Source organism: Rhinoderma darwinii, assembly GCF_050947455.1.
Source record: "Rhinoderma darwinii isolate aRhiDar2 chromosome 3 unlocalized genomic scaffold, aRhiDar2.hap1 SUPER_3_unloc_6, whole genome shotgun sequence".
Lineage (NCBI taxonomy): Eukaryota > Metazoa > Chordata > Amphibia > Anura > Rhinodermatidae > Rhinoderma > Rhinoderma darwinii.
In genome coordinates, this window is record NW_027461749.1 from 548,311 (window position 1) to 620,399 (window position 72,089).

General features: G+C 44.7%; 1 protein-coding gene across 1 annotated transcript; it reads left to right on the forward strand.

Moving 5' to 3' along the window:
- Nucleotides 1–12,138: 12,138 nt before the first annotated feature.
- LOC142683558 (uncharacterized) lies at nucleotides 12,139–44,844 on the forward strand. The gene is made up of 7 exons (XM_075847411.1): nucleotides 12,139–12,223; nucleotides 12,348–12,537; nucleotides 21,801–22,624; nucleotides 24,844–24,954; nucleotides 25,137–25,194; nucleotides 44,179–44,343; nucleotides 44,637–44,844. The coding sequence occupies exons 2-7, from the start codon at nucleotides 12,492–12,494 to the stop codon at nucleotides 44,774–44,776; spliced, it is 1,344 nt and encodes a 447-aa protein (XP_075703526.1). The 5' UTR covers nucleotides 12,139–12,223; nucleotides 12,348–12,491; the 3' UTR covers nucleotides 44,777–44,844.
- Nucleotides 44,845–72,089: the final 27,245 nt, after the last annotated feature.

A 72,089-nucleotide genomic window follows, 5' to 3' on the forward strand; every position in this document is an offset into this window, starting at 1 on the left:
GGGGAAGTGGACGGGGCCTTCTGTGACTACTGGTGAAGTTGGTAAACCTTCTGTAACTACTTGGGAATTTAAGTAGCTTCTGTGACTAGTGGGGATGTTGGGGGGCTTCTGTGACGATTGGGGAATTACGGGGTGCCTGTGACTACTTGGGAGTTGGGGCAGGGCTGCTGTGACTAGTGGGTAACTACTGGGGAAGTGGACGGGGCATTCTGTGACTACTGGGGAAGTGGACAGGCCTTCTGTGACTACTGGGGAAGTGTATGGGGTCTTCTGCGTCTACTGGGGAAGAGGAGGGGGCTTTCTGTGTCTACTGGGAAAGAGGAGGGGGCTTTCTGTGTCTACTGGGAAAGAGGAGGGGGCTTTCCGTGACTACAGGGGAAGAGGAGGCGCCTTCTGTCTAGTGAGGAAGAGGAGGGGCCTTCTGTGTCTACTGGGGAAGAGGAGGGGCCTTCTGTGACTACTAGGGAAGAGGAGGGAGCCTTCTGTGACTACTAGGGAAGAGGAAGGGCTTTCTGTGTCTACTGGGGAAGAAGAGGGGGCCTTCTGTGACTACTGGGGATGTTAAAGGGACCTTCTGTGACTATTGGGGAAGAGGGGCCTTCTGTGACTACTGGGGAAGAGAATGGGCCTTCTGTGACTACTGGGGAAGTGGAGGGGCTTTCTGTGTCTACTGGGGAAGAGGAGGGGGCTTCTAATACCACTGGGGAAGAGGAGGTGGCTTCTGTGACTACTGGGGAAGAGAAGGGGGCCTTCTGTGACTACTGGGGAAGTGGAGGGGGCTTTCTGTGTCTACTGGGGAAGAGGAGGGGGCTTCTGTGACTACTGGGGAAGAGGAGGGGCCTTCTGTGACTATTGGGGAAGTGGACGGGGCCTTCTGTGACTACTGGGGAAGAGAAGGGGCCTTCTGTGACTAGGGGCCTTCTGTGACTACTGGTGAAGTTTGTGGACCTTCTGTAACTACTTGGGAATTTAAGGAGAATTCTGTGACTAGTGGGGAAATTGGGGGGCTTCTGTGACTACTGGGGAATTAGGGGTGTCTGTGACTACTTGGGAAGTTGGGGCAGGGCTGCTGTGACTAGTGGGTAAATACTGAGGAAGTGAACTGGCCTTCTGTGACCACTGGGGAAGTGGAGGGGGCTTCTGTGACCACTGGGGAAGTGGAGGGGGCTTCTGTGACTACTGGGGAAGTGGAGGGGCCTTCTGTGACCACTGGGAAAGTGGAGAGGGCTTCTGTGACCACTGGGGAAGTGGAGGGGGCTTCTGTGACCACTGGGGAAGTGGAGAGGCCTTCTGTGACCACTGGGGAAGTGGAGGGGTCTTCTGTGACCACTGGGGAAGTGGAGGGGGCTTCTGTGACTACTGGGGAAGTGGAGTGGGCTTTGGTGACAATTGGGGAAGTGGAGGGGGCTTTGGTGACTATTGGTGAAGTTGGGGAGGCTTTTGTCATTACCGGGGAAGTGGAGGGGCCCTTCTGTGACTACTGGTGGTTGGTGGAGCTTCTGTGACTACTGGGGAATTAGGGGGGTGTCTGTGACTATTTGGGAAGTTGGGGCAGGGCTGCAGGGACTAGTGTGTATGTAGAAGGGAAAATGAGGAACACTACTAGAGGGAAGGGGTAAACTGGTGTGACTACCATCTAGTAGAGCTCTATTCTGAGTATAGGGGTGGGTCATCTCAAGTACATTGGCCATCTGATGGACCATAACACCATTTTTTTACAGAATCCGACAGAAAAAGGCTCCATATGCGTCTGTGTGGAATAGGAGGATAACCCATGTTCTCCATCTGGTGGTAAACCCTCCATGATTCCTCTCGTTATCCTTGGCTGACATAGACACTTCCACCTCCTGGAGGGTCTTCTACATCTGGACATCTGTTGTGAGAGTTTTCCTTCACCAGGGTATAGAGTTCTCCCATCTTCTGATCCATTTGAGGTTTCGAGGCTCACCAGCTAATTTATCCACGACATGAGATGATGTTCCCTATAATGGGGGAGGAGGTCACACTGGGATGAGTCAGGCCATCAGAGCATCGCGACCTCCACCATGAGGAGGTGATTTTTACGAGGTCATAGGACATTTGTACCATTATCACATGACAACATTTGCCAGGCAGGAGTTCCCATATGGATAGAGTGCCACCTTCTGCAACACCTACTCATAATGGCGTCATTATTTTATAATGCATCTGAACATTTTGAACGTTTGCACCAAATCATGGGTGTTGTTTAAAAATGTCACAACCATTGAGTACATATGGCGGCCGTCATCTTCACACTTTTACATTGTTACCAGCTCCCAGGGAGTAATACAGGGCAGTCCTACAGGTAGAGGATGGACAGGAAGCCCCCTGTGTAAGGGTCCTACGTGTAGATGGGTCTTTCATTCTTCCAGTTCTATGAATTCACACATTGATGTAAGAGCCGACCTCCTGTCCTGGTCACACAATTACCAATCACTTATATTGGAAAAAGGCAGCTTCATTTGTGGCTGTCACGGATAAGGTATTACTGTGGCTGCCACTGCTATGGGGCAATATGGCTGTCAGGTATAAGGTATCACTGTGGCTGTCACTGTTATGGGGCAATGTGGCTGTCACGGATAAGGTATCACTGTGGCTGTCAGTTATGGGGCAATGTGGCTGTCACGGATAAGGTATTACTGTGGCTGCCACTGCTATGGGGCAATGTGGCTGTCACGGATAAGGTATCACTGCGGCTGCCACTGCTATTGGGCAATTTGTTTGTCACGGATAAGATATCACTATGACTGCCACTGCTATGGGGCAATGTGGCTGTCATGGATAAGGTATCACTGCGGCTGTCACTGTTATGGGGCAATGTGGCTGTCACGGATAAGGTATCACTGTGGCTGTCACTGTTATGGGGCAATGTGGCTGTCACGAATAAGGTATCACTGTGGCTGTCACTGTTATGGGGCAATGTGGCTGTCACAGATAAGGTATCACTGTGGCTGTCACTGTTATGGGGCAATGTGGCTGTCACGGATAACGTATCACTGTGGCTGTCACTGTTATGGGGCAATGTGGCTGTCACGAATAAGGTATCACTGTGGCTGTCACTGTTATGGGGCAATGTGGCTGTCACGGATAAGGTATCACTGTGGCTGTCACTGTTATGGGGCAATCTGGCTGTCACGGATAAGGTATCACTGTGACTGCCACTGTTATGGGGCAATGTGGCTGTCACGGATAAGCTTTCTCTAGCTGCCACTGCTATGGGGCAATGTGGCTGTCACGGATAAGGTATCACTGTGACTGTCACTGTTATGGGGCGATGTGGCTGTCACGGATAAGGTATTACAGTGGCTGCCACTGCTATGGGGCAATGTGGCTGTCAGGTATAAGATATCACTGTGGCTGTCACTGTTATGGGGCAATGTGGCTGTCACGAATAAGGTATCACTGTGGCTGTCAGTTATGGGGCAATGTGGCTGTCACGGATAAAGTATTACTGTGGCTGCCACTGCTATGGGGCAATGTGGCTGTCACGGATAAGGTATCACTGTGGCTGCCACTGCTATTGGGCAATTTGTTTGTCACGGATAAGATATCACTATGGCTGCCACTGCTATGGGGCAATGTGGCTGTCATGGATAAGGTATCACTGCGGCTGTCACTGTTATGGGGCAATGTGGCTGTCACGGATAAGGTATCACTGTTGCTGTCACTGTTATGGGGCAATGTGGCTGTCATGGAGAAGGTATCTGTAGCGCCCATGGCCGCGGGCCGTCGGGTTTACTCACCTCCCGACGCCCGCAGCCATGGATCTGTGAGCGCTGGCCTCCGTCTCCCTCCTAGGAGATGCCAGCGCTCACTTCCGCTCCGTCCGGCTGGCTCCCGTAGGGTGCGCGCGCACGCTCGCGCCCGGCCTTAAAGGGCCAGCGCGCGCAATTAGGAAATCGTCATCATCATCAACTGCCACGATTTCCTGGTCTATAAGAAGGCCCCTGGCCTTCTAATCCTTGCTTGAGCGTTGTTAGTCTTTCCCAGTCTGTCTCGCAAATGGTCCCTTAGTGTCTCCCGTTCCAGCTGTTACCCGTGCCCTGTTACCGTTCCTGTATTCCGTATTGTTTCTGTGCCTACCCGCGTTCAAGTGTCTTCTGCCACGTCAAGTGCCATCTGCCACGTCAAGTGCCATCTGCCACGTCAAGTGCCATCTACCACGTCAAGTGTCTTCTACCACGCCAAGTGCCATCTGCCACGTCAAGTGCCATCTGCCATGTCAAGTGCCATCTGCCACGTCAAGTGCCATCTGCCACGTCAAGTGTCTTCTGCCATGCCAAGTGCCATCTGCCACGTCAAGTGCCATCTGCCACGTCAAGTGTCATCTGCCACGTCAAGTGTCTACCGCTCTTCGGATACTGCCCGCCACGTCTGGCGCCACTTGCCGCACCTGCCTCCACCCGTGCTGAAGCCACAGCCACCGCCCGGACTAATTCAGGTACCCAAGCATTACTGTCTGCCATTTTACGTTCGCATAGACTGTGACCTGGTCAGCCGCCTCCCCGCTACGGCGGAGCGGCCTAGTGGGTCCACAAACCCAGTGTCCGTGACAGTACGCTCAGGCCATGGAACCCGCTGGCCAGCCCAAGACCCCAGTACAGAAGATTCAGACAGAGATGCATGACCTACGCACACGTCAGGATCAACTCCTTGAGGTGGTCAATTCTATTCTGGTCCGCCTGGATCTACTCGCGGTTCCACCCCCGGTTCTTCCTCCTGAAGTTGTTGCCGTGCCACTGCCTGTTGCTCCCCCTGTTTGTTCCGGATCCTCAGTTCCTCTGCCTCTTCCTCCTCGCTACGACGGTGACCCCAGAGCATACAGAGGATTTCTCAATCAATGCACGGTGCATTTTAGGTTACAGCCTCATCTCTTCCCCTCCGAGGAGGCCAAAGTAGCGTTCATTATCTCCCTCCTCGCTGGCAAGGCCCTCGCATGGGCGAACCCAATCTTGGAGCAACAAGGACCTGTATCCTCGGACCTAGCCTTGTTCCTGCAGTCCTTTCGTGCCGTGTTCGAGGAGCCGGGTCGAACATCCTCTGTCGCAGTCACTCTGCTGACCCTCAAGCAAGAAGGCTCCACAGTAGGGGAGTATGCGATCTCCTTCCGTACCCTAGCAGCTGAGCTGGCATGGAACAATGAGGCAATGGTGGCGACCTCCTGGCAGGCACTGTCCTCTCACATCAAGGACGAACTGGCAGCCCGCGACCTTCCTTCTACCTTGGATGCCCTCATCCTGTTAGCCACCCGGGTTGATACGAGAATCCGGGAGCGCTCTCAAGAGGTTCGTCAGGAGAGCCGGGCCCACAGACCAGCACCCTGTGCCCAGAGACCACTATTGTCCACTCCTAGTGCGCTACCTGAGGAACCCATGCAGGTAGACAGAGTCCGGTTATCTGAACAGGAGAAGCAGTGCAGACGCTCCTCTGGACTTTGTATGTATTGCGGCCTCAAGGGTCATTTTGTGCGCCAATGCCCACAGAAACCGGGAAACTCCAGTACCTAGGGTTGGTTGGAGAGGCAACTCTAGGTGGAACGTCTCCAAACGTTAAAACCTCCTCCAAATTATCGATACCTGTGGCCATCGTCACCGGACAGGCATCACATCCTTCCTCCGCCTATCTTGACTCTGGAGCGGCTGCTAATTTTATCCACCAAGATCTAGTGGATCGGTTTCAACTACCCACAGTCCGTCTGGAGAGACCCCTGGCAGTTGCCTCTGTGAATGGTCTACCATTGCCTGATCCAATCATGCTCATCACTGAGCCGTTGACATTACGGGTCGGAGCTCTTCACTCAGAACAGATCTCCTTCCTGTACTACCCAAGGCTATCAATCCTATCCTGCTGGGTCTGCCATGGCTCCGTCTACACGCCCCGACACTCGACTGGAGTGGTTCTTCAATGGGGTTCCAGATGCCATAGCCATTGCCTGTCACAAGTCCGTCCTGTTGTGCCCCCTCTGCCTCAGTCACTCTCCGATCTACCTTCTCAGTATGCCAGTTTTGCGGATGTCTTCTGCAAACGAGAGGATGAGACGTTGCCTCCACATCGGAGTTATGACTGTCCCATTGAACTGGTTCCCAATGCTTCTCTTCCCCGTGGACGAGTATATCCTCTCTCCTTGCCAGAGACTTTATCGATGTCAGCCTATATCAAGGAGAACTTGGAGAGGGGTTTTATTCGAAAATCTTCCTCCCCGGCCGGGGCAGGATTCTTCTTCGTTAAAAAGAGAGATGGATCTCTCCGACCCTGCATTGACTACCGTGGTCTCAATCAGATCACGGTCAAGAACAAATACCCGTTGCCACTCATTTCCGAGCTGTTTGATCGCATACGAGGAGCCAAAATTTTTTCCAAGCTAGATCTGTGGGGGGCCTATAATCTAATCCGGATTCGCCGGGGTGACGAATGGAAGACGGCATTTAACACCCGCGATGGGCACTACGAATACCTAGTGATGCCCTTCGGACTGTGTAACGCTCCCGCAGTATTTCAGGAGTTCGTTAATGACATCTTCCGAGATCTCCTCTATACGTGTGTTGTAGTTTATCTCGATGATATTCTAATTTTCTCCCCAGATCTGATGACCCATCGGAGGCACGTTCGTCAAGTTCTTCTGCGACTAAGAGAGAATCGCTTGTATGCCAAGTTAGAGAAATGCACCTTTGAAAAGAGGTCTTTGCCCTTCCTGGTCTATGTCATCTCGGATCAAGGCCTTAAGATGGACCCTGAGAAGTTAAAGTCTGTCCTGGAATGGCCACGTCCTCAAGGCCTAAGGGCCATACAGCGGTTCATGGGTTTCGCCAATTTCTACCGGCAGTTTATTCCGAACTTTTCTTCTCTGACAGCCCCCATCTCTACCCTTACCAAGAAGGGTGTGAACGCCAAGGTATGGACTCCAGAGGCAGAGTCCGCATTCATTAGCCTCAAGAAAGCCTTCACTTCAGCTTCGATCCTCCATCACCCTGACGTATCTCGGCAGTTCTCACTGGAAGTGGACGCTTCCTCTGTTGGTGCAGGCACACTTCTGTTCCAGAGGAGCTCCAAAGGAAAGGCAGTAGTGTGTGGCTACTATTCAAGACTGTTTTCCTCTGCTGAGCGCAATTATTCCATTGGAGATCGGGAGCTACTGGCTATCAAATTGGCACTGGAGGAGTGGAGACATCTTCTGGAGGGCACTGCTCACCCCATCCTGATCTTCACCGACCACAAGAATCTCACTTACCTTTAGTCCGTTCAAAGACTGAATCCTCGTCAAGCCAGGTGGTCACTGTTCTTCACCCGTTTCCAATTTCTGCTCCACTACCGTCCCGCTGACAAGAACGTGAGGGCCGATGCCCTGTCCAGATCATTTGAAACGGAAGACACGGTGGAGTCCCTTCAGACGATCATAGACCCATCCTACATTGTCACCGCCAATCCTCTGCAGCTTAGAAATATCCCTCCGGGGAGAACTTTTGTTCGGTTGGCAGACAGAAAAAGAATTCTCCGCTGGGGACACAGTTCTAAACTAGCTGGGCACGCCGGTGTCCGTAAAACCCAAGACCTGATCGCTCGTCACTTCTGGTGGCCCACGCTACCGAAGGATGTTCTGGACTTTGTCTCTGCTTGCACGGTGTGTGCCTCTAACAAAGTGACTCACAGCAAGCCTGTCGGCCTGCTTCAACCCCTGCCTGTACCCAGTGCCCCCTGGCAGCACATCGCTATGGACTTCGTCACGGACCTTCCTCTCTCAGCAGGATGCAACACCATCTGGGTGGTGGTGGACCGGTTCTCTAAGATGGCACATTTTATCCCGCTGACCGGCCACCCTCTGCTCCTCGACTGGCAAGTTCCTTCATTCAGCACATCTTCCGCTTGCATGGCTTGCCTCTTCACATTGTGTCCGACCGGGGGGTTCAGTTTACCTCCAAGTTCTGGAGAGCCCTCTGTAAACTCCTGGATGTGAGTTTGGACTTTTCCTCTGCCTATCACCCCCAATCCAATGGGCAAGTTGAGAGGATCAACCAGATCATGGAAAATTACCTCCGCCACTTCATCTCTTCACAGCACGATAACTGGGTACAGCTTCTTCCATGGGCGGAGTTTTCATATAATAACCACACAAGTGAGTCCACCACTTCCACTCCGTATTACATTGTGTACAGTCAACATCCCAGAGTTCCTCTTCCAGTGTCGACTTCATCTCAGGTACCCGCTGCTGACTGCATATGGGGACTTCCTGCAAATCTGGCAACAGACCCGGTCCTCTATTTTGCTGGCGGTAGATCGCATGAAGCGTAAGGCAGATACCAAGAGAAGAGTGCCACCTCAGTATCTTCCTGGGACTAAAGTCTGGCTGTCCTCTCGGAACATTCGCTTGAGGGTGCCTTCATACAAGTTTGCTCCCAGGTTCCTTGGTCCTTTCGAGATCCTGCAACAAATTAACCCTGTTTCCTATAAGCTGCGGCTGCCCCCTACCCTCAGAATCCCTAACTCCTTCCATGTGTCCCTCCTGAAACCAGTGGTCCTCAACCACTACAGTAAGATCTCTAGTTCCACAGTTGCTCCCAGCGGCCCTTCTGATGTATTCGAGGTAAAGGAGATCCTGGACCGCAAGAGGGTAGGAGGAAGGACTTTCTATTTGGTGGACTGGAGAGGGTTTGGTCCTGAGGAGAGGTCCTGGGAGCCAGAAGAGAACCTCAGCGCCCCTACTCTTATTAAAAAGTTCCTCTCTCACTTTGGCCCCAAGAAGAGGGGGCGTAAGAGGGGGGATACTGTAGCGCCCATGGCCGCGGGCCGTCGGGTTTACTCACCTCCCGACGCCCGCAGCCATGGATCTGTGAGCGCTGGCCTCCGTCTCCCTCCTAGGAGATGCCAGCGCTCATTTCCGCTCCGTGCGGCTGGCTCCCGTAGTGTGCGCGCGCACGCTCGCGCCCGGCCTTAAAGGGCCAGCGCGCGCAATTAGGAAATCGTCATCATCATCAACTGCCACGATTTCCTGGTCTATAAGAAGGCCCCTGGCCTTCTAATCCTTGCCTGAGCATTGTTAGTCTTTCCCAGTCTGTCTCGCAAATGGTCCCTTAGTGTCTCCCGTTCCAGCTGTTACCCGTGCCCTGTTACCGTTCCTGTATTCCGTATTATTCCTGTGCCTACCCGCGTTCAAGTGTCTTCTGCCACGTCAAGTGCCATCTGCCACGTCAAGTGCCATCTGCCACATCAAGTGTCTTCTGCCACGCCAAGTGCCATCTGCCACGTCAAGTGCCATCTGCCACGTCAAGTGCCATCTGCCACGTCAAGTGCCATCTGCCACATCAAGTGTCTTCTGCCACGCCAAGTGCCATCTGCCACGTCAAGTGCCATCTGCCACATCAAGTGTCATCTGCCACGTCAAGTGTCTACTGCTCTTCGGATACTGCCCGCCACATCTGGCGCCACTTGCCGCACCTGCCTCCACCCGTGCTGAAGCCACAGCCACCGCCCGGACTAATTCAGGTACCCAAGAATTACTGTCTGCCATTTTACGTTCGCATAGACTGTGACCTGGTCAGCTGCCTCCCCGCTACGGCGGAGCGGCCTAGTGGGTCCACAAACCCAGTGTCCGTGACAGTATCACTGTGGCTGTCACTGTTATGGGGCAATGTGGCTGTCACGGATAAGGTATCATGGCGGCAGTCACTGTTATGGGGCAATGTGGCTGTCACGGATAAGGTATCACTGTGGCCGTCACTGTTATGGGGCAATGTGGCTGTCATGAATAAGGTATCACTGTGGCTGTCACTGTTATGGGGCAATGTGGCTGCCACGAATAAGGTATCACTGCGGCTATCACGGTTATGGGGCAATGTGGCTGTCACTGATAAGGTATCACTGTGGCTGTCACTGTTATGGGGCAATTTGGCTGTCACGGATAAGGTATCACTGTGACTGCCACTGTTATAGGGCAATGTAGCTGTCACGGATAAGCTTTCTCTAGCTGCCACTGCTATGGGGCGATATGGCTGTCACGGATAAGGTATTACTGTAGCTGCCACTGCTATGGGGCAATGTGGCTGTCACGTATAAGGTATCACTGTGGCTGTCACTGTTATGGGGCAATTTGGCTGTCACGGATAAGGTATCACTGTGGCTGTCAGTTATGGGGCAATGTGGCTGTCACAGATAAGGTATTACTGTGGCTGCCACAGCTATGGGGCAATGTGGCTGTCACGGATAAGGTATCACTGTGGTTGTCACTGTTATGAGGCAATGTGGCTGTCACGGATAAGGTATCACTGTGGCTGTCCCTGTTATGGGGCAATGTGGCTGTCACGGATAAGGTATCACTGTGGCTGTTACTGCTATGGGGCAATGCGGCTGTCACAGATAAGGTATCACTGTGGCTGTCACTGTTATGGGGCAATGTGGCTGTCACGGATAAGGTATCACTGTGGCTGCCACTACTATTGGGCAATTTGTTTGTCACGGATAAGATATCACTATGGCTGACATTTCTATGGACAATGTGGCTGTCATGGATAAGGTATCACTGTGGCTGTCACTGTTATGGAGCAATGTGGCTGTCACGGATAAGGTATCACTGTGGCTGTCACTGCTATGGGGCAATGTGGCTGTCACAGATAAGGTATCACTGTTGCTGTCACTGTTATGGGGCAATGTGGCTGTCATGGATAAGGTATCACTGTGGCTGCCACTGTTATGGGGCAATGTGGCTGTCATGGCTAAGGTATCACAGTGGCTGTCACTGTTATGGGGCAATGTGGCTGTCACGGATAAGGTATAACTGTGGCTGTCACTGTTATCGGGCAATGTGGCTGTCACGGATTAGGTATCACTGTGGCTGCCACTGCTATGGGGCAATGTGGCTGTCACAGATAAGGTATCACTGTGGCTGTCACTGTTATGGTGCAACATGACTGTCATGGATAAGGTATCACTGTGGTTGTCACTGCTATGGGGCAATGTGGCTGTCACGAATAAGGTATCACTGTGGCTGTCACTGTCATGGGGCAATGTGTCTGTCACGGATAAGGTATTACTGTGGCTGCCACTGCTATGGGGCAATGTGGCTGTCATGGATAAGGTATTACTGTGGCTGTCACTGTTATGGGGCAATGTGGCTGTCATGGATAAGGTATCACTGTGGCTGTCACTGTTATAGGGCAATTTGGCTGTCATGGATAAGGTATCACTGTGGCTGCCACTGCTATGGGGCAATGTGGCTGTCACGGATAAGGTATCACTGTGGCTGTTACTGCTATGGGACAATGTGGCTTTCACGGATAAGGTATCACTGTGGCTCTCACTGCTATGGAGCAATGTGGCTGTCACGGATAAAGTATCACTGTGGCGGTCACTGTTATAGGGCAATGTGGCTGTCACGGATAAGGTATCACTGTGGCTGCCACTGCTATGGGGCAATGTGGCTGTCACGGATAAGGTATCACTGTGGCTGTCACTGTTATTGGGCAATGTGGCTGTCACGGATAAGGTATCACTGTGGCTGTCACTGCTATGGGGCAATGTGGCTGTCACGGATAAGGTATCACTGTGGCTGTCACTGTTATGGGGCAATGTGGCTGTCACGGATAAGGTATCACTGTGGCTGTCACTGTTATGGGGCAATGTGGCTGTCACGGATAATGTATCACTGTGGCTGCCACGGATAAGGTATCACTGTGGCTGCCACTGCTATAGGAGCACTGGTGTTGTCACAGCTATGAGAGCTTAGTACTGTGGCTTTCATTGTTATGGGATTGTGGATTTGCTTTGTTATGGGGGCACAGTGGATGACAGGGTTATGGGGCACTGTAGCTGTCACTGTTATGGTGACTCTGTACCTAACGCTGTAATGGGGGTACGGTGGCTGACAGTCCCATAGGGTCACTTTGGTTATCACTGTTATGTGGAGCGCAAGCTGTCGTTGGTAATGGGGCACTGTGATTGTCACTGCTATGGGGGCACTGTGACTGACAGTGTTATGGGGGTGGTATGGCTGACAGTGTTATGTGGCACTGTGACTGTCGCTGTTATAGGGCACAGTAGCAATGGGCGCACTATAAAATACTAATAACAATTGATAGGAACGTGGCCCCACCTGAAATAAGTGACGTTTTGCGCTGGTGGCTGGTTGGAATCTCCGCTGTCAGGCTCATTCTCATACTGGTTGCCCGTGGACAGGCTCATGTAGGGCTGCACTTTATGGGATGCTTCGTTCTGTGTAAGCGATTATAAATCATTACATGGCGGGTGGGCGGACAGTAAAGTGTACGGTGGTTACAGTCAGAGCTCTGCGCTTCACGTCCCATCACTCACAGCCTCTTCCTCCTCTCGCTTCCTTTTAGTGACATGAGAAAAAGGGAACTGAATGTTGGCGAGATCACATGACGAGGAGACTGTGGGGCGAAATATCGTAAGCGAGAAGAGGTAGAAGGTAAAGGGAAGAGAAGACGGCAAGACGAAGACTCGGAGATACCAAAGACCAAGAAATGGGAAAACTGTGCAACGTCATCATCTTCTGCCTCTACATACAAGGTACTATAATCCCCAACATCTCCTCGTACAGGGTACATCTATACAGAGTACAGGTTATCTTCTTATAGAGGATACATTATACAGAGTACAGGTTATCTTGTTATAGAGGATACATTATACAGAGTACATTTTACTGTAAAGAGTCCATCTTCTTATAGAGGATACATTATACAGAGTACATGTTAGTATAGAGGGTCAATCTTATACAGGATACATTATACAGAGTACATGTTTCTATAGAGGGTCCATCTTCTTATACAGGATACATTATACAGGGTACAGGTTATCTTCTTATAGATAATACATTATACAGAGTACAGGTTATCTTGTTATCGAGGATACATTATACAGAGTACAGGTTATCTTGTTATAGAGGATACATTATACAGAGTACAGTTTATCTTCTTATAGAGGATACATTATACAGAGTACAGGTTATCTTCTTATTCAGGATACAATATACAGAGTACATATTACTATAGAGGGTCCATCTTCTTATACAGGATACATTATACAGAGTACATGTTACTGTAGAGAGTCCATCTTCTTATACAGGATACATTATACAGAGTACAGGTTATCTTCTTATTCAGGATACATTATACAGAGTACATGTTACTATAGAGGGTCCATATTCTTATACAGGATACATTATACAGAGTACATATTACTATAGAGGGTCCATATTCTTATACAGGATACATTATACAGAGTACATATTAATATAGAGGGTCCATCTTCTTATAGAGGATACATTATACAAAGTACATATTACTGTAGAGAGTCCATCTTCTTATACAGGATACATTATACAGAGTACAGGTTATCTTCTTATTCAGGATACATTATACAGAGTACATGTTACTATAGAGGGTCCATATTCTTATACAGGATACATTATACAGAGTACATATTACTATAGAGGGTCCATATTCTTATACAGGATACATTATACAGAGTACATATTACTATAGAGGGTCCATCTTCTTATACAGGATACATTATACAAAGTACATGTTACTGTAGAGAGTCCATCTTCTTATAGAGGATACATTATACAGAGTACGTGTTACTATAGAGGGTCCATATTCTTATACAGGATACATTATACAGAGTACATATTACTATAGAGGGTCCATCTTCTTATGGAGGATACATTATACAGAGTACGTGTTACTATAGAGGGTCCATCTTCTTATAGAGGATACATTATACAGAGTACAGGTTATCTTCTTATTCATGATACATTATACAGAGTACAGGTTACTATAGAGGGTCCATATTCTTATACAGGATACATTATACAGAGTACTTATTACTATAGAGGGTCCATATTCTTATACAGGATATATGATACAGAGTACATATTACTATAGAGGGTCCATCTTCTTATACAGGATACATTATACAGAGTACATGTTACTGTAGAGAGTCCATCTTCTCATAGAGGATACATTATACAGAGTACGTGTTACTATAGAGGGTCCATATTCTTATACAGGATACATTATACAGAGTACATGTTACTGTAGAGAGTCCATCTTCTTATAGAGGTTACATTAAACAGAGTACATGTTACTGTAGAGGGTCCATCTTCTTATGGAGGATACTGTAAAGGATCTGCCAGACACAACTTCTGTGTCGATGCCCATAGGTAATCAGTCTGCACCTGCTTCTATGTCTGTGAGACTGACTCCATCTTCCACCACTCAGGATGGCAGGCTTAGGAGTGGGAGAACCTATCACAGCCTGGCCAGACGGAGCTAGCTCCCGCCCTCAGTCTATTTATACCTGCTTTTCCTGTTCCTCCTTTGCTTGTGATTCTTCCCTGCTGGTTTCCTTGCCCTGCTGCAGCTTATTGAACTACTGATCCTCTGCTTGTGATTGACCTTGGCTTTTCTGACCACTCTTCTGCTCTGCGTTTTTGTACCTTGCTCATCTCCTGGTTTGACTCGGCTCGTTCACCTCGCTTGTTGCTCACGGTGTTCCCGTGGGCAACTTCCCCATTTCCCTGGCTTCTTTGTACCCTTGTCTGTTTGTCTGTCGTGCACCTATTGAGTGTAGGGACCGTCGCCCAGTTGTACCCCGTCGCCTAGGGTGGGTCATTGCAAGTAGGCAGGGACTGAGTGGCGGGTAGATTAGGGCTCACTTGTCTGTTTCCCTACCCCGACATTACAGATACATTATACAGAGTACATGTTACTGTAGAGAGTCCATCTTCTTATAGAGGATACATTATACAGAGTACAGGTTATCTTCTTATTCATGATACATTATACAGAGTACATGTTACTATAGAGGGTCCATCTTCTTATAGAGGATACATTATTCAGAATACATATTACTATAGAGGGTCCATCTTCTTATGGAGGATACATTATTCAGAGTACATATTACTATAGAGGGTCCATCTTCTTATGGAGGATACATTATACAGAGTATGTGTTACTATAGAGGGTCCATCTTCTTATAGAGGATACATTATACAGAATACATGTTACTGTAGAGGATCCATCTTCTTATACAGGATACATTATACAGAGTACGTGTTACTATAGAGGGTCCATCGTCTTATAGAGGATACATTATACAGAGTACATGTTACTGTAGAGGGTCCATCTTCTTATAGAGGATACATTATACAGAGTACATGTTACTGTAGAGGGTCCATCTTCTTATAGAGGATACATTATACAGAGTACATGTTACTGTACAGGGTCCATCTTCTTATAGAGGATACATTATACAGAGTACATGTTACTGTAGAGAGTCCATCTTCTTATAGAGGATACATTATACAGAATACATATTACTATAGAGGGTCCATCTTCTTATTCAGGATACATTATACAGAGTACATGTTACTGTAGAGGGTCCATCTGCTTATAGAGGATACATTATACAGAGTACAGGTTACTATAGAGGGTCCATATTCTTATACAGGATACATTATACAGAGTACATATTAATATAGAGGGTCCATATTCTTATACAGGATACATGATACAGAGTACATATTACTATAGAGGGTCCATCTTCTTATACAGGATACATTATACAGAGTACATGTTACTGTAGAGAGTCCATCTTCTTATAGAGGATACATTATACAGAGTACGTGTTACTATAGAGGGTCCATCTTCTTATAGAGGATACATTATACAGAGTACATGTTACTGTAGAGGGTCCATCTTCTTATAGAGGATACATTATACAGAGTACATGTTACTGTAGAGGGTCCATCTTCTTATAGAGGATACATTATACAGAGTACATGTTACTGTACAGGGTCCATCTTCTTATAGAGGATACATTATACAGAGTACATGTTACTGTAGAGAGTCCATCTTCTTATAGAGGATACATTATACAGAATACATATTACTATAGAGGGTCCATCTTCTTATTCAGGATACATTATACAGAGTACATGTTACTGTAGAGGGTCCATCTGCTTATAGAGGATACATTATACAGAGTACAAGTTACTATAGAGGGTCCATATTCTTATACAGGATACATTATACAGAGTACATATTAATATAGAGGGTCCATATTCTTATACAGGATACATGATACAGAGTACATATTACTATAGAGGGTCCATCTTCTTATACAGGATACATTATACAGAGTACATGTTACTGTAGAGAGTCCATCTTCTTATAGAGGATACATTATACAGAGTACATGTTACTGTAGAGGGTCCATCTTCTTATAGAGGATACATTATACAGAGTACATGTTACTGTAGAGGGTCCATCTTCTTATGAAGGATACATTATACAGAGTACGTGTTACTATAGAGGGTCCATCTTCTTATAGAGGATACATTATACAGAGTACAGGTTATCTTCTTATTCATGATACATTATACAGAGTACATGTTACTATAGAGGGTCCATCTTCTTATAGAGGATACATTATACAGAATACATATTACTACAGAGGGTCCATCTTCTTATGGAGGATACATTATACAGAGTACATATTACGGTAGAAGGTCCATCTTCTTATAGAGGATACATTATACAGAGTACATGTTACTGTAGAGGATCCATCTTCTTATAGAGGATACATTATACAGAGTACAGGTTATCTTCTTATTCAGGGTACATTATACATAGTACATGTTACTGTAGAGGGTCCATCTTCTTATACAGGATACATTATACAGAGTACATGTTACTGTAGAGGTTCCATCTTCTTATAGAGGATACATTGTACAGAGTACAGGTTATCTTCTTATTCATGATACATTATACAGAGTACATGTTACTATAGAGGGTCCATCTTCTTATGGAGGATATATTATACAGAGTACATATTACTATAGAGGGTCCATCTTCTTATGGAGGATACATTATACAGAGTACATGTTACTGTAGAGGGTCCATCTTCTTATAGAGGATACATTATACAGTGTACATGTTACTGTAGAGGGTCCATCTTCTTATACAGGATACATTATACAGAGTACATGTTACTGTAGAGGGTCCATCTTCTAATACAGGATACATTATACAGAGTACATGTTACTATAGAGGGTCCATCTTCTTATAGAGGATACATTATACAGAGTACATGTTACTATAGAGGGTCCATCTTCTTATGGAGGATATATTATACAGAGTACATATTACTATAGAGGGTCCATCTTCTTATGGAGGATACATTATACAGAGTACATGTTACTGTAGAGGGTCCATCTTCTTATAGAGGATACATTATACAGTGTACATGTTACTGTAGAGGGTCCATCTTCTTATACAGGATACATTATACAGAGTACATGTTACTGTAGAGGGTCCATCTTGTTATACAGGATACATTATACAGAGTACATGTTACTATAGAGGGTCCATCTTCTTATAGAGGATACATTATACAGAGTACAGGTTATCTTCTTATTCAGGATACATTATACAGAGTACATATTACTGTAGAGAGCCCATCTTCTTATAGAGGATACATTATACAGAGTACAGGTTATCTTCTTATACAGGATACAGTATACAGAGTACATGTTACTGTAGAGGGTCCATCTTCTTATGAAGGATACATTATACAGAGTACGTGTTACTATAGAGGGTCCATCTTCTTAAAGAGGATACATTATACAGAGTACAGGTTATCGTCTTATTCATGATACATTATACAGAGTACATGTTACTATAGAGGGTCCATCTTCTTATAGAGGATACATTATACAGAATACATATTACTACAGAGGGTCCATCTTCTTATAGAGGATACATTATACAGAGTACATGTTACTGTAGAGGATCCATCTTCTTATAGAGGATACATTATACAGAGTACAGGTTATCTTCTTATTCAGGGTACATTATACATAGTACATGTTACTGTAGAGGGTCCATCTTCTTATACAGGATACATTATACAGAGTACATGTTACTGTAGAGGTTCCATCTTCTTATAGAGGATACATTGTACAGAGTACAGGTTATCTTCTTATTCATGATACATTATACAGAGTACATGTTACTATAGAGGGTCCATCTTCTTATGGAGGATATATTATACAGAGTACATATTACTATAGAGGGTCCATCTTCTTATGGAGGATACATTATACAGAGTACATGTTACTGTAGAGGGTCCATCTTCTTATAGAGGATACATTATACAGTGTACATGTTACTGTAGAGGGTCCATCTTCTTATACAGGATACATTATACAGAGTACATGTTACTGTAGAGGGTCCATCTTCTAATACAGGATACATTATACAGAGTACATGTTACTATAGAGGGTCCATCTTCTTATAGAGGATACATTATACAGAGTACATGTTACTATAGAGGGTCCATCTTCTTATGGAGGATATATTATACAGAGTACATATTACTATAGAGGGTCCATCTTCTTATGGAGGATACATTATACAGAGTACATGTTACTGTAGAGGGTCCATCTTCTTATAGAGGATACATTATACAGTGTACATGTTACTGTAGAGGGTCCATCTTCTTATACAGGATACATTATACAGAGTACATGTTACTGTAGAGGGTCCATCTTGTTATACAGGATACATTATACAGAGTACATGTTACTATAGAGGGTCCATCTTCTTATAGAGGATACATTATACAGAGTACAGGTTATCTTCTTATTCAGGATACATTATACAGAGTACATATTACTGTAGAGAGCCCATCTTCTTATAGAGGATACATTATACAGAGTACAGGTTATCTTCTTATACAGGATACAGTATACAGAGTACATGTTACTGTAGAGGGTCCATCTTCTTATGAAGGATACATTATACAGAGTACGTGTTACTATAGAGGGTCCATCTTCTTAAAGAGGATACATTATACAGAGTACAGGTTATCGTCTTATTCATGATACATTATACAGAGTACATGTTACTATAGAGGGTCCATCTTCTTATAGAGGATACATTATACAGAATACATATTACTACAGAGGGTCCATCTTCTTATAGAGGATACATTATACAGAGTACATGTTACTGTAGAGGATCCATCTTCTTATAGAGGATACATTATACAGAGTACAGGTTATCTTCTTATTCAGGGTACATTATACATAGTACATGTTACTGTAGAGGGTCCATCTTCTTATACAGGATACATTATACAGAGTACGTGTTACTATAGAGGGTCCATCTTCTTATACAGGATACATTATACAGAGTACATGTCACTGTAGAGGCTCCATCTTCTTATACAGGATACATTATACAGAGTACATATTACTATAGAGGGTCCATCTTCTTATACAGGATACATTATACAGAGTACAGGTTATCTTCTTATTCAGGATACATTATACAGAGTACATGTTACTAAAGAGGGTCCATATTCTTATACAGGATACATTATACAGAGTACATATTACTATAGAGGGTCCATCTTCTTATAGAGGATACATTATACAGAGTACAGGCTACTATAGAGGGTCCATCTTCTTATAGAGGATACATTATACAGAGTACATGTTACTGTAGAGAGTCCATCTTCTTATAGAGGATACATTATACAGAGTACATGTTACTAAAGAGGGTCCATATTCTTATACAGGATACATTATACAGAGTACATGTTACTGTAGAGGGTCCATCTTCTTATAGAGGATACATTATACAGAGTACATGTTACTGTAGAGGGTCCATCTTCTTATAGAGGATACATTATACAGAGTACATGTTACTGTAGAGGGTCCATCTTCTTATAGAGGATACATTATACAGAGTACATGTTACTGTAGAGGGTCCATCTTCTTATAGAGGATACATTATACAGAGTACATGTTACTGTAGAGGTTCCATCTTCTTATAGAGGATACATTATACAGAGTACAGGTTATCTTCTTATTCATGATACATTATACAGAGTACATGTTACTATAGAGGGTCCATCTTCTTATGGAGGATACATTATACAGAGTACATGTTACTGTAGAGGGTCCATCTTCTTATAGAGGATACATTATACAGAGTACATAATACTATAGAGGGTCCATCTTCTTGTACAGGATACATTATACAGAGTACATGTTACTGTAGAGGGTCCATCTTCTTATACAGGATACATTATACAGAGTACATGTTACTATAGAGGGTCCATCTTCTTATAGAGGATACATTATACAGAGTACAGGTTATCTTCTTATTCAGGATACATTATACAGAGTACATATTACTGTAGAGAGTCCATCTTCTTATAGAGGATACATTATACAGAGTACAGGTTATCTTCTTATTCAGGATACATTATACAGAGTACATGTTACTGTAGAGGGTCCATCTTCTTATACAGGATACATTATATAGAGTACATGTTACTGTAGAGAGTCCATCTTCTTATACAGGATACAGTATACAGAGTACATTTTACAATAGAGGGTCCATATTCTTATAGAGGTTACATTATACAGAGTACATGTTACTGTAGAGGGTTCATCTTCTTATAGAGGATACATTATACAGAGTACAGGTTATTTTCTTATTCAGGATACATTATACAGAGTACATGTTACTGTAGAGGGTCCATCTTCTAATAGAGGATACATTATACATAGTACAGGTTATCTTCTTATTCAGGATACATTATACAGAGTACATGTTACTGTAGAGAGTCCATCTTCTTACAGAGGATACATTATACAGAGTACATGTTACTGTAGAGAGTCAATCTTCTTATAGAGGATAGATTATACAGAGTACATGTTACTGTAGAGAGTCAATCTTCTTATACAGGATACATTATACAGAGTACATGTTACTGTAGAGAGTCCATCTTCTTATAGAGGATACATTATACAGAGTACATGTTACTATAGAGGGTCCATCTTCTTATACAGGATACATTTTACAGAGTACATGTTACTGTAGAGAGTCCATCTTCTTATACAGGATATGTTATACAGAGTAATTCTATCGTGACAGCCATCAGCTCCGTGCTCCAGCATTGTATTCATCTGTGTCTGCATCCTGAGGACGCAGATACAGTTGAAACGGGATATCAGTGAGTGGCTCGCGAGCCCCTGGAGGTCTTCACAAGACCCCCCAGGGGGTCGCGAGCCACAGTTTGGGAAATAGTGATCTAGTACATACTGTAGAACTGGTGATATTCCTGCGGCAGAGAGTCCCATAGTCTCACTGCTCTTACAGTAAAGAATCCTCTTTTATGCTAATAGAGAAATCTATATTCCTTGATCTAACGATGACCCTACATGTTTTAATTACAACTCCAAGATTTGGAAAGGAAGCAGCATATTCTATAGTTATGGGAAAGAGGGAGGCAGGGTCACTACTGGAGGAAAAGGGGTGACTGTGGGGGGAGGAGTAGGGGGTCTGGAACTGCAGGGAGCCATTTAAGGTGCCTGTGGTGCTTTCATGGTAGAAACTAGCAGTCCTCACTTAGGCCCCTTGTACATGGCGGTAACCATATCTACGGTCCGTGATTACGGTCACAGACGGCTGCGGACTGTCACCCGCATTTGTGGGCCGTGCTCCTATTATAAAGTATAGGAGCACGGGCCGCAAATTAAAAAAATAGAACATGTCCTATATTTTGCGGGTAATTTCTACGGCCCAGACACTAATCAGTAAAATATACGGGAAGTTGTCCGTGGCCAATATAAATGATTCCGGAGGAATTGCGGATCGATATTACGGTCGTGTGCATGGGGCCTTATTTGGTAAAGACAACCTCTTTCCGTTTTATGTCGTCCATTAACCGCACCCGCTTCTTTTTCATTACAGCCTGTAGTGGTGACCGAAACACTGAACCTACGCAAAGCAACGCATCTTCACAATGTGCAAGGTGCCCAAAGAAAAGAACCACCCACCACACAACAACACACTCCACACTACATACAACACACAGTAGTACTATACACACAACTAGACCTCATACAACTGCCCCTCATACCACTGCCCATACTAATCACACAACTGCCCCTCATACCACTGCCCATACTAATCATACAACTGCCCCTCATACCACTGCCCATACTAATCACACAACTGCCCCTCATACCACTGTCCACACTAATCATACAACTGCCCCTCATAGCACTGCCCATACTAATAACACAACTGCCCCTCATACCACTGCCTATACTAATCATACCACTGCCCCTCATACCACTGCCCATACTAATCACACAACTGCCCCTCATACCACTGCCCATACTAATCATACCACTGCCCCTCATACCACTGCCCATACTAATCATACAACTGCCCCTCATACCACTGCCCATACTAATCATACAACTGCCCCTCATACCACTGCCCATACTAATCATACCACTGCCCATACTAATCATACCACTGCCCCTCATACCACTGCCCATACTAATCATACAACTGCCCATCATACCACTGCCCATACTAATCATACCACTGCCCATACTAATCACACCACACCACATACTACTACAATTCCAACTACAAATCAAACAACTCAACCCCCCACCACGATGCCTCCATCTTCAGAATACTTTGTTAATGGCACAACGGGCATCTGCTTAAGAATAAGAGCGTCCTTCAAGATTTCACGCAATGATACAATGAAGCAAGAGGTAAGTTACCTGCACCACCAACCTTATAGAATACCTCCCAACTTTCAAGTACCGCAAAGAGGGACTATCAATTCGGCGCAGCAAATGGTTTTCCCTTTTAAGCCACACCTCTAATCCCACCCAAACACACCAGGTTCAGCCCACACAGTATCATGCTCCCTTAGTGCCTCCTCACAGTATAATTCCCCCATAGAACCATCACAAAGATTAATGCAACTATACAGGGCCGGTGTCAGCAACCAGGGCAAGTGCCGGGTTTCTCCCCGCTCTGCCATTTACTACGCTACAGACTCCCAGGCAGCCCAGGAAGCCCCAGACATCACTGTCCATATATGGACAGTGATGTCAGGAGGAGAGAAGGAGTCCCAGGCAGAGTGCTAATAGCGCCATGCCTGGGACTTTGACTCTGGCGTTGCCCGTGACATCACTGTCCTTATATGGACAGTGACATCAGGGGCTTCTCCTGAAGTGGAATCCCTAGCCATAGCGTAGGCAATGCTCTGGCTGGGGATTCCACTCCTAGAGGGAGCCCCAAAGACGCTACCTACAGGGAGGGGGGCTGTTTGGCACTACCAGGAGGGGGCTGTGTGGCACTACCAGAAAGGGGTGCTGTGTGGCAATACCAAGAAGGTCGGCTGTGTGGCACTACCAAGAAGGGGGGCTGTGTGGCACTACCAAGAAGGGGGGCTGTGTGGCACTACCAAGAAGGGGGCTGTGTGGCACTACTAAGAAGGGGGGCTGTGTGGCTCTACCTACGAGGGAGGCTGTGTGGCACTATCTACAGAGAGCAGTACATTTATAAGGGTACAAACTGGGGGTCTAACTTATATATGGGGGCATAAACAGGGCCTAACTTCTATATGGGGGCACAAAGTTAAGTTTTCTGCCATTTTACTGCCGCCGTGAGTTCCCATGCAAAGTGGCCTACTAAGTCTGTGTATCCCAAGGGCCCACATAAACCTGGAGCCAGCCATGAAACTATAGCTGCCCCCCACACAGTATAATACCCCTCCTTGCCTCCCACACAGTATAATGCAAAATAGCTGCCCCCGCATAGTATAGTGCCCCCATACAGTATAATGCCCCTATAGATGCCCCCATACAGTATAATACACAAACATAGATGCCCATACAGTATAATGCCCCATAGCTGTCCCCATACTGCATGATGCAACCATGCAGTATAATGCCCACACAGATGCCCCATACAGTATAATGCCCCAAAGTGCCACAATGCCCCTCTAGATAGTGTCACAGTGTCCGCTGTAGGTAGTGCCCACATAGATGGTGCAAGTGCCCACATAGTGCCACAGTGCCCACTGTAGATAGTACCACAGTGCCCACATGTTAAGTGCCATTGCCCACATATAAAGTGCCAGTGCCCACATAGTGCCACAGTACCCATGTAGATGGAGCCCATATAGTGCCACAGTGCACATGTAGATAGTGTTACACCCCCCTTGAAGATAGTGCCACCCTGCCTGTAGATAACGCTAACGGCGTCGGCAGCGCACTGACCAGGGATTCCTCTCCAGGAGGAGCCCCTGACGTCACTATCCATATATGGACAGTGACATCAAGGGCTTTTCCAAGACAGGAGTCCCCTGTTGAATGCATTGGATTCAACTGTATCTGCGTCCTGAGGACACAGATACAGTTGAAACCAGGACATAACACCGGCCGTCTGGGACAGCGGGACACTGCTCAGAATCCGGGACTGCCCTGCTGAATCCAGGATGGTTGGGAGGCATGTTATCGGAACACCACTTCTAAACATAACACCTCTGGTTAAATCTGCAATGTAAATTGTTTGCGTTACTTATCCTCTTACACTTTAGTCACATCCAGGTCTGCATTTTCCTACAGCTATTCTATACCGACAGAGGCTAAAAGGACACTTATTTGGCCTACGTGCGGTGAAAGGGGCCTCTGGCTAGGTACGGAATATGCCGCTGTATGGCTATACAGTGGCATACGTCGGCGGTATACGTCGCTTAATACTCCTGACATACGGTATATCTCCGACGTGTAGCACAACCCAATGTGAACAGAGACTTACTCGCTATGCCTGGAAGTCCATAAGACAATCACAACCTATTTATACACCTGCTGCAAAAACAATTACCATAAAATGTTATCGTGAAGAGGAACACATGGGTAAAATGATGTTACTAAACTTCAGCGGACGTCCTCATATCTATTAATTGTACAATTCTCAGATTGTGATCCCACCAGCCCCGAGAACTAAAGCATCTGGAAACTGCTCCGCAACCGAAGCCTGGCTGACCTTGACTTTTCCACAAGGACAAGTCACCATCACATTCAAAAAGGTATTGAGACAGATCAGGGTGCGGTAGAGGGCAATAAACCGGGTACGGTGTGAGTGGTGGAGAAAGTAGGATCTCACATGGTGACTGAGGAGCCGTGCCGGCGGTTATCTAGCCATGAAAGTGTGTGAACCGTGGGCACAATGAGGGCATTTTGCTCATATAGATGTTTTTTATTTTTACAGGATACTGAAGGCAATAACTTCTTTCTGGGCGAGGTTAATATAACTCTGAAGAACAAAGGTAATTTATACTGAGGGCACGAGCCACCAAAATGCAAATCATGTCCAGGGATGTATCATAATCCTGCCCATGTCCAGTAGTGTAACATCCTGTAATAATCCTGCCCACATTCTGGAGTGTATCGTCCTGTAATAATCCTGCCCACAATCTGGGGTGTATCGTCCTGTAATAATCCTGCCCACATTCTGGAGTGTATCGTCATGTAATAATCCTGCCCACATTCTGGAGTGTATCGTCCTGTAATAATCCTTCCCACATTCTGGAGTGTATCGTCCTGTAATAATCCTGCCCACATTCTGGAGTGTAACGTCCTGTAATAATCCTGCCCACATTCTGGAGTGTAACGTCCTGTAATAATCCTGCCCACATTCTGGAGTGTAACGTCCTGTAATAATCCTGCCCACATTCTGGAGTGTAATGTCCTGTAATAATCCTGCCCACATTCTGGAGTGTATCGTCCTGTAATAATCCTGCCCACATTCTGGAGTGTATCGTCCTGTAATAATCCTGCCCACATTCTGGGGTGTAACGTCCTGTAATAATCCTGCCCACATTCTGGAGTGTATCGTCCTGTAATAATCCTGTCCACATTCTGGAGTGTATCGTCCTGTAATAATCCTGCCCACATTCTGGGGTGTAACGTCCTGTAATAATCCTGCCCACATTCTGGAGTGTATCGTCCTGTAATAATCCTGCCCACATTCTGGAGTGTAACGTCCTGTAATAATCCTGCCCACATTCTGGAGTGTATTGTCCTGTAATAATCCTGCCCACATTCTGGGGTGTAACGTCCTGTAATAATCCTGCCCACATTCTGGAGTGTATTTTCCTGTAATAATCCTGCCCACATTCTGGAGCGTATCGTCCTGTAATAATCCTGCCCACATTCTGGAGTGTATCGTCATGTAATAATCCTGCCCACATTCTGGAGTGTATTGTCCTGTAATAATTCTGCCCACATTCTGGAGTGTATCGTCCTGTAATAATCCTGCCCACATTCTGGGGTGTATCGTCCTGTAATAATCCTGCCCACATTCTGGAGTGTATCGTCCTGTAATAATCCTGCCCACATTCTGGGGTGTATCGTCCTGTAATAATCCTGCCCACATTCTGGAGTGTATCGTCCTGTAATAATCCTGCCCACATTCTGGGGTGTAACGTCCTGTAATAATCCTGCCCACATTCTGGAGTGTATCGTCCTGTAATAATCCTGTCCACATTCTGGAGTGTATCGTCCTGTAATAATCCTGCCCACATTCTGGGGTGTAACGTCCTGTAATAATCCTGCCCACATTCTGGGGTGTAACGTCCTGTAATAATCCTGTCCACATTCTGGAGTGTATCGTCCTGTAATAATCCTGCCCACATTCTGGGGTGTAACGTCCTGTAATAATCCTGCCCACATTCTGGAGTGTATCGTCCTGTAATAATCCTGCCCACATTCTGGAGTGTAACGTCCTGTAATAATCCTGCCCACATTCTGGAGTGTATTGTCGTGTAATAATCCTGCCCACATTCTGGAGTGTATTGTCCTGTAATAATCCTGCCCACATTCTGTGGTGTAACGTCCTGTAATAATCCTGCCCACATTCTGGAGTGTATTTTCCTGTAATAATCCTGCCCACATTCTGGAGCGTATCGTCCTGTAATAATCCTGCCCACATTCTGGAGTGTATCGTCATGTAATAATCCTGCCCACATTCTGGAGTGTATTGTCCTGTAATAATTCTGCCCACATTCTGGAGTGTATCGTCCTGTAATAATCCTGCCCACATTCTGGGGTGTATCGTCCTGTAATAATCCTGCCCACATTCTGGAGTGTATCGTCCTGTAATAATCCTGCCCACATTCTGGGGTGTATCGTCCTGTAATAATCCTGCCCACATTCTGGAGTGTATCGTCCTGTAATAATCCTGCCCACATTCTGGGGTGTAACGTCCTGTAATAATCCTGCCCACATTCTGGAGTGTATCGTCCTGTAATAATCCTGTCCACATTCTGGAGTGTATCGTCCTGTAATAATCCTGCCCACATTCTGGGGTGTAACGTCCTGTAATAATCCTGCCCACATTCTGGAGTGTATCGTCCTGTAATAATCCTGCCCACATTCTGGAGTGTAACGTCCTGTAATAATCCTGCCCACATTCTGGAGTGTATTGTCCTGTAATAATCCTGCCCACATTCTGGGGTGTAACGTCCTGTAATAATCCTGCCCACATTCTGGAGTGTATTTTCCTGTAATAATCCTGCCCACATTCTGGAGCGTATCGTCCTGTAATAATCCTGCCCACATTCTGGAGTGTATCGTCATGTAATAATCCTGCCCACATTCTGGAGTGTATTGTCCTGTAATAATTCTGCCCACATTCTGGAGTGTATCGTCCTATAATAATCCTGCCCACATTCTGGGGTGTATCGTCCTGTAATAATCCTGCCCACATTCTGGAGTGTATCGTCCTGTAATAATCCTGCCCACATTCTGGAGTGTATTGTCCTGTAATAATCCTGCCCACATTCTGGGGTGTATCGTCCTGTAATAATCCTGCCCACATTCTGGAGTGTATTGTCCTGTAATAATCCTGCCCACATTCTGGAGTGTAACGTCCTGTAATAATCCTGCCCACATTCTGGAGTGTATCGTCCTGTAATAATCCTGCCCACATTCTGGAGTGTATCGTCCTGTAATAATCCTGCCCACATTCTGGAGTGTATCGTCCTGTAATAATCCTGCCCACATTCTGGGGTGTATCGTCCTGTAATAATCCTGCCCACATTCTGGAGTGTATTGTCCTGTAATAATCCTGCCCACATTCTGGAGTGTAACGTACTGTAATAATCCTGCCCACATTCTGGAGTGTAACGTCCTGTAATAATCCTGCCCACATTCTGGAGTGTATCGTCCTGTAATAATCCTGCCCACATTCTGGAGTGTATCGTCCTGTAATAATCCTGCCCACATTCTGGAGTGTATCGTCCTGTAATAATCCTGCCCACATTCTGGAGTGTAACGTCCTGTAATAATCCTGCCCACATTCTGGAGTGTATCGTCATGTAATAATCATGCCCACATTCTGGAGTGTATCGTCCTGTAATAATCCTGCCCACATTCTGGAGTGTATCGTCCTGTAATAATCCTGCCCACATTCTGGAGTGTATCGTCCTGTAATAATCCTGCCCACATTCTGGAGTGTATCGTCATGTAATAATCCTGCCCACATTCTGGAGTGTATTGTCCTGTAATAATTCTGCCCACATTCTGGAGTGTATCGTCCTGTAATAATCCTGTCCACATTCTGGAGTGTATCGTCCTGTAATAATCCTGCCCACATTCTGGAGTGTAACGTCCTGTAATAATCCTGCCCACATTCTGGAGTGTATCGTCCTGTAATAATCCTGCCCACATTCTGGAGTGTATCGTCCTGTAATAATCCTGCCCACATTCTGGAGTGTATCGTCCTGTAATAATCCTGCCCACATTCTGGAGTGTATCGTCCTGTAATAATCCTGCCCACATTCTGGGGTGTATCGTCCTGTAATAATCCTGCCCACATTCTGGAGTGTATTGTCCTGTAATAATCCTGCCCACATTCTGGAGTGTAACGTCCTGTAATAATCCTGCCCACATTCTGGGGTGTAACGTCCTGTAATAATCCTGCCCACATTCTGGAGTGTATTTTCCTGTAATAATCCTGCCCACATTCTGGAGCGTATCGTCCTGTAAATATCCTGCCCACATCCTGGAGTGTATCGTCCTGTAATAATCCTGCCCACATTCTGGAGTGTATCGTCCTGTAATAATCCTGCCCACATTCTGGAGTGTATCGTCCTGTAATAATCCTGCCCACATTCTGGAGTGTATCGTCCTGTAATAATCCTGCCCACATTCTGGAGTGTATCGTCCTGTAATAATCCTGCCCACATTCTGGAGTGTATCGTCCTGTAATAATCCTGCCCACATTCTGGAGTGTATCGTCCTGTAATAATCCTGCCCACATTCTGGAGTGTATCGTCATGTAATAATCCTGCCCACATTCTGGAGTGTATTGTCCTGTAATAATTCTGCCCACATTCTGGAGTGTATCGTCCAGTAATAATCCTGCCCACATTCTGGGGTGTATCGTCCTGTAATAATCCTGCCCACATTCTGGAGTGTATTGTCGTGTAATAATCCTGCCCACATTCTGGAGTGTAACGTCCTGTAATAATCCTGCCCACATTCTGGGGTGTAACGTCCTGTAATAATCCTGCCCACATTCTGGAGTGTATTTTCCTGTAATAATCCTGCCCACATTCTGGAGCGTATCGTCCTGTAATTATCCTGCCCACATCCTGGAGTGTATCGTCCTGTAATAATCCTGCCCACATTCTGGAGTGTATCGTCCTGTAATAATCCTGCCCACATTCTGGAGTGTATCGTCATGTAATAATCCTGCCCACATTCTGGAGTGTATCGTCCTGTAATAATCCTGCCCACATTCTGGAGTGTATCGTCCTGTAATAATCCTGCCCACATTCTGGAGTGTATCGTCCTGTAATAATCCTGCCCACATTCTGGAGTGTATCGTCATGTAATAATCCTGCCCACATTCTGGAGTGTATTGTCCTGTAATAATTCTGCCCACATTCTGGAGTGTATCGTCCTGTAATAATCCTGTCCACATTCTGGAGTGTATCGTCCTGTAATAATCCTGCCCACATTCTGGAGTGTAACGTCCTGTAATAATCCTGCCCACATTCTGGAGTGTATTGTCCTGTAATAATCCTGCCCACATTTGGAGTGTATCGTCCTGTAATAATCCTGCCCACATTCTGGAGTGTATCGTCCTGTAATAATCCTGCCCACATTCTGGAGTGTATCGTCCTGTAATAATCCTGCCCACATTCTGGGGTGTATCGTCCTGTAATAATCCTGCCCACATTCTGGAGTGTATTGTCCTGTAATAATCCTGCCCACATTCTGGAGTGTAACGTCCTGTAATAATCCTGCCCACATTCTGGGGTGTAACGTCCTGTAATAATCCTGCCCACATTCTGGAGTGTATTTTCCTGTAATAATCCTGCCCACATTCTGGAGCGTATCGTCCTATAATTAGCCTGCCCACATCCTGGAGTGTATCGTCCTGTAATAATCCTGCCCACATTCTGGAGTGTATCGTCCTGTAATAATCCTGCCCACATTCTGGAGTGTATCGTCCTGTAATAATCCTGCCCACATTCTGGAGTGTATCGTCCTGTAATAATCCTGCCCACATTCTGGAGTGTATCGTCCTGTAATAATCCTGCCCACATTCTGGAGTGTATCGTCCTGTAATAATCCTGCCCAAATTCTGGAGTGTATCGTCATGTAATAATCCTGCCCACATTCTGGAGTGTATTGTCCTGTAATAATTCTGCCCACATTCTGGAGTGTATCGTCCTGTAATAATCCTGTCCACATTCTGGAGTGTATCGTCCTGTAATAATCCTGCCCACATTCTGGAGTGTAACGTCCTGTAATAATCCTGCCCACATTCTGGAGTGTATTGTCCTGTAATAATCCTGCCCACATTCTGGAGTGTATCGTCCTGTAATAATCCTGCCCACATTCTGGAGTGTATCGTCCTGTAATAATCCTGCCCACATTCTGGAGTGTATCGTCCTGTAATAATCCTGCCCACATTCTGGGGTGTATCGTCCTGTAATAATCCTGCCCACATTCTGGAGTGTATTGTCCTGTAATAATCCTGCCCACATTCTGGAGTGTAACGTCCTGTAATAATCCTGCCCACATTCTGGGGTGTAACGTCCTGTAATAATCCTGCCCACATTCTGGAGTGTATTTTCCTGTAATAATCCTGCCCACATTCTGGAGCGTATCGTCCTGTAATTATCCTGCCCACATCCTGGAGTGTATCGTCCTGTAATAATCCTGCCCACATTCTGGAGTGTATCGTCCTGTAATAATCCTGCCCACATTCTGGAGTGTATCGTCCTGTAATAATCCTGCCCACATTCTGGAGTGTATCGTCCTGTAATAATCCTGCCCACATTCTGGAGTGTATCGTCCTGTAATAATCCTGCCCACATTCTGGAGTGTATCGTCATGTAATAATCCTGCCCACATTCTGGAGTGTATTGTCCTGTAATAATTCTGCCCACATTCTGGAGTGTATCGTCCAGTAATAATCCTGCCCACATTCTGGGGTGTATCGTCCTGTAATAATCCTGCCCACATTCTGGAGTGTATTGTCGTGTAATAATCCTGCCCACATTCTGGAGTGTAACGTCCTGTAATAATCCTGCCCACATTCTGGGGTGTAACGTCCTGTAATAATCCTGCCCACATTCTGGAGTGTATTTTCCTGTAATAATCCTGCCCACATTCTGGAGCGTATCGTCCTGTAATTATCCTGCCCACATCCTGGAGTGTATCGTCCTGTAATAATCCTGCCCACATTCTGGAGTGTATCGTCCTGTAATAATCCTGCCCACATTCTGGAGTGTATCGTCATGTAATAATCCTGCCCACATTCTGGAGTGTATCGTCCTGTAATAATCCTGCCCACATTCTGGAGTGTATCGTCCTGTAATAATCCTGCCCACATTCTGGAGTGTATCGTCCTGTAATAATCCTGCCCACATTCTGGAGTGTATCGTCCTGTAATAATCCTGCCCACATTCTGGAGTGTATCGTCCTGTAATAATCCTGCCCACATTCTGGAGTGTATCGTCATGTAATAATCCTGCCCACATTCTGGAGTGTATTGTCCTGTAATAATTCTGCCCACATTCTGGAGTGTATCGTCCTGTAATAATCCTGCCCACATTCTGGAGTGTATCGTCTTGTAATAATCCTGCCCACATTCTGGAGTGTATCGTCCTGTAATAATCCTGCCCACATTCTGGAGTGTATCGTCCTGTAATAATCCTGCCCAAATTCTGGAGTGTATCGTCATGTAATAATCCTGCCCACATTCTGGAGTGTATTGTCCTGTAATAATTCTGCCCACATTCTGGAGTGTATCGTCCTGTAATAATCCTGTCCACATTCTGGAGTGTATCGTCCTGTAATAATCCTGCCCACATTCTGGAGTGTAACGTCCTGTAATAATCCTGCCCACATTCTGGAGTGTATTGTCCTGTAATAATCCTGCCCACATTCTGGAGTGTATCGTCCTGTAATAATCCTGCCCACATTCTGGAGTGTATCGTCCTGTAATAATCCTGCCCACATTCTGGAGTGTATCGTCCTGTAATAATCCTGCCCACATTCTGGGGTGTATCGTCCTGTAATAATCCTGCCCACATTCTGGAGTGTATTGTCCTGTAATAATCCTGCCCACATTCTGGAGTGTAACGTCCTGTAATAATCCTGCCCACATTCTGGGGTGTAACGTCCTGTAATAATCCTGCCCACATTCTGGAGTGTATTTTCCTGTAATAATCCTGCCCACATTCTGGAGCGTATCGTCCTGTAATTATCCTGCCCACATCCTGGAGTGTATCGTCCTGTAATAATCCTGCCCACATTCTGGAGTGTATCGTCCTGTAATAATCCTGCCCACATTCTGGAGTGTATCGTCCTGTAATAATCCTGCCCACATTCTGGAGTGTATCGTCCTGTAATAATCCTGCCCACATTCTGGAGTGTATCGTCCTGTAATAATCCTGCCCACATTCTGGAGTGTATCGTCATGTAATAATCCTGCCCACATTCTGGAGTGTATTGTCCTGTAATAATTCTGCCCACATTCTGGAGTGTATCGTCCAGTAATAATCCTGCCCACATTCTGGGGTGTATCGTCCTGTAATAATCCTGCCCACATTCTGGAGTGTATTGTCGTGTAATAATCCTGCCCACATTCTGGAGTGTAACGTCCTGTAATAATCCTGCCCACATTCTGGGGTGTAACGTCCTGTAATAATCCTGCCCACATTCTGGAGTGTATTTTCCTGTAATAATCCTGCCCACATTCTGGAGCGTATCGTCCTGTAATTATCCTGCCCACATCCTGGAGTGTATCGTCCTGTAATAATCCTGCCCACATTCTGGAGTGTATCGTCCTGTAATAATCCTGCCCACATTCTGGAGTGTATCGTCATGTAATAATCCTGCCCACATTCTGGAGTGTATCGTCCTGTAATAATCCTGCCCACATTCTGGAGTGTATCGTCCTGTAATAATCCTGCCCACATTCTGGAGTGTATCGTCCTGTAATAATCCTGCCCACATTCTGGAGTGTATCGTCATGTAATAATCCTGCCCACATTCTGGAGTGTATTGTCCTGTAATAATTCTGCCCACATTCTGGAGTGTATCGTCCTGTAATAATCCTGTCCACATTCTGGAGTGTATCGTCCTGTAATAATCCTGCCCACATTCTGGAGTGTAACGTCCTGTAATAATCCTGCCCACATTCTGGAGTGTATTGTCCTGTAATAATCCTGCCCACATTCTGGGGTGTATCGTCCTGTAATAATCCTGCCCACATTCTGGAGTGTATTTTCCTGTAATAATCCTGCCCACATTCTGGAGCGTATCGTCCTATAATTAGCCTGCCCACATCCTGGAGTGTATCGTCCTGTAATAATCCTGCCCACATTCTGGAGTGTATCGTCCTGTAATAATCCTGCCCACATTCTGGAGTGTATCGTCCTGTAATAATCCTGCCCACATTCTGGAGTGTATCGTCCTGTAATAATCCTGCCCACATTCTGGAGTGTATCGTCCTGTAATAATCCTGCCCACATTCTGGAGTGTATCGTCATGTAATAATCCTGCCCACATTCTGGAGTGTATTGTCCTGTAATAATTCTGCCCACATTCTGGAGTGTATCGTCCTGTAATAATCCTGCCCACATTCTGGAGTGTATCGTCTTGTAATAATCCTGCCCACATTCTGGAGTGTATCGTCCTGTAATAATCCTGCCCACATTCTGGAGTGTAAGGTCCTGTAATAATCCTGCCCACATTCTGGAGTGTATCGTCATGTAATAATCCTGCCCACATTCTGGAGTGTATCGTCCTGTAATAATCCTGCCCACATTCTGGAGTGTATCGTCCTGTAATAATCCTGCCCACATTCTGGAGTGTATCGTCCTGTAATAATCCTGCCCACATTCTGGAGTGTATCGTCATGTAATAATCCTGCCCACATTCTGGAGTGTATTGTCCTGTAATAATTCTGCCCACATTCTGGAGTGTATCGTCCTGTAATAATCCTGTCCACATTCTGGAGTGTATCGTCCTGTAATAATCCTGCCCACATTCTGGAGTGTAACGTCCTGTAATAATCCAGCCCACATTCTGGAGTGTATTGTCCTGTAATAATCCTGCCCACATTCTGGAGTGTATCGTCCTGTAATAATCCTGCCCACATTCTGGAGTGTATCGTCCTGTAATAATCCTGCCCACATTCTGGAGTGTATCGTCCTGTAATAATCCTGCCCACATTCTGGGGTGTATCGTCCTGTAATAATCCTGCCCACATTCTGGAGTGTATTGTCCTGTAATAATCCTGCCCACATTCTGGAGTGTAACGTCCTGTAATAATCCTGCCCACATTCTGGGGTGTAACGTCCTGTAATAATCCTGCCCACATTCTGGAGTGTATTTTCCTGTAATAATCCTGCCCACATTCTGGAGCGTATCGTCCTGTAATTATCCTGCCCACATCCTGGAGTGTATCGTCCTGTAATAATCCTGCCCACATTCTGGAGTGTATCGTCCTGTAATAATCCTGCCCACATTCTGGAGTGTATCGTCCTGTAATTATCCTGCCCACATTCTGGAGTGTATCGTCCTGTAATAATCCTGCCCACATTCTGGAGTGTATCGTCCTGTAATAATCCTGCCCACATTCTGGAGTGTATCGTCCTGTAATAATCCTGCCCACATTCTGGAGTGTATCGTCCTGTAATAATCCTGCCCACATTCTAGAGTGTATCGTCCTGTAATAATCCTGCCCACATTCTGGAGTGTATCGTCATGTAATAATCCTGCCCACATTCTGGAGTGTATTGTCCTGTAATAATTCTGCCCACATTCTGGAGTGTATCGTCCTGTAATAATCCTGCCCACATTCTGGGGTGTATCGTCCTGTAATAATCCTGCCCACATTCTGGAGTGTATTGTCGTGTAATAATCCTGCCCACATTCTGGAGTGTAACGTCCTGTAATAATCCTGCCCACATTCTGGGGTGTAACGTCCTGTAATAATCCTGCCCACATTCTGGAGTGTATTTTCCTGTAATAATCCTGCCCACATTCTGGAGCGTATCGTCCTGTAATTATCCTGCCCACATCCTGGAGTGTATCGTCCTGTAATAATCCTGCCCACATTCTGGAGTGTATCGTCCTGTAATAATCCTGCCCACATTCTGGAGTGTATCGTCCTGTAATAATCCTGCCCACATTCTGGAGTGTATCGTCCTGTAATAATCCTGCCCACATTCTGGGGTGTAACGTCCTGTAATAATCCCGCCCATATTCTGGAGTGTATCGTCATGTAATAATCCTGCCCACATTCTGGAGTGTATCGTCATGTAATAATCCTGCCCACATTCTGGAGTGTATCGTCCTGTAATAATCCTGCCCACATTCTGGAGTGTATTGTCCTGTAATAATCCTGCCCACATTCTGGAGTGTAACGTCCTGTAATAATCCTGCCCACATTCTGGAGTGTATTGTCCTGTAATAATCCTGCCCACATTCTGGAGTGTATCGTCCTGTAATAATCCTGCCCACATTCTGGAGTGTATTTTCCTTTAATAATCCTGCCCACATTCTGGAGTGTATCGTCCTGTAATAATCCTGCCCACATTCTGGAGTGTATCGTCCTGTAATAATCCTGCCCACATTCTGGAGTGTATCGTCATGTAATAATCCTGCCCACATTCTGGAGTGTATCGTCCTGTAATAATCCTGCCCACATTCTGGAGTGTATTTTCCTGTAATAATCCTGCCCACATTCTGGAGTGCATCGTCCTGTAATAATCCTGCCCACATTCTGGAGTGTATTGTCCTGTAATAATCCTGTCCACATTCAGGAGTCTATCGTAAATGTAATAATTCTGCCCATGTTCAAGAGTGTATCGTAACGTAATAATTCTGTGGATGTTCAGTAGTGTATTGTCCTGAAATAATCCTGCTCGCGTTCAAGAGTATATCGTAATGTAATAATCCTGCCCACGTTCTGGAGGGTATCATCCAATAATAATCGTGCCCACGACAAGGGATGTATCATCATGTAATAATTCTGTCCCTGTTCAGGAGTGTATCTTCATGTAATAATCCTGCCCACGTTCAGGAGTGTATCTTTATGTAATAATCCTGCCCACGTCCAGGAGTGTGTCTTCATGTAATAATCCTGCCCACGTTCAGGAGTGTATCGTCATGTAATAATCCTGCCCACGTTCAGGAGTGTATCTTCATGTAATAATCCTGCCCACATTCAGGAGTGTATCTTCATGTAATAATCCTGCCCATGTTCAGGAATGTATCGCCATGTAATAATCCTGCCCTTGTTCAGGAATGTATCTTCATGTAATAATCCTGCCCTCGTTCAGGAGTGTATCTTCATGTAATAATCCTGCCCTCGTTCAGGAGTGTATCTTCATGTAATAATCCTGCCCTCGTTCAGGAGTGTATCGTCCTGTAATAATCCTGCCCACATTCAGGAGTGTATCTTCATGTAATAATCCTGCCCACGTTCAGGAGTGTATCGTCATGTAATATTCTTGCCCACGTTCAGGAGTGTGTCTTCATGTAATAATCCTGCCCACATTCAGGAGTGTATCATCATATAATAATCCTGCCCACGTTCAGGAGTGTATCTTCCTGTAACATTCTTGCCCACGTTCAGGAGTGTATCATCATGTAATAATCCTGCCCTTGTTCAGGAATGTATCGTCATATAATAATCCTGCCCTTGTTCAGGAGTGTATCTTCATGTAATAATCCTGCCCACGTTCAGGAGTGTATCGTCATGTAATAATCCTGCCCTTGTTCAGGAGTGTATCTTCATGTAAAAATCCTGCCCACGTTCAGGAATGTATCGTCCTGTAATAATCCTGCCTACGTTTAGGAGTGTATCGTCATATAATAATCCTGCCCACATTCAGGAATGCATCTTCATGTAATAATCCTGCCCACATTCAGGAGTGTATCTTCATGTAATAATCCTGCCCACGTTCAGGAATGTATCTTCATGTAATAATCCTGCCCATGTTCAGGAATGCATCTTCATGTAATAATCCTGCCCACGTTCAGGAGTGTATCGTCATGTAATAATCCTGCCCACATTCAGAAGTGTATCTTCATGTAATAATCCTGCCCATGTTCAGGAATGTATCTTCATGTAATAATCCTGCCCTCGTTCAGGAGTGTATCGTCATGTAATAATCCTGCCCACATTCAGGAGTGTATCTTCATGTAATAATCCTGCCCACGTTCAGGAGTGTATCTTCATGTAATAATCCTGCCCACATTCAGGAGTGTATCTTCATGTAATAATCCTGCCCTTGTTCAGGAGTGTTTCTTCATGTAATAATCCTGCCCTCGTTCAGGAGTGTATCGTCATGTAATAATCCTGCCCTCGTTCAGGAATGTATCGTCATGTAATAATCCTGCCCACGTTCAGGAGTGTATCTTCATGTAATAATCCTGCCCACGTTCAGCGGTGTATCTTCATGTAATAATCCTGCCCACATTCAGAAGTGTATCTTCATGTAATAATCCTGCCCATGTTCAGGAATGTATCTTCATGTAATAATCCTGCCCTCGTTCAGGAGTGTATCGTCATGTAATAATCCTGCCCACATTCAGGAGTGTATCTTCATGTAATAATCCTGCCCACGTTCAGGAGTGTATCTTCATGTAATAATCCTGCCCACATTCAGGAGTGTATCTTCATGTAATAATCCTGCCCTTGTTCAGGAGTGTTTCTTCATGTAATAATCCTGCCCTCGTTCAGGAGTGTATCGTCATGTAATAATCCTGCCCTCGTTCAGGAATGTATCGTCATGTAATAATCCTGCCCACGTTCAGGAGTGTATCTTCATGTAATAATCCTGCCCACATTCAGGAGTGTATCTTCATGTAATAATCCTGCCCATGTTCAGGAATGTATCGCCATGTAATAATCCTGCCCTTGTTCAGGAATGTATCTTCATGTAATAATCCTGCCCTCGTTCAGGAGTGTATCTTCATGTAATAATCCTGCCCTCGTTCAGGAGTGTATCTTCATGTAATAATCCTGCCCTCGTTCAGGAGTGTATCGTCCTGTAATAATCCTGCCCACATTCAGGAGTGTATCTTCATGTAATAATCCTGCCCACGTTCAGGAGTGTATCGTCATGTAATATTCTTGCCCACGTTCAGGAGTGTGTCTTCATGTAATAATCCTGCCCACATTCAGGAGTGTATCATCATATAATAATCCTGCCCACGTTCAGGAGTGTATCTTCCTGTAACATTCTTGCCCACGTTCAGGAGTGTATCATCATGTAATAATCCTGCCCTTGTTCAGGAATGTATCGTCATATAATAATCCTGCCCTTGTTCAGGAGTGTATCTTCATGTAATAATCCTGCCCACGTTCAGGAGTGTATCTTCATGTAATAATCCTGCCCTTGTTCAGGAGTGTATCGTCATGTAATAATCCTGCCCTTGTTCAGGAGTGTATCTTCATGTAAAAATCCTGCCCACGTTCAGGAATGCATCGTCCTGTAATAATCCTGCCTACGTTTAGGAGTGTATCGTCATATAATAATCCTGCCCACGTTCAGGAGTGTATCTTCATGTAATAATCCTGCCCACATTCAGGAGTGTATCTTCATGTAATAATCCTGCCCTTGTTCAGGAGTGTTTCTTCATGTAATAATCCTGCCCTCGTTCAGGAGTGTATCGTCATGTAATAATCCTGCCCTCGTTCAGGAATGTATCGTCATGTAATAATCCTGCCCACGTTCAGGAGTGTATCTTCATGTAATAATCCTGCCCACATTCAGGAGTGTATCTTCATGTAATAATCCTGCCCATGTTCAGGAATGTATCGCCATGTAATAATCCTGCCCTTGTTCAGGAATGTATCTTCATGTAATAATCCTGCCCTCGTTCAGGAGTGTATCTTCATGTAATAATCCTGCCCTCGTTCAGGAGTGTATCTTCATGTAATAATCCTGCCCTTGTTCAGGAATGTATCTTCATGTAATAATCCTGCCCTTGTTCGGGAGTGTATCTTCATGTAATAATCCTGCCCTCGTTCAGGAGTGTATCTTCATGTAATAATCCTGCCCTCGTTCAGGAGTGTATCGTCCTGTAATAATCCTGCCCACATTCAGGAGTGTATCTTCATGTAATAATCCTGCCCACGTTCAGGAGTGTATCGTCATGTAATATTCTTGCCCACGTTCAGGAGTGTGTCTTCATGTAATAATCCTGCCCACATTCAGGAGTGTATCATCATATAATAATCCTGCCCACGTTCAGGAGTGTATCTTCCTGTAACATTCTTGCCCACGTTCAGGAGTGTATCATCATGTAATAATCCTGCCCTTGTTCAGGAATGTATCGTCATATAATAATCCTGCCCTTGTTCAGGAGTGTATCTTCATGTAATAATCCTGCCCACGTTCAGGAGTGTATCTTCATGTAATAATCCTGCCCTTGTTCAGGAGTGTATCGTCATGTAATAATCCTGCCCTTGTTCAGGAGTGTATCTTCATGTAAAAATCCTGCCCACGTTCAGGAATGCATCGTCCTGTAATAATCCTGCCTACGTTTAGGAGTGTATCGTCATATAATAATCCTGCCCACATTCAGGAATGCATCTTCATGTAATAATCCTGCCCACATTCAGGAGTGTATCTTCATGTAATAATCCTGCCCACGTTCAGGAATGTATCTTCATGTAATAATCCTGCCCATGTTCAGGAATGCATCTTCATGTAATAATCCTGCCCACGTTCAGGAGTGTATCGTCATGTAATAATCCTGCCCACATTCAGGAGTGTATCTTCATGTAATAATCCTGCCCATGTTCAGGAATGTATCTTCATGTAATAATCCTGCCCTCGTTCAGGAGTGTATCGTCATGTAATAATCCTGCCCACATTCAGGAGTGTATCTTCATGTAATAATCCTGCCCACGTTCAGGAGTGTATCTTCATGTAATAATCCTGCCCACATTCAGGAGTGTATCTTCATGTAATAATCCTGCCCTTGTTCAGGAGTGTTTCTTCATGTAATAATCCTGCCCTCGTTCAGGAGTGTATCGTCATGTAATAATCCTGCCCTCGTTCAGGAATGTATCGTCATGTAATAATCCTGCCCTCTTTCAGGAGTGTATCGTCATGTAATAATTCTGCCCACGTTCAGGAGTGTATCTTCATGTAATAATCCTGCCCCCGTTCAGGAGTGTATCTTCATGTAATAATCCTGCCCTCCTTCAGGAGTGTATCTTCATGTAATAATCCTGCCTACGTTCAGGAGTGTCTTCATGTAAAAATCCTGCCCACGTTCAGGAATGTATCGTCATATAATAATCCTGGCCTTGTTCAGGAGTGTGTTGTCATGTAATAATCCTGCCCTCGTTCAGGAGTGTATAGTCATGTAATAATCCTGCCCTCGTTCAGGAGTGTATCGTCATATAATAATCCTGCCCACGTTCAGGAGTGTATCTTCATGTAATAATCCTGCCCTCGTTCAGGAGTGTATCGTCATGTAATAATCCTGCCTACGTTCAGGAGTGTATCGTCATGTAATAATCCTGCCTACGTTCAGGAGTGTATCTTCATGTAATAATCCTGACCATGTTCAGGAGTGTATCATCATGTAATAATCCTGCCCTTGTTCAGGAGTGTCTTCATGTAATAATCCTGCCTACGTTCAGGAGAGTCTACATGTAATAATCCTGCCCACGTTCAGGAGTGTATCTTCATGTAATAATCCTGCCCTCGTTCAGGAGTGTATCATCATATAATAATCCTGCCCACGTTCAGGAGTGTATCTTCATGTAATAATCCTGCCCACATTCAGGAGAGTATCATCATATAATAATCCTGCCCACATTCAGGAGTGTATCGTCATATAATAATCCTGCCCTTGTTCAGGAATGTATCGTCATATAATAATCCTGCCCTTGTTCAGGAGTGTATTGTCATGTAATAATCCTGCCCACGTTCAGGAATGTATCTTCATGTAATAATCCTGCCCACGTTCAGGAGTGTATTGTCATGTAATAATCCTGCCCACGTTCAGGAGTGTATCTTCATGTAATAATCCTGTCCTCGTTCAGGAGTGTATCGTCATGTAATAATCCTGCCCACGTTCAGGAGTGTATCGTCATGTAATAATCCTGCCCACGTTCAGGAGTGTATCTTCATGTAATAATCCTGCCCTCGTTCAGGAGTGTATCGTCATGTAATAATCCTGCCCACGTTCAGGAGTGTATCGTCATGTAATAATCCTGCCCACGTTCAGGAGTGTATCTTCATGTAATAATCCTGCCCTCGTTCAGGAGTGTATCGTCATGTAATAATCCTGCCCTTGTTCGGGAGTGTATCGTCATGTAATAATCCTGCCCTCGTTCAGGAGTGTGTCTTCATGTAATAATCCTGCCTACGTTCAGGAGTGTATCTTCATGTAATAATCCTGCCCACGTTCAGGAGTGTGTCTTCATGTAATAATCCTGCCCACATTCAGGAGTGTATCTTCATGTAATAATCCTGCCCACGTTCAGGAGTGTGTCTTCATGTAATAATCCTGCCCACATTCAGGAGTGTATCTTCATGTAATAATCCTGCCCTTGTTCAGGAGTGTATCTTCATGTAATAATCCTGCCCACGTTCAGGAGTGTGTCTTCATGTAATAATCCTGCCCACATTCAGGAGTGTATCTTCATGTAATAATCCTGCCCACGTTCAGGAGTGTGTCTTCATGTAATAATCCTGCCCACATTCAGGAGTGTATCTTCATATAATAATCCTGCCCACGTTCAGGAGTGTATCGTCCTGTAATAATCCTGCCTACGTTCAGGAGTGTATCTTCATGTAATAATCCTGCCTACGTTCAGGAGTGTATCGTCATGTAATAATCCTGCCCCCGTTCAGGAGTGTATCGTCATGTAATAATCCTGCCCCCGTTCAGGAGTGTATCTTCATGTAATAATCCTGCCTAACGTTCAGGAGTGTATCTTCATGTAATAATCCTGCCCTTGTTCAGGAGTGTATCGTCATGTCATAATCCTGCCCTCGTTCAGGAGTGTATCTTCATGTAATAATCCTGCCCACGTTCAGGAGTGTGTCTTCATGTAATAATCCTGCCCACATTCAGGAGTGTATCTTCATGTAATAATCCTGCCCACGTTCAGGAGTGTGTCTTCATGTAATAATCCTGCCCACATTCAGGAGTGTATCTTCATATAATAATCCTGCCCACGTTCAGGAGTGTATCGTCCTGTAATAATCCTGCCTACGTTCAGGAGTGTATCTTCATGTAATAATCCTGCCTACGTTCAGGAGTGTATCGTCATGTAATAATCCTGCCCCCGTTCAGGAGTGTATCGTCATGTAATAATCCTGCCCCCGTTCAGGAGTGTATCTTCATGTAATAATCCTGCCTAACGTTCAGGAGTGTATCTTCATGTAATAATCCTGCCCTTGTTCAGGAGTGTATCGTCATGTCATAATCCTGCCCTCGTTCAGGAGTGTATCGTCATGTAATAATCCTGCCCCCGTTCAGGAGTGTATCGTCATGTAATAATCCTGCCCACGTTCAGGAGTGTATCTTCATGTAATAATCCTGCCCACGTTCAGGAGTGTATCGTCATGTAATAATCCTGCCCACGTTCAGGAGTGTATCGTCATGTAATAATCCTGCCCACGTTCAGGAGTGTATCTTCATGTAATAATCCTGCCTACGTTCAGGAGTGTATCTTCATGTAATAATCCTGCCCTTGTTCAGGAGTGTGTCTTCATGTAATAATCCTGCCTACGTTTAGGAGTGTATCTTCATGTAATAATCCTGCCTACGTTTAGGAGTGTATCGTCATATAATAATCCTGCCCACGTTCAGGAGTGTATCGTCATATAATAATCCTGCCCACGTTCAGGAGTGTATCTTCATGTAATAATCCTGCCCACGTTCAGGAGTGTATCTTCATGTAATAATCCTGCCCTCGTTCAGGAGTGTATCGTCATGTAATAATCCTGCCCACGTTCAGGAGTGTATCATCATGTAATAATCCTGCCCACGTTCAGGAGTGTATCTTCATGTAATAATCCTGCCCTCGTTCAGGAGTGTATCGTCATGTAATAATCCTGCCCTTGTTCGGGAGTGTATCGTCATGTAATAATCCTGCCCTCGTTCAGGAGTGTGTCTTCATGTAATAATCCTGCCTACGTTCAGGAGTGTATCTTCATGTAATAATCCTGCCCACGTTCAGGAGTGTGTCTTCATGTAATAATCCTGCCCACATTCAGGAGTGTATCTTCATGTAATAATCCTGCCCACGTTCAGGAGTGTGTCTTCATGTAATAATCCTGCCCACATTCAGGAGTGTATCTTCATGTAATAATCCTGCCCTTGTTCAGGAGTGTATCGTCATGTAATAATCCTGCCCCCGTTCAGGAGTGTATCTTCATGTAATAATCCTGCCTACGTTCAGGAGTGTATCTTCATGTAATAATCCTGCCCTTGTTCAGGAGTGTATCGTCATGTAATAATCCTGCCCTCGTTCAGGAGTGTATCGTCATGTAATAATCCTGCCCCCGTTCAGGAGTGTATCGTCATGTAATAATCCTGCCTACGTTCAGGAGTGTATCTTCATGTAATAATCCTGCCCTTGTTCAGGAATGTATCTTCATGTAATAATCCTGCCCTTGTTCAGGAGTGTGTCTTCATGTAATAATCCTGCCCACGTTCAGGAGTGTGTCTTCATGTAATAATCCTGCCTACGTTTAGGGATATTTTGAAATATCTAAATGCCAGTTTGGTTTTAACAGGATCTGAGAAATTTGCTAATACCAGTCTAAAATACATGGTCACTCCTCTTGGACGTTCCTTCTCTTGTGAAAAAGTGGAGATTCTAGTGACCTCAAAAGTGAACTTTACAGCCATGGACGTCAAGGCTCAGGCCTTCAAGCTGGAAGAAGGAAACTATGGAAGAGGTGAGCTCTTAGGATATATATATATATATATATATATATATATACACTAGAGATGTGTGAACTCTAGTTTCATCTCCACCTCACTTCCGTTTGAGCAATGGTCCAAGCATCACACATCTACCATTTATGTGGCGGAGAGGTGGTGAGCATCGAACAAGCACAATCTCTTCTTTTCCCGAATGGTGGTTGGCCCGATTAAAATTTTTGCTAGGGAGACTTCCTTTTTTTCTGCAGAACCCCCCACTTACTGTACCCATTTCTTAAAACGTTTCCCTGTCCTTGTATCTCCACAGAGATGAAATGTTCTGACGGATCGCACAATATGACAGTTCCGATTGTGGTTGGGATCATCCTCGTGGTATTGATTTTGATTGTTGTTATCGCTTACATTGTTGCCCGCAAGCGCAGTCAGAGAGGTTACCAACCACTATGAGAAGTACCCGCAAACTCCACGTAAATGTCACAACTCCAGTAATTATTAAAGATATCTTCTGTTCTGTGCCCACGTGTCAGTGTCTATATGAGAAGACTTGTCATACGTAGATGAAATTGACTCAATCCACCAGCCCATACAATACAATAAATGATTCATCGCTTCAACGAGCCAAAATCAAACCCCCGACATACCTCCCAACCCTCCCGGATTCAGCGGGACAGCCCCAAATTCCAGGCGGTGTCCCGCTGTCCCGGGCGGCCAGGGGTATGTCCCGCTGTCAAACTAATTCTGAAGCAGGGAAACATCAGCTCCCTGCTTCAGAATTAGTTCATAGCGGAGGAGCAGAGGGAGCTCATCCGCTCGTCGAAGACTCCCTGGACACAGCGCTACTTTAAGCGCTGTGCTTGGGGAAGCCCTTGACGGTACTGTCCATTTATGAGAGGAATGCCCGGCCAGAGTCGGCAATGGGGATTCCGCTCAAGGATTAGCCACTGACGTCACTTTCCATATATGGACTGTATCGTCAAGGGCTTCCCCGAGCACAGCGCTTAAAGTAGCGCTGTGCCCAGCGAGTCCTCGGCGAGTTGATAGTTCCCTGCTTTAGAATTAGTGGCTACTCTTTGAGCGGAATCCCCATTGCTGAGGATCTGGCCTGGAATTCAGCTCCTAGAGGAAACGATTGAGGTCACTGTCCATATATGGACATTGACATCAGTGGCTCCTCCTGGAGTGGAATCCCCAGCCAGAGTCGGCAACGGGGATTCGCTCAAGCAGTAGGCAGTGACATCAGGGCTTCCCTCTAGGAGGGGAATCCCCGGCCTATGCTCTGGCTGGGGATTCCGCTTCTAGAGGGAGTCCCAATGGTGCTATCTACAGGGCAAGGGTAGTGCTATCTACAGGGGGGTGGCACTATCAACATGGAAACTGTTGCACTATATAGGGGCACTATCTACATTGGCACTGTGGCACTATCGAGAGGGCACTGGCACTTTATATATGTGCACTGGCACTAGAGGCAGCTTTGGGGGTATTATACTGTATAAGGGCAGCTAGGCATTAGATTGTATGGGGCATTATGCTGTAGGGGGGCTTTAAGCTGTATGGGGCAGCTATGGGGCTTTATACTGTATGGGGCAGTTATGGGGCATTAAACAGTATGGGGCAGCTATGCGTGCATTATACTGTATGGGGGGTATCTGCATGGGCATTTTACTGTATAGGGCAGGTATGCGTGCATTATACTGTATGGGAGCATCTTTATGGGCATTATCCTGCATTTGGCAGCTATGAGGAATTATACTGCATGGAGGCATCTGTTTGGGCATTATACAGCATGGGAGAATCTATGTGGGCATTATACTGTATGGGGGCATTATACTGTATGGTGGCAGCAAGAGGGCAATATACTGTGGCACTACCTACATGAGTACTGTGTCACTATCTACAAGGGCATTGGAACTAGGGGCAGCTAAGGGACATTATACTGTATGGGGGCTGCTATGGGGGCATTATGCTTTATGGGGGAAGCTATGGGGGCATTATGCTGTATGGGGAATTTTTTTGGCCATTATACTGCATGGGAGAATCTATGTGGGCATTATACTGTATGGGGGCATTATACTGTATGGTGGCAGCAAGAGGGCAATATACTGTGGCACTACCTACATGGGCACTGTGTCACTATCTACAAGGGCATTGGAACTAGGGGCAGCTAAGGGGCATTATACTGTGCATTATACTGTATGGGTGCATCTATGGGGCATTACATTGTATGGGAGAATATGTATGGGGGCATCTGTGTTGGCTTTATACTGTATGGGTGCATCTATGGGGCATTATACTGTGTGGTGGCAGCTATTTGGTATTATACTGTGTGGGAGGCGCTATGGGAGCATAATACTGAGTGGGCTGAATCGGGTGTGTATGGGTTGGGGATTGGGTAGGATTAGAAGCGTGGCTTTAAATACAAAAATTGCTGCTATGCACTGCGCACGCCGCATCAGTTGTCCCCCTTTGTGATACTTGAAAGTTGGGAGGTATGCCCAACATCTCCGGATGGATTCACGCACTGCCGGCAGATGACGTTTCATGGATTCCCTTCAGATCGGACAGCCGGGAGGTGACTCGCTGCCTCTGCTTTCCCGTAAACCAGTCACATTATCTTTTGCTGAGTCAGAATCATGTGCCCGCTATTGTGTGACTGAAATTCTGGAAATGCCGAGCTCAGCGGATCCGACCCTTGCACTTCCTCACTGGAATCACATGCGGCCTATTTCACAAGGGTCGTTACGCAACAAGTCCGGGATTGTATGGACGGGGGAAATCTATGTGACAAAAACCGCCACGTTTTCTGTATTAACTTAACCCTTTAATGACCGACCTATTTTAACCCCTTAGTGACCGGCCCATTTTAACCCCTTAATGACCGAGCTATTTTTTTTTTACTTTTTTCCATCGTTGCATTCCAAAAGCTCTAACTTTTTTATTTTTGCGCGGACATCGCTGTATCAGGTCTTGTTTTTTGCGGGACAAGTTGTATTTTTTTTAATAGCGCCATTTTGGGGTATGTAGAATTTATTGATTAACTTTTAATAACTTTTTAGGGGGGTAATGGAAAAAAACACTTCGCCACACTTTTTTTGCGTCTTAGATTTACGCTGTTTACCGTGTGGCGTAAATAATACAACTTTATTCAGCGGGTTGTTACGATTGCGGCGATACCAAATTGATATCGATTTTATATGTTTTACTACTTTTACACAGTAAAAACACTTTTTTTGCAAAATTATTTGTTTTTGTGTCGCCATCTTTTAAGAGCCGTAATGGTTTTATTTTTACGCCGATGCGGCTGTATGAGGGCTTGTTTTTTGCGGGACGACTTCTAGTTTTTATTGGTACCATTTTGGAGTAGATGCGACTTTTTGATCACTTTTTATCAAATTTTTTTTTAAGGTAGGATGAACAGAAAACAGCAATTCTGGCATTGTTTTTTATTTGACTTTTTACGGCGTTCACCGTGTGGGTTATATAACGGGATGGCTTTATAGGTGGGGTCGTTACGGACGCGGCGATACCAAATATGTGTAATGTTTTAATATTTGTATTTATTTTTTCATATTAACTCCTTAACGCCGAAGGACGGATATATCCGTCCTCAGCAGCTGCTAGTTCGCGCAGGAGGACGGATATATCCGTCCTGTGATGGCGCGGGTACTGTCACTGTACCCACGCGATCAGCGGCAGGAGCACGGCTGTTATACACAGCCTGGCTCCTGCTGCAACTGCCGGAATCGAAGCGCGCTCCGATTCCGGCAGTTTAACCCATTAAATCAATAGTGACAGCGGCATCTAATGTGTTTGACAGAGGGAGGGAGCTCCCTCTGTCACCCCATCGGCGCCCCCGCAAAGAAATCGCGGGTCGCCGTCGGGTTTCCATGGCAGCGGGGGTCTAACAAAGACCCCCAAGTCTGTCTTCAGCATCTGCCTGTTAGGCGATGCCGGAGGCATGACCTAACAGATTGCCTGTCAGTTTTACACTAATGCTCTGGTATACTAAGTATACCAAAGCATTATATATGCGATCGGCACATCGCATAGTGAAGACCCCTGGTGGGACTAAAAAAAAAAATGTAAAACAGTTAAATAAAGTTGGTGAAAAAAAAATTACAGTGAAAATCAAATAAAACTACTTTTTTTGCCCAAAAAGTGGTTTTATTTAGTAAAAGTGTCAAAACAAATCACACATACACATATATGGTATCCCCGCGATCGTAACAACTTGAACAACAAAATGAACACATTCATTAAACTGCCAGATGAACGGCGTCCAAAAAACAACGGCAAAATTTGCTCTTTTCTCCCATTCCCCCCATAAAAAATTAAATAAAAATTCATCTATAAGTCCTATGTACCCCAAAATAGTACTAATGAAAAGTACACATTGGCTTGAAAAAATCAAGCCCACATACGGCCACATCGAGGGAAAAATAAAAACGTTACGGCTCTTGGAACGCGGCGATGCAAAAATAAGTAATTTTTTTCTAAAAGGCTTTTTATTGTGCAAACGTAGGAAAAACATATAAAACCTTTACATATTTGGTATCCCCGTAATCGTGCCGACCCATAGAATAAAGTTAACATGTTATTTACGCTGCATAGTAAACGGCGTAAATTTATAACGTGAAAATGAATGCTGGAATAGCTGCTTATTTTCAATACTAAAATAAAGTTAATAAAAGTTAATCAATATATTACAAGCATCTAAAAATGGTACAATTACAAAATACAACTCGTCCCGCAAAAAACAAGTCCTTATACGGCGATGTCGACGGAATAAAAAAAAAATTACGACTCTTGGAATGCGACCGTGAAAAAACAAAAAATAATCCTTGGTCATTAACGTGCAAAATGGCCCGGTCATTAAGGGGTTAATAGCGAAGGTTATAATCCCAGGCGTGTGTCCCAACATGGGAACATATCAGTCTACCTTTGCCTCTGGGCGTTAAATCTGCCTAATCTGTTCTGTCGGAGTGCAAATAATCTCTCATACACACAATGGGACGACACTCCCTCAATAACCTCCCGCAAGGAAGGAACCGTGGCAGACTTCCATTTTTTAGCCACCAATAGTTTAACCGAGAGACAAATATGGCAGACCAGAGCCCTATGAGCCGGCAAAACTGTTCCCATATCTAAGGACAGAAGGGCCATAGCTGCGTTTGGAACCAACAGAACACCCAATAATCTAGAAAAGAGTTTAAAGACTGAAACCCATAATGGAGCAATAACAGGGCAATCCCAGAAAATGTGATGTAAGGAACCCACGCCCCCACAACCCCGCCAACACAAAGGACTAGAAGCCGGGAATATCTTGGACAGCTTATAGGGAGTATAATACCATCTTAAAAGGAGCTTGTGATAAACTTCCAGAAGATTTGAGTTCATAGTAGACCTAAGCGTCCACTTAATAGCTTTAGACCATTCATTGATAAGGTAAGTAGATCCCAAATCCCCTTCCCACTTTAACATTTGTGGACTCTTAATAGTCACCATATCCCTCAAGATCACATCATAGAAAGACCTCGTTAATTTTGAATCCTCCGTGGAAGACTCAAAGATCATGTTATAGAACCTGGAGGGAATGTGGACCTGTGCGTGGGACCTAGAAGGGAGGAGGTGTCGAAAAAAAATCAGTGGGAAATGGCATATTCCGACCTCAATTGCGAGAAGGATTTAATACACTCATCTCTAAAAAGATCGTCCAGTGTCTTAATGCCCAAAGAAGCCCAATTCCTCAATTTCAAATTAGGGATCAAGAGCTCAAGAGTATCAACCGGTAAAGAGAGCTTGTGAGCCGAAGTAGAGGAGGGTATCAGTTCCAAAATATGTCTCCACGCTTGCAGCAAAACTCGTACTGTAGGAAATTTAGGCAACACCCTATTAGGAAATTTCGCATGGATTAAGAGTAGCGAGGGAAGAGGGACATCCCCCATCAAGTGCCTTTCAATCGTAGGCCAACTAGAGCCGGAGAACGGAGTGCACCAATATCTCAATTGCAGCACCACTATAGCCTTATGGTAAGCATCAAGGCTCGGCACGCCCATACCCCCTCTCTGCCTATGTATGTAAAGGCGGTGTCGAGCTATACGAGGCCTACTATCCCCCCATATAAACCTCATCATCTGATCCTGTAACTTCCGAAGGAGGAAAGCAGGCAAAGGGACCATAACAGTCCTAAAAACGTAAAGTATCTTAGGTAGGATAAGCATTTTATATAGTATTATACGGTCCATCCAGGAAGGCTCTGTGCCCGATAGGCATTTCAATTCGTCTTGCAATTTAGCGTGGAGAGGGAGAATATTAATATGAGCCAATTTAGAAGTTGAAGAACACAATTTGATGCCTAGATAGGGAATCGACTCCTCCTCCCAACCAAACGGAAACTCCCTCTGAATGTCCTGACGCAACGCCAATGGTATCGATACTCCTAATACTTGAGACTTGGATGCATTCACTTTATAATATGAAACACTGCCAAATTTGGTCAGAATCTCTGAGAATCTGCGGAGTGAAGCCAACGGGTCCGTAAGGGTCAATATGACATCATCAGCAAATAAACCAATCTTGTGCTGCCGATGCCCCACAGATATACCACGCACTCCCATATCCATGCGTATAATTTCCGCCATAGGTCCATTACCATAACGAAAAGCAAGAGAGAAAGCGGACAGCCCTGCCTCGTACCATTGGTGATATGGAATGGTTTAGACAACATGCCATTTGCTAACACCCGAGGAGAAGGGGAGGAGTAGAGGGCCCCAATCGCCCCAAGTATAGATCCAGAAAAACCAAACCGCTTCATAGTTGAAAAGGCAAACCCCCAGTGTATCCTGTCGAACGCCTTTTCCGCATCCAGAGTAAGGAGGAGAGAAGGCGTCCGGCCAGTCTCCACCTTCGAAATCAAATTTATAATACGTCTGGTGCCGTCTGGGGCCTGTCGCCCCTGAGTAAAACCAACCTGATCATTATGAATAACAGTAGGAAGTATTGTCAAGAGACGCTGGGCCAATATTTTTGCATAAAGTTTCATGTCACAATTTAGCAACGAGATGGGCCGAAAGTTAGCCGGGAGAGTTGGAGGCTTCCCGTGTTTTGGAATAGTCACAATGGTGGCCTGCAGCATCTCAGCGGGAAGACTACCTCTGGAGATTGCGGCATTAAAAATACGGGCGAGATAAGGGGCTAAAATAGACTCATTGAATTTATAATATTCGGAGGAGAACCCATCCGGTAACTAACTTTATTTTTAGTCCCACTAGGGGACTTCACTATGCGATCTTCTGATCGCTCTTACAATACACTGCAATACTTCTGTATATAGTGTAAAACTGACAGGCACCTGCTAGGTCATGCCTCCGGCATCCACTACAGGCTGACCTGGGGGTCTTTGTTAGGCCCCAGCTGCCATAGAAGCCATTGGCACCCTGCGATTGCAGGGTGCCGATGGAGTGAGAGAGGGAGCACCCTCCCTCCAAAACCACTTGGATTGAGCACCGCACCTAAGGGGTTAAATGGGTGAGATCGATGTTGAAATCAATCCCGCCCGTTAGTGCAGGTGTCCGGCAGTCTTTAGACCACCCGACACCCGCTTTAGCCGGCACAGGACACAGGTGCCAGGCTTATGTCAGAGCTCTGTGAAAAGGCGTATTGGCAGTCGTTAAGCGGTTAAAGGGGTTTTCCGGTTACAACAAGTTACCCCATATCCGTAGGGTAAGAGGTAGCTTGCTGATCGGTGGGTGTCCGACAGCTCGGACCCTCACCGTTTACGAGATCGCGGAGTCCAAAGTTGCCCGAATCCCAAGTTTGAACCGAGCGGCAGGTCGCTCATGTGCCCGCCATTCATTCTCTATGGGAGCACCGGAGATAGCCGAGCGCAGTGTTCGCCTTTTTCCGGCGCTGCCATGGAGAATGAGAATGGAGCGGCAGAGCGCATAGGCGACCTGCCGCTCGCTTCAAACTTGGGGATCGGGCAACTTCGGGCTCCCCGTTCTCGTAAACGGTGGGAAGCTGTCGGATGCCCACCGATCAGCAAGTTACCTCTTACCCTACGGATATGGGGTAACTTGTTGTAACCGGAATGCCCCTTCAAAGGGCCGAAACAGTTTGGTGTAAATTGAGCTTATTTGCTCTCTAATTTACATTGAGTTTCCATTTCCTAACTTTTTAAAGTTTTATGCTTGCTGTCAGTGAATGTAAACATTCTTCTTTACTTGCAGTGCCGGAAAAAACCCGTATAGAACTAAGGGTATGTGCACACAGACTTTTTTGGCCAAGCAGAAAAAAATCCTGACAGACTTTTGAGGCAGATTTTTTGACGCTTTTTTACATTTTTTTAGAAGTTTTTTGAAATTCAGCAAATTCAAAAAACGCTCGAAACAAATAACGTTGTTTTTTTTTTCCCACCTCCAATTGATTTTAATGGAGGCTCAGAAGCGGAAACCGCTCCATGATAGGGCATGACAATTTTTTTTTCCCCGCAAAAACCCGCCGGTTAAAAAAACGCCTCTATCTCCCATTGAAATCAATGGAGGGAGATTTGGAGCTTTTTTTTGGCGCTGATTCCAACGCAGTTTCTGCATCAAAAAACGCGGTGAGGGCAGGACGTAATACTTCCCACAACCGAGCGCTTTCTGTGTTTGTATCCAGCCCAGACTAAACAGAGCAGCAGCTCAAATTCCTCTCCTGTTGACAGTTTGCTACAATGTATCAGTGCAGAAATAATGTATCGGGCTGGACTAGAATAGATTGCCTAGACTAGATTTTATTTTAGCAAAGCATCAGCTGTGTGAGCAGGACTAGGTCAGCACAGATTTTCATAACTTTCAGTCCGCTGTATTCTTTCGTATCGGCTATCATGTAAATGGCGTAATATTATTTTTGTTATATTAGCGCCGCGGACCTGTCGTGACGCCCTTTTTGCCGGAATATTGTCAGGATAGACGGAAGAAACACATGAAATATGTTAGATTATACACATCCCGAATTGCCAATGCAACAGTAGACGGGCAGAGGTTTTAAATGTCAAGCTGTTTGCAGAAATGCCAGCGCCGGGGCACACACTGACGGATGACCTCTCACTGACGGGTGACCTCTCGTAGCAGCAGCTGCGTCGTCTCCTAACTATAGAGTGATTTATTAGTAAAGCCGCAATGTGCCCCCTACTGGTGATGACTGCTACTTACCATTACATAGAAACGTGACTTGTCAGACAGAGAGACTAGGCTGATAAGCTCCGTCCTACACGGATAACGGTACCCAGCCCTCCTGCTATTCTACGACTTCCCCCCTGTATACAAGTGTGGAGGGTGATCTCATAGAAATCAGCACCGAGTACCACTGTGGCGGATTGTAAATATCGTCCGTAATTGCGGTCCGCAGTTACGGACACCTTCCCATATATTTGCGGGAAGGTGTCCGGGCCGTAAAAGTGTTCTTTTGCTTTTTACGGGCCGTGCTCCCATTCTTTGTATGGGAGCGCGGGCCAAAAACGCAAGTGTCTGTCCGTGGCCGTAATCGCAGGCCTTGATTACGGGCACGGCCGTGTGCATGGGGCCTTAGACTGGTCATACACATTAGACTCATGTTGACCAAACTCAGCCTACCATCTAATGTGTATGGCGGCGTCCCAACTTTTCCCCGGCGGCAGATATCGGGAAAGAGAAGGGTCGGGCATGTTGAATTTCAACATGCCGATCCTTTTGCCCGTTAGTAGATAAGAGGAGTCTATCAGCCGCTTTCTGCATTCTCCCTATTGAACATATCTAATGAGCATGGGGACATCCCGGGCCTCCCCTGACCGCAGATATGGGGGGAAAAGATTCGGCCATTATGGATTTCACAATCCATGCTGCCGACATGATGATAATGTGTCACGATCTGTGGGTATGTGGACCCGCTGGGCCGTAGCGGGATAGCAGCTGGCCAAACAGGGTACCAAATAAATTCTATAGTCCGAGCAAGGGTACCTGTGGTGGTTCAGACAGTAGCGATGACTAGGCTCAGGTGGGACCTTGGCAGCAGACACCAGGTGTGGTGTAACACAGCAGACAGACCGGTGGCACAACACGACTCCAACTCTTTAACCCCTTCCCCCTGCTTGCATTCTGGGCCCTAATGTCCAAGACATTTTTTACATTTTTCCATTGTCACATTCGAAGAGCTGTAACTTTTTTATTTTTGCGTCGGCATAGCTGTATAAGGTCTTATTTTTTGCGGGACGACTTGCAGTTTTTATTGGTACCATTTGAGAGTAGATGCGACTTTTTGATCACTTTTTATCACATTTTTTTTAAGTCAGGATTAACAGAAAACAGCAATTTTTCCATTGTTTTTTATTTTATTTTTTACGGCGTTCACAGTGCGGGTTAAATAATGTAACAGCTTTATAGTCGGGGTCGTTACGGACGCGGCGATACCAAATATGTGTAACTTTTTTGCTTTATTGTAGTTTTTTTTAATAGTAAAGCATTTTGTAAGGGGAAAAGCTGGGTTTTTCATTTTTTTTGTTTCACTTTTTTTTTTTTATTAACTTTATTAAACTTTTTTACTTTTTTACTAGTCCCACTAGGGGACTTCACTATCCTCCGATCGCTATTATAATACACTGCAATACTTTTGTATTGCAGTGTATTACTGCCTGTCCGTTTAAAACGGACAGGCATCTGCTAGGTCATGCCTGCGGCATGATCTAGCAGGCATTCGCTGCAGGCAGACCTGGGGGTCTTTATTAGACCCCCGGCTGCCATAGAAGACACAGACACTCGGCGATTTTATCGCCGGGTGTCAGTGAGATGAGAGGGAGCTCCCTCCCTCTCTCCCAAACCACTCAGATGCGGTGCTCGCTATTGTGCACCGCATCTGAAGGGTTAAACGGGTGAGATCGATACTAATATCGATCTCACCCGGCAGAGCAGGGACGCCCCCAGCCCTCAGCTGCCTCTAGCAGCTGAGAGCAGGGAGATTTCACGGCTCCCTGCTCTGTTTACTTTATTCTACAGCAGCGACGTAGAATAGCGGCGCTCTAGAATAAAGCCCACTAATGACCGCCGTAAAAAGACGTATCGGCGGTCATTAAGGCACATGAACAAGGTAACACGGGATACAGGTAGCAGGTACAGGAACACTGGGAACTGGAAGACACTAAGGAACCATTTGCTAGGCTGATACGGGAAAACACAACAACGCTCAGGCATTGAAGGAAGAAGCAGGGCCCTTCTTATAGGCCAGGATGATCTGGGAGCAATCAGTCAAATCTTAAACATGTGTGTGCACTGGCCCTTTAAGGCCGGGAATGAGCTCGCTAGCGCACCCTAGTGGTCACTGCAGGACAGGACGGCCGCATGTGCTGGCATCTCTGGGGAGGAAGACATCTGCAGGATGATAGGAGTCTGCGACCGCAGACGATGCATAATGTATGTGGACGATCGATCGGAGTAACGACCGATCCTCCCCATCCAGAGATCCTTGTGACAGGAGCAAACGAGCGCCGATCATCGAGCTGTCTCGTTAATCGGCGCTTGTAGATACGGCCCAGGACTGGACATGTAAGAGGACCTCTATTTGGCCAACAGATTTTGTTAATGTTTGCGCAGCTTTAGGCCTGCCGATCCGGACACCTTATCTATAGGACGGAGATGTAGAGGCCTAAAAAGTGACCACAAGGACAGAACTTTTACTACAGGCCAGTGTGATGCCGGACTAAATGATTTTATGCCGTAGAAGTCCCATGAAAACACACGTTTCAAGCGTACGGAAAAAAATCGTAACATTACCGCGCGCAGCATCTATGTTTCATTATGGGGAAAAAAGTTTAAAACAACTTTGTAAAAAAGAAAATGTCAAATTTGCGCCTGTCGCCGAGGACACCTGCATACGGTAACATTGACAGGACGGAAAAAAAACGGATTTTGTTTGAGCACTATAATAGGGAACAGTCAGTGTTTTTTCTGTTCTGCGGGCAGGAGCGGCATCCCGCGGAGCTGCTGCTTCTTCCTCTCTCGCCTTCCTCCCGTTCCTTTCACACAGGTGGATTTTATGCCGGTAATGAGAGCCAATTGGCGATATCGCAAGTCTACCGGTGTTGTATGTGACTGAACAATCGTACAATCGTTCGGACACTCACAGTCTCATTATTGTCGGCAGCACATTCCTGTTTACTCGAGGAGCTGCCGACAGCCGATGATTTCTACGCCTGCATAGAAGATGCGATTGATGGACATCACAGCACCGTACCAGCCACCGTTTCCTAGTACGATATCCTACTTCCTCTCTCTCCTCTTCAGCTCTGCTGGATACAGTCGTCTTGGATGCCTAAAGTCCTTTCCTTAGGCCTGCAAAGAATATAAATGTGACACCCATGGCCGCGGACCATCGGGATTACTCACCTCCTGACGGCCGCCGCCATGGATCTGTGAGCTCTGGCCCGCATCTCTTCCTCAGGACACGTCAGCACTCACTACCGCTTCACTCTGCTGTGTCCCGTAGGGTGCGCGCGCACGCTTGTGCCCGGCTTCAAAGGGCCAGCGTGTGCACCTGAAAAGTATGTCAAATTAGCCCATGATCACCCTGGACTATAAGAAGGGCCCTGCCCCTTCCGTGTTACACCATGCCTGGTGTCTGCCTGCTGCCAAGGTCCCATCCGAGCCTACCATCGCTACTCTCTGAAGTTACCACAGGTCCCCTTATTCAAACTATAGACTTTACTTGGTATCCTGTTGTCCAGCTGCTATCCCACTACGGCGGTACGGCCCAGTGGGTCCACACACCCACCGTGACAATAAACAAGCGATGAGAGTGGCTGAAGTCTCTGGTTCTTTCTAAATAGATCTTCAGAGCTCTAGACATCCAATATCCAGTAAGTCGCCTTTACTGCTCTTGATTTTCCTCACTTGAGAAGAGACTTGGGAAGGTAAGCTGCTCATTGAGACATTTAAAGTTGGATACTTTGAGTCTGAAGTCAGGGAGTCCTTACATCCCAGGGCTTGTAATTCACGAAAGCGTCCGGTCATGGTAACAGCTACAAGAAAGCGACTTTCCAGAATAGGAATTTGTAGTCTATTTCCTCCAACGGAGGTCCGGTGAGGTGGTTAAAGAGGCCCTGTCACCAGATTATAAATGGGCTATCTTCTAGCTAATCTGATCGGCGCTGTAATGTAGATAACAACAGTGGTTTTTATTTTGAAAAACAATAATTTTTTAGCAAGTTATGACCTATCTTAGATTTATGCTAATGACTTTCTTAATAGACAACTGGGCGTTTTTTAACTTTTGACCAAGTGGGCGTTGTAAAGAGAAGTGTCTCCATTCATGCCCAGCTTCTTTCACTGCACAGCGTGATCTCGCTGTGCTGTCACATACTCCCACATTAACTGTACTGAAGTGTCTTGAGAGTGAATAGACATCGCCTCCAACCAGGACGCGATGTCTATTCACACTCCCGACACTTCGGTAAAGTTTGTGTGGGACTTAATCACAGTGTGAATGACAGCACAGCGTGACCTCACAAGATCACGCTGTGCTGTGTGAGTAAGTCCCACAAAAACTTTACTGAAGTGTGGGGAGTGTGAATAGACATCGCGTCCTGTATGAAACACCGGCCTCAGAAGCAAAGGAGCTCCTAGAAGATTTTGGGGCCTTCTTTTTATTAAAATATATTTTAGGCACCACGTCCGGTTTGAAGGATTCTTGCGGTGCCAAAACAGTGGAAATCTCCCAAAAGTTACCCCATTTGGGAAACTACACACCTCAAGGAAATTATCTAGGGATATAGTGAACATTTTGACCCCACCAGGTTTATTTCAGAAATTATTGGAAATAGGCTGTGAAAATGAAAATCAAACAATACCCCACATGTGGTCACAAACGGCTGTTTGGACTCAGGGCAAGGCTTAGAAGGGATGATGCGCCATTTTGCTTTGGGAGATCACATTTAGCAGGAATGGTTTGCGGAGGCCATGTCACATTTGCAAACCCCCTAAAGGAACCAAAACAGTGAAAACACCAAAAAAGTGACTCCATTTAGGAAAAAAAAAACAATCCTTTTTCTTCAATAAGACGTAGCTTTAGCTCAAAATTTTTAATTTTCTTAACAAACAAAGGAAAAAAAGAAACCCAACATTTGTAAAGCAACTTCTCCGGAGTACGGATATACCCCATATGTGGGCATAAACTACTGTTTGGGCACGCGGCGAGGCTCAGAATGGAAGGAGCGCCATTTGGCTTTTGGAGTACAGATTTTGCTGGATTGGTTTCTGGCCGCTATGTAGCCTTTGCAAAGCCCCTGTGGGACCAAAACAGTGGAAACCCCCCAGAAGTGACCACATTTTAGAAACTCCACCCCTCAAGGTATTTACCTAGGGGTGTGGTGAGCCTGTTAACCCCGCAGGTGTTTTGCAGAAATTAGTGTGCATTCGATGTTGCAGAGTGAAAATGGGATTCGATCCCTGCATCTAAGGGAATGGGAAAATGGGATTCGATCGCTGCATTTAAGGGGGTAAATGGCAGGCATCGGAGCTAGCTCTGGTTCCTGCCGTTACAGGTGGATGTCAACTGTAACATACAGCTGAAATCCACCGTGATGACGCCGGCCCAGCTCCTGAGCTGGTGCCATCTTGCCGTCGGCTACGGAAGCCTTTCAGGCTCCGCCACCGGGCGGGTCCTGGAATGCTTCCGTTCTGGGCAGACCGGGAGTCCAGTATTAGGCCTCCGGTTGCCATTGCAGCCACCGGAACCCCTGCAATTGCATTGCTGGGGTTCCGATGAGCTGCAAACAACTTAAATGCAGCCATTGCTTTTGACCGCTGCATTTATGGGGTTAATGGCGGGGATCTAAGCTAATTTCGGTCCCCGCCATTACAGCCGGACGTCAGCTGTAATACACCGCTGACATCCGGCGATGATGGCACCGACTAAGCTTCTGAGCCAGTTCCATGCATTTGTCGTATGGATATGGCAAAATGCGGGAGGCACTGGCTTTCCATGACGTATCCATACGGCAAATGTCGGGAAGGGGTTAAATTAATCTTGCGTGATGAGATCATTGGCTTTAGCCTCAGTGAGAAGTTGAGAAATTGGTCTGTAGGATGTTTTTCTAGAGTGGTGTAGGCAGTGGTCAGGGCCGGCCTTATGGGTGCGCGACCTGTGCGGTAGCAAAGGGCGCATCACTCCTCCTAAGTAAAGGGGGCGCCATCACTGACAAACACGCTGCCTGATGCTTCCGTAGATTACTGTATATAGTGTGTGCATATAGTGATATTATGTGTGTGTAGAATGTATAGCAGTATTTTGTGTGTAGTGTATATTGCGATATTATACGTCTATGCAGTATATAGCGGTATTATATGGGAGTATAGTAAATATCAGTATAATAGGTGTGTAGTGAATATAATGGTATCATATGTGTACAGCATATAGCAGTATTTTTTTTATACAAACAATATGTAGTGGTGTTATATGTGTGTAGAGTATAAAGTGATTATTAATTATATTTACAGCATATGTGGGACTTTATATGTACAATATATGGCAGCATTATATATATATATATATATATATATATATATACACACACACACACATGGACACACAGTACACAGGGGTATTATTTATATGTACAGTATTATTAATGTGTACCGTATATGGCAGTATTATATATGTATACATAGGTTGTAAGCTCTTGCGAGCAGGGTCCTCACTCCTCTTGTTTAAATTGTAAATTAGTTTAGTAAATATGTAATGTCTGAAATTGTCTGCACAATGTACCCCCTGAACTGAAAAGTGCTGCGGAATATGTTGGGGCTAAATAAAAATTATTATTATGTATACCTTTTACAAGGGTATTATTTATGTATAAATTAAATGGCAGAATTATTTATACGTACAGGACATATCGGTGTTATTTATGTGAACAGTATATGGTGCCATTATTTATACGTACAGGACATATCGGTGTTATTTATGTGAACAGTATATGGTGGAATTATTTATATGTACAGGACATACCGGTGTTATTTATGTGAACAGTATATGGTAGCATTATTCATACGTACAGTACATACCGGTGTTATTTATGAGAACAGTATATGGTGGAATTATTTATACGTACAGGACATATCGGTGCTATTTATGTGAACAGTATATGGTAGCATTATTTATACGTACAGGACATACCGGTGCTATTTATGTGAACAGTATATGGTAGCATTATTTATATGTACAGGACATATCGGTGTTATTTATGTGAACAGTATATGGTGGCATTATTTATACGTACAGGACATACCGGTGTTATTTATGTGAACAGTATATGGTAGCATTATTTATATGTACAGGACATATCGGTGTTATTTATGTGAACAGTATATGGTGGCATTATTTATACGTACAGGACATACCGGTGTTATTTATGTGAACAGTATATGGTAGCATTATTTATATGTACAGGACATATCGATGTTATTTATGTGAACAGTATATGGTAGCATTATTCATACGTACAGGACATACCAGTGTTATTTATGTGAACAGTATATGGTAGCATTATTTATATGTACAGGACATACCGGTGTTATTTATGTGAACAGTATATGGTAGCATTATTTATATGTACAGGACATATCGGTGTTATTTATGTGAACAGTATATGGTGGCATTATTTATACGTACAGGACATACCGGTGTTATTTATGTGAACAGTATATGGTAGCATTATTTATATGTACAGGACATATCGATGTTATTTATGTGAACAGTATATGGTAGCATTATTCATACGTACAGTACATACCGGTGTTATTTATGTGAACAGTATATGGTAGCATTATTTATACGTACAGTACATACCGGTGTTATTTATGTGAACAGTATATGGTAGCATTATTTATACGTACAGGACATACCGGTGCTATTTATGTGAACAGTATATGGTGGCATTATTTATATGTACAGGACATACCGGTGTTATTTATGTGAACAGTATATGGTAGCATTATTTATATGCACAGGACATACCGGTGTTATTTATGTGAACAGTATATGGTAGCATTATTTATATGTACAGGACATACCGGTGTTATTTATGTGAACAGTAAGTATATGGTAGCATTATTTATACGTACAGGACATACCGGTGTTATTTATGTGAACAGTATATGGTGGCATTTATACGTACAGGACATACCGATGCTATTTATGTGAACAGTATATGGTAGCATTATTTATACGTACTGGACATACCGGTGTTATTTATGTGGACAGTATATGGTAGCATTATTTATACGTACAGTACATACCGGTGTTATTTATGTGAACAGTATATGGTGGCATTATTTATACGTACAGGACATACCGGTGTTATTTATGTGAACAGTATATGGTAGCATTATTTATATGTACAGGACATACCGGTGTTATTTATGTGAACAGTATATGGTAGCATTATTTATACGTACAGGACATACCGGTGTTATTTATGTGAACAGTATATGGTAGCATTATTTATATGTACAGGACATACCGGTGTTATGTGAACAGTATATGGTAGCATTATTTATACGTACAGGACATACCGGTGTTATTTATGTGAACAGTATATGGTGGCATTATTTATACGTACAGGACATACCGATGCTATTTATGTGAACAGTATATGGTGGCATTATTTATACGTACAGGACAAACCGGTGTTATTTATGTGAACAGTATATGGTGGCATTATTTATACGTACAGGACATACCGGTGTTATTTATGTGAACAGTATATGGTGGCATTATTTATACGTACAGTACATACCGGTGTTATTTATGTGAACAGTATATGGTAGCATTATTTATACGTACAGGACATACCGGTGCTATTTATGTGAACAGTATATGGTAGCATTATTTATAGGTACAGGACATACCGGTGTTATTTATGTGAACAGTATATGGTGGCATTATTTATACGTACAGGACATACCGGTGTTATTTATGTGAACAGTATATGGTGGCATTATTTATATGTACAGGACATACCGGTGTTATGTGAAAAGTATATGTTGGCATTATTTATATGTACAGGACATACCGGTGTTATGTGAAAAGTATATGTTGGCATTATTTATACGTACAGGACATACCGGTGTTATTTATGTGAACAGTATATGGTATCATTATTTATACGTACAGGACATACCGGTGTTATTTATGTGAACAGTATATGGTAGCATTATTTATACGTACAGGACATACCGGTGTTATTTATGTGAACAGTATATGGTAGCATTATTTATATGCACAGGACATACCGGTGTTATTTATGTGAACAGTATATGGTAGCATTATTTATACGTACGGGACATACCGGTGTTATTTATGTGAACAGTATATGGTAGCATTATTTATACGTACAGGACATACCGGTGTTATTTATGTGAACAGTATATGGTGGCATTATTTATACGTACAGGACATACCGGTGTTATTTATGTGAACAGTATATGGTAGCATTATTTATATGTACAGGGCATACCGGTGTTATTTATGTGAACAGTATATGGTGGCATTATTTATACGTACAGGACATACCGGTGTTATTTATGTGAACAGTATATGGTGGCATTATTTATACGTACAGGACATACCGATGCTATTTATGTGAACAGTATATGGTGGCAATATTTATACGTACAGGATAAACCGGTGTTATTTATGTGAACAGTATATGGTAGCATTATTTATACGTACAGGACATACCGGTGTTATTTATGTGAACAGTATATGGTGGCATTATTTATACGTACAGGACATACCGGTGTTATTTATGTGAACAGTATATGGTAGCATTATTTATACGTACAGGACATACCGGTGTTATTTATGTGAACAGTATATGGTGGCATTATTTATACGTACAGGACATACCGGTGTTATTTATGTGAACAGTATATGGTAGCATTATTTATATGTACAGTACATACCGGTGCTATTTATGTGAACAGTATATGGTAGCATTATTTATACGTACAGGACATACCGGTGTTATTTATGTGAAAAGTATATGTTGGCATTATTTATACGTACAGGACATACCGGTGCTATTTATGTGAACAGTATATGGTATCATTATTTATACGTACAGGACATACCAGTGTTATTTATGTGAACAGTATATGGTATCATTATTTATACGTACAGGACATACCGATGCTATTTATGTGAAGAGTATATGGTGGCATTATTTATACGTACAGGATATATCGGTGTTATTTATGTGAACAGTATATGGTAGCATTATTTATATGCACAGGACATACCGGTGCTATTTATGAGAACAGTATATGGTAGCATTATTTATATGCACAGGACATAACGGTGTTATTTATGTGAACAGTATATGGTGGCATTATTTACACGTACAGGACATATCGGTGTTATTTATGTGAACAGTATATGGTAGCATTATTTATATGCACAGGACATACCGGTGCTATTTATGAGAACAGTATATGGTAGCATTATTTATATGCACAGGACATAACGGTGTTATTTATGTGAACAGTATATGGTAGCATTATTTATACGTACAGGACATACCGGTGTTATTTATGTGAACAGTATTTGGTAGCATTATTTATACGTACAGGACATACCGGTGTTATTTATGTGAACAGTATATGGTAGCATTATTTATACGTACAGGACATACCGGTGTTATTTATGTGAACAGTATATGGTGGCATTATATATACGTACAGGACATACCGATGTTATTTATGTGAACAGTATATGGTAGCATTATTTATACGTACAGGACATACCGGTGTTATTTATGTGAACAGTATATGGTGGCATTATTTATACGTACAGGACATACCGGTGTTATTTATGTGAACAGTATATGGTGGCATTATTTATACGTACAGGACATACCGGTGTTATTTATGTGAACAGTATATGGTGGCATTATTTATACGTACAGGACAAACCGGTGTTATTTATGTGAACAGTATATGGTAGCATTATTTATACGTACAGGACATACCGGTGTTATTTATGTGAACAGTATATGGTGGCATTATTTATACGTACAGGACATATCGGTGTTATTTATGTGAACAGTATATGGTAGCATTATTTATACGTACAGGACATACCGGTGTTATTTATGAGAACAGTATATGGTGGAATTATTTATATGCACAGGACATACCGGTGTTATTTATGAGAACAGTATATGGCAGCATTATTTATACGTACAGGACATACCGGTGCTATTTATGTGAACAGTATATGGTAGCATTATTTATACGTACAGGACATGCCGGTGTTATTTATGTGAATAGTATTTGGTAGCATTATTTATATGTTCAGGACATGCCGGTGTTATTTCGCTGGTCCTAAAAAAAGAAAAACATTGAGAGGAACCTTGGAGTACTCGTGCCATTCTGTCTCAAATTCATCCCTATGGAATTGGATGTAGGTATCATAATCTCGGTTGACGGGGCAGGTAATAAACCAAATAAGGACTATGTTAATATGGAGGCAGAAGAGGACACTCCATAGGTTTGATTTTGCTGACATGGTCTTACGTTGGTATTGACGTTAAAATTAGATTGTATTTGTGGAGCAGAAGTCTTAGGGCCAACAGACTTTTTTTTGGGAAGGTTAAATCTCAGATTCTTTATTTTTCGTGTAGTTCCCAACCCTAACTGCTCACTAGAATGTGAGATTCAGAATGTGAACTATCAGATTCAGAGAAATCAGTGCATCTTGTTTATCACGGTTGAAAGCTGGACGTGCTTTGCGTATGTAAGCTTGAAAATTCTCTACGGTCTCGTATGTGCTTGCGGCGTTTCCTGTCCTTCATTTCCCCCTGCAGCTTATCTATATTTTTTCTTTGTAAATTCGATTCACAACATTTAAAGTCGGCTAAAGAATTGAAAACCTGGATGTCACGAATTTCCTTTTCTAATTGTGAGCTGATCTTAACAAGATCATTATCAAAAAGGAGGTCTTCCCAACCTTTAAGAAATGGACTATCTCTACGATGGGAATTAGGAGTAATATTAATACGTAAGCCCCTGTAGACTATTTTATGTTGTATATACGTTCATCATTATGTAATGTCCTGAGGGTCACAATAAACGGGTAATTACCCCAAATAAGAATACACACATACAGGCAACGAACCCAGGGAGCTGGTGGGCAGAAATTAGAAGCAAAGCACCAAATTGCCAATGGCAAATGAATTAGCCCTTGTTTGCCAGATACCTATCGCTAGTCCCACGGCACAGTCTAAGCGGTGCAAATGGGATTCTGCCACATAAGAAGAGTGAACTAGGTAAGCGGCTGCAGTCCGCCTATGATAGAATAACACTTCTCAGATACTGCATTATTTTAAAATTACTATAGCCCCCCCCCCCTCCATGTTTTGCCACGGCCGTGGCATCCTCAGGGGTATCGGGGCTTATGACGTCGCACTCTTCTATTTATAATCTTCCCACTGACATCACAAAGACAGTCTTTGCTCCTAATTTCTGCCCACCAGCTACCTGTATGTGCGTATTCGTCTGCTGTAGTAGTCTTAGCAGTGATATGCCGAGACTACTACAGCAGCTAATGTCCCGTTGGGGGGAGATGGATGGGGTACGGCCCAATACAGCTAGTTCTGCTTTGTCCGACAGGCCATTTAGTGTCGTCAGACCCACTTATAAGATTTGTGACAGCTACCATCGGGGCTGGCGTCAGCACCCGGCCAACCCTGGCAAGTGCCTGGGCCCACTTCACTTGGGGGGGCCCACTCGGCCACCGGGTGCTGACGCTGACATTGTTACGGCATCACTGGCCTTATATGGACAATGATGTAAGAAGGAGAGGAGTCCCTTCACCGATTTGGTGCCTAAATGGGACTTCTATCTGGTCCTTAACCACCTCACTGGATGTCCGTTTGAGGAAATAGACTACAAATTGCTATTCTGGAAAGTCGCTTTCTTGTAGCTGTTACCATGACCGGACGCATACGTGAATTACACGCCCTGGGATGTAAGGACTCCCTGACTTCAGACTCAAAGTATCCAACTTTAAATGTCTCAATGAGCAGCTTACCTTCCCAAGTCTCTTCTCAAGTGAGGAAAATCAGGAGCAGAGAAGGTGACTTACTGGACATTGGCTGTCTAGAGCTCAGAAGATCTATTTGGAAAGAACCAGAGACTTCAGCCACTCTCATGGCTTCTTTATATTCTATGCAGGTCAAAGGAAAGGACTTTAGGCATCTAAGAACATAGTTACCACTCCACTCCCAAAAATCTTCTCTGTGTTTTTCAGCATTTTTGACTCCTCAGTTTTAATTCCACCGTGAGCTGTTGGGGATTGTTCCCTATTATACTAATTAAGTTTTTTTTCTGTTCCGCCTGCCGGGACGGATCCAATCTCGATGGTGTTGCTGCTCTCAGAGTAGAGGAAATGGAAATGTCAGATATCTTGTTTTACGGTGATCCTAGCCTAATGCCACAATACAATATTCGTGGTTTGTGTGTAACACCTGATCGTTACCACAATAGTTAATGGCCAGTGAAACAGGAACTATATTTTCTGGCTTTGCTATTGTTAGACTGTTGACTGATTTTGGTAAATGCATCTGTGTGTCTGAATGATCATATAACCATTTAGGTGATTCAACCTATGCAGTCAAAATAACAGCCCATGTAAGTAACATCACCACAATACAGGGGAGAGATGCTGAATACAAGAGCCTGCAAATCCTAGAGCCAGCTTCTGTAGCTGCTATGTGGCCCATGGAAGGGGGCCCATAGTAAACCCATCCCCCTTAACCATCGGCAGTATGAAAATGGCAAAACTGTCTCTCTCTCTCTCTTCTACACGTTGTGGATACAAGCACCGGGCTCTCCTATCCCATATTAAGAAAAAAACATTCTTCAATGTGTCACGTTGGGTGCGTGGAACCACTGGGCCGTACTGCCTTGATGGTATAGCAGCTGGCCAACAGGGTACAAGTCAAAGTCAATAGTTCGGATAGGTGTACCTGTGGTAACCTCTGACAGTAGCGAAGACAGGCTCGGATGGGACCTTGGCACCAGGCGGACACCAGGCGTGGTGTAACCAGGAAGGGGAAGTACAAAGCACGCCACGACTCCAACTCAAAACGACACTTGATCCAGGATAGCATGGGACACAGGACACAGGTAGCAGGAACGGGAACTCTGGGAACTAGGAAACACTAAGGGACCATTTGCAGAGACGAATTTAGGTAAACGACAACAATGCTAAGGAAATGCAGGAAGGGGCAGGGCCCTTCTTATAGTCCAGGGTGCTCATGGGCTAATTTGGTTATCTAATACAGGTGCGCGCGCAGGCCCTTTAAGAGCTGGCACGAGCGTGCGCGTGCACCCTACGGGACACAGCAGAGTGAAGCGGAAGTGAGTGCTGGTGTCTCCTGAGGAGATGCGGGCCAGCGCTCACCGATCCATGGCTGCGGCTGTCTGGAGGTGAGTAAACCTGACGGCCCGGAGCCATGGGTATTACACAATGTACACCTAATCCACATGTGATTCTGCACAAGTCTACAAACTCCACTTCTGAGACTTCTCTGCAGCTAATGAGAGGAGGTTCCAGAAAAATGGAGCAATAGCGGGCTAAAAATAAGAGAAATGTCATTTGATTGAATACTTCTGAGAGAATATTTCACAAACCAATTACAGCTAAATGGGGTTTTTCGACAAATAATATTTATGGCACATCTGCAGCCAGCTTCTTCTATTCCTTGTGGCAGCAGCGGGTGGGTTTAACAGTGCTAGGGGTCTAGGGACCCCATTTCTTCTTTCCACCTAAAAACAATGACAATGGCGCTATATGTCCTTTTTGCACAATGTCAATCTGAAAACCATAGGAGTAAGGGTAAAAATGATGGAAACAGCTCGGCTGTTACCATATCTACCGTAGAGAATAATCGTATTACACCCATTTATAGGCAGCTGTAGATGTGTTTTAGGGTGGGTTTACACGCTTTCATAATACATACGCTTCAGGTATTTGACCACTTGTTTGACTATCGCTCCCCCTAATCTCGAAGGGAGTGTACAGCCCGTCTACATGTGACGATTATTCCATATTACGATTAAATTCATCTCGTAGTCACATGGTAAAGAGTTGTTGAGAAAAGTCAAAATAACGCACGCTACTGGGTGTTTTTGATGGCAACACACTTTGTAATTGCAAGAGCACCAAGTGATTGTACAGTGATATGCAGATCTTATGATGACATTTATCGTATACCTAAAGATCGATAGACTCAAGTCTATGAGGAGTCCGTGAAAACGGGTCCTGCACGGGTGCAACTCGGACAGGAAAAACTGAAGTTTTTCACCTCCGAGTTTGCACTCGGTCGTGTGAATCTTGCCTTAGGCCCCCCCATGCATACGTCCGTTCCCATAATCACTGGCCACGAGTGTGGGTACGGCCGGCAACAGCCGCCCGCATTTTCGGCCCGTGTTCCGAAACAAAGTATGGGGGCACGGATCGTAAAAACAAGATAGAACACGTCCTATCTTTTGCGGTACACTTCTACAGCCCGGACACCTTCCCGTAAATAGACGGGAAGGTGTCCGTGGCCAATAGAAGTGAATGGGTCCGTAATTGATTTTTTACGGTGGTGTAAACGGGGTCTTAGTCTATCATACGGACATCCCCGTAGCTGCATCTGCAGCTGCATCCCCGTCCTTTGTGTCTTCAGTCACTGTGTTGAAGATGAGCTATCTTCCTAATAAATGGAGTCGTGGCCAAAAATACAGATGTGGTTATAATAAAAGAAAAAAGGTAAACATGATAATTAAAGGGGTTCTTCGGGATATAACTTCTTTTATTTATCCCTCTTACTCTTGAAGAATGAGGGCTTTGCAATACAATATTTCTTACAAAATGGCCTATCAGAGTATGATATCAGTGTTTGACAGGTGGGGGTCCAACAACCAAGACCACCGCCAATCAACAGAGAGAAGGGGCCTCAATGCTCCAGCAAGTGCAGCGTCCACCATAATTGTTTACACAAGCACAGAAAAGAATGGGACCTAGCTGCAGAAGCAGGCACAGCCACACTCGTATGCAATGGTGGTCTGCTTGTGCTTTTGTAATGGCCACGGTCACAGAGCACATCCTTCCCTTACCTGCAGACCTCCTCTCCTTCCCCAGAGACGTCAGCGTATCCGGCTGCTATGTCCTGCAATGGCCACGGGCCTTAAAGGGCCAGCTTGCGCATATGTATTTCATTTATTTCCCAGACCACCCTGCACTATATAAAGGGCTCTGCCCTTCTACTCCTTGCCTGAGCATTGTTGTAGTTTTCCCATGTCTGTATTGCAAATGGTCCCTTAGTGTTTTCCTGCTCCCAGTGTTCCCTTGTCCTGCCTCCTATATACCGTGCTGTGCATTGTTCCCGAGCCTGTATAGTACCTGAGACATGTCTTGCCTCGCCTGCTGGAATACTCCACGTCTGCTGTTGCCTGTCATCCCAGATACCATCCGCCCCGTCCGGCGCAACCCACCACCTCCAGCCCCATCTGTGCCAGAGCCCTTGCCACCATCTGTACCATCCCAGGTACCCTTGTGCTCCACTCCTACCATAGACTTTGTGCATAGACTGTGAGTTGGTCAGCTGGTTCTCCGCTACGGCGGAGCAGCCTAGTGGGTCCATATACCCTTAGATAGTGACAGTCGTGGCCCCTGGTCAACATAGATGGGTCCCAGGGGTTGGAGATAGGCCATCAGTGTTTAAGTCCTGGAAAACCCCTTTAAAGAGGCTCTGTCACCAGATTATAGGTGCCCTATCTCCTACATAATGTGATCGGCGCTGTAATGTAGAGAACAGTAGTTTTTATTTTGAAAACCAATCAATTTTGACGGAGTTATGACCCATTTTAGATTTATGCTAATGACTTTCTTAATAGACAACTGGGCGTGTTTTTGCTTTTGACCAACTGGGCGTTGTACAAAGGAGTGTATGACGCTGGGCAATCAGCGTCATACACTTCTCATCATTCCCGGCCAGCTTCTTTAACTGCAAACAGCGTGATCTCGCGAGATCACGCTGTGACGTCACTTCCTCCCACAGGTCCTTCATCGCCGCGTCGGAAGAGAGTAGACACATCGTCTCCAGGCGTCCACTATGCTTACCTGCACACTGTGATGCTGCTGGAGATTCAACTCTACCCTATCGGACGCCTGGAGACGATGTGTCTACTCTCTTCCGACGCGGCGATGAAGGACCTGTTGGAGGAAGTGACGTCACAGCGTGATCTCGCGAGATCACGCTGTGTGCAGTGAAAGAAGCTGGGCGGATGGTTTTTTCTTTTTTCGTTTTTTCACTCCCCGAATTCCAAGAGCCATAACTTATTTTTCCGCCCATAGAGCGGCGTGAGCGCTTATTTTTTGCGGGAGGAGTTGTAGTTTATAGTTCCATATAATGTACTGGGAAATTGAAAACAAATTCTTTGCAGACTGAAGTAGGAAAAAACTGTGATTCCTCAATTGTTTTTTGGGTTTCGTTTTACGGCTTTCACCGTGCGGTAAATACGACAACTTATCTTTATTCTGTGGCTCAATACGATTACGGTGATACCAAATTTATATAGGTTTTTTTAATTTTACTTTTATTGATGATAAACTTTTTGTTAAAAAAAAAAAAAGTTGTGTGTCGCCGCATTCTGAGAGCGGGAACTTTATTTTTTCACCGATTGAGGGCTTCTTTTTTACGGGTGCGCAAAGGGGTTAAATCACAAAGATGTGTGAATGCAGCCTTATGCCAATTGTACACGACCGATGTGCCACTCGGGCTGTTTTTAACGGCATCCGAGTAGCACCCGATAGTTTTCACGGACTCATTCACTTTAGCGGGTGAATCGAGAGATAGGGAATGTACTAGGTTTCTCCACGGATCAATGATGGGACCCGGTCCGCGCATACTATCATGTGCATGAGGCATTCGTTTGTATAGGGGGAATTATAAACCTATATAATCCCTAATTCAATTTGCAGTCAAAATTTTGTTGGTGTCTCTGGCTCTTCAGAGCACAAGTTCCTATTTATGTATACATAGGTGATATAAATGACCTCGGCAGACCTTAGGTGGTATACATGACCTCGGCAGACCTTAGGTGGTATACATAACCTCGGCAGACCTTAGGTGGTATACATAACCTCGGCAGATCTTAGGTGGTATACATAACCTCGGCAGACATTAGGTGGTACACATGACCTCGGCAGACATTAGGTGGTACACATAACCTCGGCAGACCTTAGTGGTATAAATGACCTCGGCAGACCTTAGGTGGTATACATAACCTCGGCAGACATTAGGTGGTACACATGACCTCGGCAGACATTAGGTGGTACACATGACCTCGGCAGACCTTAGTGGTATAAATGACCTCGGCAGACCTTAGGTGGTATACATAACCTCGGCAGATCTTAGGTGGTATACATAACCTCGGCAGACCTTAGGTGGTATACATAACCTCGGCAGATCTTAGGTGGTATACATAACCTCGGCAGATCTTAGGTGGTACACATAACCTCGGCAGACCTTAGGTGGTACACATAACCTCGGCAGACCTTAGGTGGTACACATAACCTCGGCAGATCTTAGGTGGTATACATAACCTCGGCAGATGTTAGGTGGTATACATAACCTCGGCAGATCTTAGGTGGTATACATAACCTCGGCAGACCTTTTGCTATTTTTACATTGCATTTGTGCGTAAAC

Excerpts from the sequence above, each read along its gene's own strand:
- LOC142683558 (XM_075847411.1), top strand. The coding sequence starts at position 12,492 with ATGGGAAAACTGTGCAACGTCATCATCTTCTGCCTCTACATACAAG. Across the intron at positions 24,955-25,136 it reads TCACCATCACATTCAAAAAG|GATACTGAAGGCAATAACTT; the intron begins GTATTGAGACAG and ends TTATTTTTACAG. Across the intron at positions 44,344-44,636 it reads AGAAGGAAACTATGGAAGAG|AGATGAAATGTTCTGACGGA; the intron begins GTGAGCTCTTAG and ends GTATCTCCACAG.